A 72,089-nucleotide genomic window follows, 5' to 3' on the forward strand; every position below is an offset into this window, starting at 1 on the left:
CTTCTCCCCGTTGGTTTTCTGGGATGTCACATACACTTACTTCCCCTTATTTCCTCAATTAGCATCTCAAGATTTTGTGCATTTTCAAAAATTTTCTTGAATGTGATTTTCCTGTCTCATCACCTAGTTAAATGCCACTTAGTTCAGATTTCAACTCGTACACACCCTTTTCAGAGAGCTGCAGGCAGCCTTTCAGACTGTGTTAGTCTTTGTTAATTTTCTCAGAGCAACTTGGTGGCACATTCATGGACCACCCTGTCCCAGGTCACTACTATAATTCTTGATTATAATTTTATTATAAGTGTGGCATTTTTCACATCATTAAACTATGTAGAGTATTTTCTTGTCTGTTACTCTCCTTTCTGCTAAATTGTAACTTCCTTGAGGGTGGATTTGATTGTACTTTTTGTACCTCCCCTCCAACACCAAGATAGAACTTCTAATAAATGCGTTAAACTGCCAAATAGGCTATACAAAAATCGAAAAAATGTTGATGCGATAATTCAGAGGGAAATAATGATCACTTCAGCTCAATGGTGGAAATATGCAAATATTTATGGAGTTACTAGGATGTGACAGAGGAGGGGTTAAGAGAGTGGACTCTACAATGGGAATGGTCGAGTTCGAATCCTGGGTCTGCCACTTACTAGCTCTGTGATCTCTGGAAAATAGCTGACTTCTCTGTGCTTTAGGTTATTCATCTGTAAAATGAGGGAAGTAAATAGCAGTGTTTTATAAGGTTGCAGGGAGAATTAAATGAATTAATGTGAATCTATCTTAGAAGAGTGCTTGGCACATAAACACTCAGTAAATGCGTGATACACGGGCTTCAAATTAGGAAAAAGAAGGAGAGGAGTCACTTAAAACATATGAAGTTGCTCTATATAAAGTGCAAGGAAGTAAGAAGAGATGAAGTTAATAGGAGAGAGTGAGGGAACTAGTTTTGAGATGCAGAAGGTTTCTTAGGTGAGTGGTAGGAGGTAAGGCAAGAAAAGTGTCAACTTAAGGACTTTATTGTAGATAGCGTCATTGGATGTTTTTGGTGAAGGCAATGGCATTATCAGAATCATTTTTTGGTAGTTTTTGTTCTATCTGTCAAGATTGTCAGGGAAATGAATCCATAGTTTGCTATAAACACTTCAAAAGCATCATCTGTTTTTATACTGCAAGCTCATGAGTAGGTATTACTATAGTGCCCACTTTATTGATGGGAAGACTGGAGTAAAGGAGGATGTGAAACAGAACACAATAGTAATAATATCTAAATCACTCAAGTTCTATGAGGAGTCAATATATGAAATATATTTAGCACTGTATTAAATATACATTAGGTGTCCAATAGGAAAAAAGCTATAGGTTTAACCTTGTGTGACTATGTCTTCTAAGAGTATTATCTCCATTTCCTCTTGAAGTCCTATCTAATATAGTGTAATATAATACAAGAAATCTTTCACATGCTTTGTAGATAAAAATTGAGTTTCCATGTCAATTTATATATATTTTACAAATGTACAAAATTAGAATCAAGTGAAAAAAACAGCGACATTAATTTCCCCTCGGGCTGGGGAGGGTCAGCCTCACCTCAGTGTGTTTAGAAGTAAAGGTCTAATTATCGGGACGTGAAGGGGAAGAAATGAACGACGGAGCACCCTGGCGGGGAGACCGCGTCCTCAGAGCCGGACTGTCTGAGCCCGGGGCGCAGAGCGGGTGGTTACGGCGCGTGGGGAGGAAGGGGCGAGGGGAGGAGGGAGGTGAGGTGCGCTGTGTGTGCAAGGCGGGGACAGAGGCGGGTTCACCCACAGAGACGAGCGGGTGTCCAGGAGCCAGGAGCAGAGTCGGTCTCCTTCGAGTGAGGATAATGGCATAACCTTTCCTAGCGGACGTAGTGGCACCAGCGGTAGAGCCCGCCTGCCCGTGCGGGAGACGTAAGAGACCTGGGTTTGATCCCTGGGTCGGGAAGACCCCCTGGAGGGGGAAACGGCAGCCCACTCCGTGTTCTCGCCTGGAGAAGCCCGTGGACGGAGGAGCCTGGTGGGCTACAGCCGTGGGGTCGCACAGAGTCGGACACGACGGACGCGGCTTCGCACCGCACAGTGGATGGGGCGACGCTAATAGCACAAGGAAGGTTTGCCGATCGTTGAAGGAAACGGAAAAGCAGCTATGGACTCCGTGAAGCTTATTTTTTCTATTTTCCCCCCTTCTATGTCACTTCCCAATCATCAACCAATTCTACTGGGAAGCAATGAAAGGAGGAAGAAAGACACAACGAAAATGGGCTTCAAATCATCCAATATGTTTCTTCTTTATTTGTTAGAGGCTCTAGTGAACTCCTTGATGAGGAAAAGATTGTAATAATGGGTCCAGATTAGGTTGAAATTTGTCAGTGGCCTTTGACAACCCTCGTTTTTCCTCTTATTATCAGAGTGAATTAGACATCACTGAATCTTTTTATAGACTGCACCAAACGCACAGAAGGGAAGCTAACATATTTCCAGGTCCTTCTGTTTTGTGAACCACCCAACTTAGCAGCAGCAGCATCTTTTCATGTTCTTTCATTAGCATGCCCTAAAGATGCTTAATTTAAAAAAATAGCAATGTTGACCGGCACGTTATTTAATAGTTGTAAATTCCAAGGGACTAGTTGACAAATTCTTGAGAAAACGTTCACCTGGAAATGGGGCTCAGAAATGACGATCATTATGTATTTTTGGATTATTTTAGAATTTTCAATCCAAAAGTAGAAAATAATTCCTGTATTACAAACATGTGAATTATACTATTAATATGCCTATGTGCTATTCTCGTTTGTACCCTAGAATGTTAATATCCCTAACATACCTATCGATCTATAGATAAAAGTTGTAATTGTTAAAGGGAAGTTGAAATTCACTTTTTTCCAGTAAATCATACTTTAAAAAAGCAAGTGATGTTTAAACACTGATACATACAATAATAACTTCCCTGGTAACTCAGACAGTAAAGAATCCACCTGCAAAGGAGACCCGGGTTGGATCCCTGGGTTGGGAAGATTTCCTGGAGAAGAAAATGGCAACTCACTCCAATATTCTTGCCTGGAGCATCCCATGAATAGAGGAGCCTGGCAGGCTACAGTCCATGGGGTTGCAAAGAGTTGGACATGACTGAGCGACTAACCCTTACATACAATGCTCTCAGTAAATTCTCTAAACAAATAAGAGCATTGTATTGTGGCCTGTTTCACAAATAATGGAATTGCTCCAAATTTCTATGCCATCAAAAAAAAAAAAAAAAAAAAAGACCTTGAAAGGGCCCCTTATAAATTACAGCAGTTACTCATCTTTAATAGTCAAGTTCTTTTCTGTTACATTAAAAGTGTACTCTGGCTGCAGGAATTCTCTTAAAGTAGGTTATTGTTTTTTTCACTGTACATGGACCTCAAGGAGTGTGGATATAGCCTGGCAAGTAAGCTGAAATTTTGTGAGAAAAAGTGAAAATTAAAAGTTCAGACTCTCAAGTCTTGCTTATTTTCTATGATTATTAGTTATTAACATATTTTGACAGAACACATTAGCAATCTTTGTCTTACGTATGCATTTAAAGCAAGCATTCTGTTATTAAGTATTAATTTAGTTTCAGGTTGTAGAGCCAATGTGTAGTTGAACTATTAATGGAGTATAATTCTTATTCCACTATATCAAATCTTTTAGTTGCTACGTAACTTTTTAATAAATGTTCTGTAATACTCTTTCATGTATAGAATTTTTTTTTCACTTTTCTTGTGATTTTTGTTTCCACTATTATAAGAAGTGATGCATATAAAGCTTTAGTACTTTAAAATTTATTTATTATCAATTAATACTCATTGTCTATAGCACTGAAACTTGGAAAAAGCAATTTTCCTCTAGAAAAAAAAATTGTATAATGTATTAATTTATGTCTACTGGATCACCATGTAATATGAAAATCTGTTGTTTTTTTTTTTTGAAAATCTGTTTTTAAGTACACTGAATTCTCTGCAAAATCATCTCACATTTCTGTAATCTATGCTGTCTTTTCTTATGTGCAATTTTCTCATGTATTAGGATTTTATTTACAGAGAAAGCTATACTGAAATACTTTTGTCTGTCGTACATAAACATTTAAAATGCTATGTTTTATAAACTGATACATGTATCAGTGCTTAAAAGTTAAACCAAATTAATCTTGCTGCAGTTTTAACAAATGCAATCTGGATTGTATAGCGGAATAGCTTATTTTATTTTAAGAAAAATCCATTAGAACTCGAAACAATACTACTAAGCTTACAAAATAGAAGCTACAAAATTTAGCCATACATCATTTTCTGATTTGCTGTTGTCTTTTAGTTGCTAAGTCATGTCTGACTCTTTTGCGACCCCATGGACTGTAGCCCACCAGGCTACTCTGTCCATGGGATTTCCCAGGCAAAAATACTGGAGCGGTTTGCCATTTCCTTCTCCAGGGCATTTTCTGATTACTTTGTGCTTTTTTTTTATAACTATTGGTAAACAAGTAGATTTTATAAATTACAGTTTGTACTTTTTTTTTCCCCTACATTGTTTAGGACATGAAATGATATTTAACAATGAAATAGCTTGCTTGATGGGATATTTGGTTTAACACTTTTATTGAAGAAGACTCTGACATTATTTTCAAATATTAAATTTTAAAGAGGATAATGATCTTTTAAAGACTTATTGATCTTTGGATTCAAACACTTGTCTATAAATTCCAGTCCAACCATATATAAAGCTATTTTTGTTAATAATAGTATCTATATCATAAGCCTGTATTATGAGGATTGAATAGGATGATACATGTGAAGTACTTAGAATAGTGCCTGGGTCATAATAAGTGCTCAACAAGAGTTAGTTTATTACTATTACTTAACTTTAAATCTGTTTATCTACTTACTGGGAAATGTTCCTATATTGTGTGGTTACAGTGAGGATCAAATTGTGTGCACAGCACTTAGGACTCTTAATATGCAGTAGATATGGTTGTATATGCTTAAGTGTTAATACACATGCAAGGCACTGAAGGATCTTACCCTGCAGCAGGCATTGTTATTTACGGTTAAAGGTAGCAGGTCTCCCCTAGTGGCTCAGACGGTAAAGAATCAAGCTGCAATGTAGGAAACCAGGGTTCAGTCCCGGGGCTGGGAAGATCCCGTGGAGAAGGGAATGGCAATCCACTCCAGGATTCTTGCCTGGAGAATTCCTGGTGGGCTCCAGTCCATGGGGCCGCAAAGAGTCAGAGTGAGTGACTAACACTGTCACTTTACTTTCATGATAGGTCTTTACTATTAAATTAATAATCCTCTATGCTAAGCTGATATGAAGCTAACAGGTAAGAGTTGTATCATTGCTCTCTGTGTGGTGATAAAAGAACCTTACATAATTTCAGTAGAATTCATGCTTCTCTCCAGTTTATCCCTCTCCACCAGAGGTCACGTGTAAATAAAAATTTCAAATATTATGAGTTTTTTCGAGGCATCCATTTGATTACAGATTTGATTACAGTAATACATCCTATTAGCATGTTTTAATAATTACAAATATTTTCTTTCTCAACTTAGATAGGAAACAGATGAGAAAAAAATCCATTCATCCTTGTCAATCAACTGACAAAGATGTGATAAAAGAAACTCACACTGAGAAATTAATGACTAATTTATCAAATGCTTATGCTTCAGGTATGGATACTATTAACAAATGTTATTTGTTTTATTCTTTTATAAAATTCTATGTTATCTACATATTTATTGAAGTAGTTTTGATTTTCTTATGGTCTACAGACTGACTTTTATAAGTATACTTTAACTGACTTTTAAAAGTACAGCTTGCCAGCTCATTTTTGACGACAGTCAAATAGGGACCAGCTGGTAGACCTTAAAGGGCCGATTACTTTAATGGCGTTAACCCAAAGTGGCTTACTTTTTGGTGAAAATTGTTATCCAGTGGGACTTCAAATGAAAACTATTTGTAGGTTTTGGACAAATGCTGCTTTATTTACTATTTGACGTGGCCTTCAAATATCTTTAATTTCCTATGATCAAAATTCTATCTGATAGTGAGTTTCTTTGACTCTTTAGATACCAACCTTGTTGTTTATTTCTTTTTTCTCTAGATTTGTTGCCATCCAAGGAGGGCGAAGATTTAACAAAATGTTTTCTGCTGCGAGTGGTAAATATTCTTCTGCACTACATTGAGAAAACTTTCGATGTTAAGAGTAAAATATTGGACTTTCATCATCCTCATCAACTTCTTGAAGGTTTGGATGGGTTTGACTTAGAACTGTCTGACCATCCTGAATCTCTGGAGCAGTTGCTTGTTGATTGCACAGACACCTTAAAATATGGTGTTAAAACAGGTAATTTTCAAATTTGTTTGCCCGAACTGGAGACTGAATGAGTAGCCTTCAGTGTACATTTGCATTGAAAAATATCCCAATTTCATTCATTTTTATTTAAAACATTTGTCTAATTTATTTTAAATTGGTATTTTCATATATGAATTGTTTATTAAATAACAGAGAAAGTTAACAAAATGATTTTGGTTTGGAGGGATATATCCGAATGGCAAATAACATACAGTTTTTATTTACCTTTTTCACTTTTTGCTTTATTTGATCATATTCATTACTGGATGCTTGATTTATTATCTCTGTACATCAGTAAAATATAGAATGCTAAAATTAGATATATGTATTATTTATATATGCAGCCTATATTTTAGAAAGTGTTTTCTGATTAAAATAACATTATTATACCTTAATTCTTAATCTCTTAAAACAGTGGTACTTCCAGGAGCAAATGATATTTGAACAAAATTCTAGAGGCAAAACAGAGATTCACAAAGAGCTATCACACACATTATCTTTAAGAGAGAGTGTAAAACCAGTGCACAGAACAATCCATTGTGGAGCTAAGGAGGAGAAGCTTAATTTAAACTGAGCTGAATATAGATTGTTCAATTTCACAAGAAGTGTTTCGTGATTCTTCCTTAATATAAAATTTCAAAAAATCATTATAAGAGGAACCTGATATTCTTATAGTTGAAATTATTTATCTTTTTTGCTGCCTGTATTTAAAAAAAAAATTCTTTTCCATTATGGTTTCTTACAGGATATTGAATATCCTGTGCTTACACTAGGACCTTGCTGTTTATCCATCCTACATGTAACAGTTTCCATCTGCTAACCCCAAACTCCCAAACCAGTTCATCCTCCACCCCTCTCCTCCTTAGCAATCCCAAGTCTGTTATTTATGTTTGTGATTCTGTTTCTGTTTTGTAGATAAGTTTATTTGTGTAGTATTTTGGATTCCACGTATTTGTTGTTCAGCCACTAAGTTGCATCTGACTCTGTGATCCCATGGGCTTCGGCCAGGCTCTTCTGTCCTCTGCTGTCTTCTGGAGTTTGCTCAAATACATGTTCATTGAGTCGCTGATGCTGTCTAACTATCTCATCCTCTGTCGCCCCCTTCTCCTCCTGCTCTCAATCTTTGCCAGCATCAGAGTCTTTTCCAATGTGTTGGCTCTTTGCATCAGGTGGCCAAAATAATGGGGCTTCAGCTTCAACATCAGTTCTTCCAGTGAATAATCAGGACTGATCTCCTTCAGGATGGACTGGTTGGATCTCCTTGCAGTCCAAGGGACTCTCGAGAGTCTTCTCCAACACCGCAGTTCAAAAGCATCAATTCTTCAGTGCTCAGTCTTCTTTGTGGTCCAACTCTCACATGGTGTTTGCCTTTCTCTGACTTACTTTGCTTAGTATGATAAGCTCTAGGGACCTGATATTTCATCCAAAAAAATGTATATGCCGCTTTGGAGGGAAAATCATTTCATCTTCCAGGTGATCTTTCCCCATTCACTGAGGTAGCTCCCCACACCCACCCTCGGTCTTTCTACTTTAGCTGGGTTCCTCACGCTGGTATCTGAGCCCTTTCTCATTTTGGTGCCTTCTTACTGCTGCTCCTCCTCCTCCACTGTTTGGGGATAGACTTAAGATCTTCCCTGAAAGATCACTTCCTCCAAAAGCCTTCTCTGGAGACTGCCTCTCCTACTCCTGACCCCTTAGAAATGGTGTTATAACATCCTTATCCTTTGCTTCATAATTTTTGCTTTTTACTGTACTTACATACATTTGTGTCATGGCTTGATTATCATCTCCTTCTTTCAACAGTAAGTGAGATCCCCATGGTAGCAGCTATGTCCACCCTGTATGACCACTGGGCCCTAACACCCAGAACACTCCCAGCATATAATAATCTCTCAGGAGTGTTCACTGAATGAAATGGTGTACTTGATCCATAATACCTGTTCACTGAGAAACTGCTATAACATTTAACCACATTTCAGCCCTGTGTTTACACTTTGACCCATGTGCAATTTTGTCTTTTTTTCTAGGACATCCTCGATATTTTAACCAGCTCTCCAGTGGGCTAGATGTGATTGGACTTGCAGGGGAATGGTTGACAGCCACTGCAAATACCAACATGTGAGTATCCTTCTGGATCTAAGGAATGTGAGACCGTGAGGCACGTGAGCAAGAGTGAAGGTGTCCGTGGTTGAAGTTCCGTTTTGCTGGACAGGATGTCTGCTCTATCAGAAACAAGTAGGTGATACCAGAGAGAAATGCAAAGAAGATGGTTCCTGTTCCCTGGGGGACATTTTAACTGCTCTTCTGGACCGTCTCTCCTCTCTAGAAACTCTCAGGATCTGAATTTCCTGGTAAATAGTAAAGTTCAGTTGATTAGTCTGAGTTATTAGTGTGCAGACTGGGAGTCCAGCTCCAGGACTGAAGTCACCGCAATACCACGCAAAACAGCCCAGAGCACAGAGTCCAAAAATGACACACACCAGTGTATGAAAAGTTGCCTGAATATTAGTTAGAACTTCAATCTGCTCAAAGGTGAAGAAAGTAAATTATTAAAGTTAAATCTAACTCCAACGTGATTCCTTAAAAGTTTTGACCTTTGCCATAGCAAAACTTTCAGTTATATGAAAATGAGATACACCACTGTAATGTTTTGAAGTAAAATTAATTTTAGGGCAATCTATTTTAAATTTAAAGGGATAGGAAAATGATTGGATATGAAATTGGAAGGGACAGTCTGTCTCAGATGTTAATATAATTTAACTACAATCAAAAGAGATAGCTGGTAGAAATTTAAACTTTAAAACCAGGAACTAAACATTTATGAGAAGTGACTGCTTTACTGTGTAGGAAAGCTGTGGTTTACTTTAACTGTTTAGTTGTATTGGGATCTTAATGGTGCACAGGGTTTTATAAATGTGAAATGCATAGAAAAATAAGCTATATAGTTTACTGCTAGTTTTCATTTTCATTGCTTGATTGTAGCCCTTTATTTGAACATATATAGAGTAACACTTTTGGGCGCTTCTCTGATAGCTCAGTTGGTAAAGAATCCACCTGCAATGCAAGAGACCCTTAAAGAACCTATATCATTTGTGATATATAAAAGGTGATGCATTTTATATAAATTATTACATAAAAATCATTTTACAAATCTTACTCCATTATTTGGAATCCTATTGCTATGAAACAATCATTCTCTGTATGAAGAAAATATAGATTTTTGGTTTAAATAGAGAAATACTAGGAGAAATGCAAAGAGAAAGGATTTAAGAGAGGGTTCTGTACCTTTGAATTGTTCTTACTTCAGTCAACAGATGTGTGCATGCCTGCCAAGTCACTACAGTTGTATCCAACTCTTTGGGCTACAGTTCTCCAGGCTCCTCAGTCCACGGGATTGTCCAGGCAAGAAGACTGGCACGGGTTGCCATTTCCTCCTTCAGGGGATCTTCCTGACACAGGGATCGAACCTTTGTCTCTTGCATGCCCTGCATTAGCAGGTGGGTGCTTTGCCCCTGGAGCCATGTGGAAATCCCAGCCGTAAAGTGAGATAATAGAAAAGCATGTGAGATGGAATTAAAAGAAGAACCAAATTTAAGTCCTAACTCTACCCTTTAATGGGTCTCTGATCAGCAAAAACAAGACTGAGAGCTGACTGTGGCTCAGATCATGAACTCATTATTGCCAAATTCAGACTTAGATTGAAGAAAGTAGGGAAAACCACTAGACCATCAAATCCCTTCCGATTATACAGTGGAAGTGAGAAATAGATTCAAGTGATTAGATCTGATAGACAGTGCCTGAAGAACTATGGATGGAGGTTCGTGACATTGTTCAGGAGGCAGGGATCAAGACTATCTCCAAGGAAAAGAAATGTAAAAAGGAAAAATGGTTGTCTGAGGAGGCCTTACAAATAGTGGAGAAAAGAAGAGACGTGAAAGGCAAAAGAGAAAAGGAAAGATATACACATTTGAATGCAGAGTTCCAAAGAACAGCAAGGAGAGATAAGAAAGCCTTCCTCAGTGATCAGTGTAAAGAAACAGAGGAAAACGATAGAATGGGAAAGTCTAGAGATCTCTTCAAGAAAATTAGAGATACCAAGGGAACATTTCATGCAAAGATGGGCACAATAAAGGATAGAAATGGTATGGACCTAACAGAAGCAGAAGATATTAAGAAGAGGTGGCAAGAATACACAGAAGAACTATACACAAAAGATCTTCATGACCCAGATAAGCACGATGGTGTGATCACCAAGAGCCAGACATCCTGGAAAGTGAAGTCAAGTGGGCGTTAGAAAGCATCACTACAAACAAAGCTAGTGGAGGTGATGGAATTCCAGTTGAGCTATTTCAAATCCTAAAAGATGATGCTGTGAAAGTGCTGCACTCAATATGCCAGCAAATGTGGAAAACTCACCAGTGGCCACAGGACTGGAAAAGGTCAGTTTTCATTTCAATCCCAAAGAAAGGCAATGCCAAAGAATGTTCAAACTACCACACAATTGCACTCATCTCACACATTAGTAAAGTAATGCTCAAAATTCTTCAAGCCAGGCTTCAATAGTACATGAACTGTGAACTTCCAGATGTTCAAGCTGAATTTAGAAAAGGCAGAGGAACCAGAGATCAAACTGCCAACATCCAATGGATCATTGATAAAGCAAGAGTTCCAGAAAAATATCTACTTCTGCTTTATTGACTATGCCAAAGCCTTTTACTGTGTGGACCACAACAAACCATGGAAAATTCTTCAAGAGATGGGAATACAAGACCATCTGACCTGCCTCTTGAGAAACCTGTATGCGGGTCAGGAAGCAACAGTTAGAACTGGACATGGAACAACAGAGTGGTTCCAAATAGGCAAAGGAGTGCATCAAGGCTGTATATTGTCACCCTGCTTATTTAACTTATATGCAGAGTACATCATGAGAAATGCTGGGCTGGAGGAAGCATGAACTGGAATCAAGATTGCCAGGAGAAATGTCAATAACCTCAGTTATGCAGATGACACCACCCTTATGGCAGAAAGTGAAGAAGACCAAAAGAGCCTCTTGATGAAAGTGAAAGAGGAGAGTGAAAAAGTTGGCTTAAAACTCAACATTCAGAAAAGGAAGATCATGGCCTCTGGTCCCATCACTTCATGACAAACAGATGGGGAAACAGTGGTAGACTTTGATTTTTTCCAAAATCACTGCAGATGGTGACTGCAGCCATGAAATTAAAAGACGCTTGCTCCTTGGAAGAAAAGTTATGACCGAGGCAGAGACTAGGCAGCGTATTAACAGGCAGAGACATTACTTTGCCCACAAAGGTCTGTCTAGTCAAAGCTATGGTTTTTCCAGTAGTCATGTATGGATGTGAGAGTTGGACTATAAAGAAAGCTGAGCACTGAAGAAATGATGCTTTTGAACTGTGGTGTTGGAGAAGACTCTTGGGATTCCCTTGGACTGCAAGGAGATCCAATCTGTCAATCTTAAAGCAAATCAATCCTGAATCATTGGAAGGACTGATGTTGAAGCTGAAGCTCCAAAACTTTGGCCACCTGATGCAAAGAACTGACTCATTGGAAAAGACCTTGATTCTGGGAAAGATTGAAGGCAGGAGGAGAAGGGGATGACAGAGGAGGAGATGGTTGGATTGCATCACTGACTCAAAGGACATGAGTTTGGGTAAATTCCAGGAGTTGGTGATGGACAGGGAGGCCTGGTGTGTTGCAGTCCATGGGGTCACAAAGAGTTGGACACAACTGAGCAACTGAACTGACTGACTGTTGTCTGAAAATAATAATGTCTACTCCATGGAATTGAAATAGGATCAAAAAATAATGTGTGTGAGAAGCTGAAATTGCCAAAGCACTAGCAGAAATGAGCCTCATTAAAAGAGAAGTCTGTAAGGCTTGCTTTGTAAACTTGTTCCTCTTAGAACCAGAAGCTTAATTCTAATAGGCAGTAGATTTTCTTAGTCTGGGTTTTTGTACAGAGCCCTGGGCCAGAGCTTATGTATTATCACTTTATGAGGACTTGCGATCCATGGTAGCAGGAATGAGGGGGAATGAAGGGAGTCAGGACAAGGCAGAGGGTAACTCGAGGGGTCTTTTAGACCTGGCTACCCCTTAGAATAAGCAGAAGAGAGTGCATGGTCTCTGGGGATGTATACCCCCCTGTAGAGATCTGCTTCTACCATCAGGCCCTCTGTCGGGAGCAAGGGAACAAATTTATTTTCCACCACGTCTCTTATGACCAAAGGACTAAACAATGGGATGTTACGTTCCCCACACATCATCACTGGGCATTCTCGGGACTCCCAGCTGATTCCATGACTTGTCACACTAAGGGCAAAAGGAAGTCCCAGGGCTGAAGGTTAGGGACTGCAGGTGTGTGGTTCTCTATCGTCTTATGGGTGACAGTGGTCGTGGTGGCTGGGCCTGAGTCATGTCCCAAGGCCTGAGAGAGCGAGAGCTGAGCGCCTCTGAAATGGCACATAGCTGGTGCCTGGTTCAGGGATCCACGTGGAACTACACTTAAAAGGATCTTTAAAATTGGTTTTTTTTTTTTTTTTTCGTGGAGTGATGCAGAATTTTATTTTATTTTATTTTTTTTATTTATTTTTATTATTATTATATTTTTTTTCCAGTGGGTTTTGTCATACATTGATATGAATCAGCCATGGATTTACATGTATTCCCAATCCCGATCCCCCCTCCCACCTCCCTCTCCACCCGATTCCTCTGGGTCTTCCCAGTGCACCAGGCCGGAGCACTTGTCTCATGCATCCCACCTGGGCTGGTGATCTGTTTCACCATAGATAGTATACATGCTTTGAAGACAAACAACAAGGATTTCTTGAGAATAAGTGGACCCACTGTTGATTTGGGTGTCCTTAGTACATCCATTATTATTTACTGCATTTTGGTGTTTATAGAGAAAAGCGTTGAGCCTTCTGTTTTAGTCTCAACTCCTTTCTGTAGAGCTGATTTCACAGGGTGACTCACAGGAGAGTCCCCTACAACAGTCTTCTTTGAATTCTTCTTGATGAGGTGTTTTTGCCTGTGCCATCTACTTGCTGTTATTGGAAACAACAGTTTTTAGCCTTTTTTTTTTTTTTTGGATGTGTTTGCTCATAATATAATCTTTAGCTAGAAAACATTTATCCATCAGTGTTTAGAAGAAGCGCTTTCTTATTCTGCAAATCATTATCTGTAGCTGTAAATATGTTGGCCCTCAGGAACTGTGTGTATGTTTTATTGATAACTGGGCATTTCCTGTCCCTAACAGTGCTGTGTGTGTGCTGAGGGGATGGGGCTACTTTCAATTTCCTTTTGGTGGCAAATGAAATTCCCAGGTACTGCACGAAACAATGGAAGCCATGACACACTGTAGAACTTACATACTCTTGATGAGGGACAAGAACATATAACATTTATGCATTTCTTGCACAGTCTGTTGTAGAATATAAAACTGTGTATAATCTTACCCAGCACATGATTCTATTTATCCTCTTTCCTGTAACATGACTCACAGTGGGATTTCTATGCATGCATTACAGGTTTACCTATGAAATAGCTCCAGTATTTACTGTCATGGAAGCAGTTCTTCTTAAGAAAATGTGTGAAATTATTGGCTGGAGAGAAGCAGAAGCAGATGGAATATTTTCACCTGGTAAGAAAAAGGTTTATAAGTGAAAAGAAATAATAGGAGACAGTCAAAATGTATTTCAGTTAATATGGTTGTTTTTGAGCCATTCAATTAATTTGCATGTTCATAAGCCATATTGTTGGTTATAATCATAAACAAACTTTTTTGAAATCTAAAAGTTGTGGATTCTGTTGTTCGTGATTTCTCTTAATACTTTCAAGGAAGACTATTTTAAAAATGACATCAGTAATTTGGCACCATTTTAGTTTCCGATAACTCTCAAATCGTCTCAGTCAACATTTCTGATTTTTGAAATTGGATTAACAGTCACAATTTCTCTTCCATAGGTGGGAGTATATCAAACCTCTATGGTATATTAGTAGCTCGTTATAAGCAATATCCAGAGATAAAAGCAAAAGGCATGATGTTCCTTCCACGCATTGTATTGTTTGTTTCTGAACAAGTAAGTATCAAGTTTAGGTTTTTCTAAGATTTAAGAATCTCCTAAGATATACTGATAAAGTAATTTAAACATTGAGAATGTTAGCTTCATTTTCATGTTAAAAATACTCTGTAATCTCTGTTTGGATCTATATATTAATATTGGAAAGGAGAAAAACAACTTTCCAGTCTATACAGACTATATAGATTAGCAGTACAAATAATTCAGGAAAAATTTTATTTAAACATAGGAGAAACTAACAGAAAAAAAGATATTATTATAAATATAAAACATTCTGCTACCTTTACCAAAAAAAAAAATCAAGGCATAAAAATTTAAAATATTTAATGCTTCTTTTTAACATTGCATGAAGAGAACAAAAAAGTGATTAATGTTCTGTTTTTCCAGTTAGGCCTGAAGGAGTTGGTTGAAGAGAAAGCTTTGTTTTATATGCCCTCAGCTAAATGTTTATGAAATTGACAATAGATCCACTGGGGTCTCCTTTAGCTTTCATGTTCCTACTCTGTATAGTATCAAAACTTCATTTAAAAAAATCAATCCCTCTGATAAACCTGATCACTTTTTCTTTTCCACCATGGTAACATTTATAATCTTAAAGTGTAATTGAAGTCCCAGCTTGAGAATTGTACCTAAAAATACTTGGAAACACTGAATTTTCTGAAAAAGTCCCTATGTCTGCAATGTCCTCCCTTTACTAAACTCAAATTAGCATTATATAAATACATATTATCAAATTGGGACCATTGCTGCATTGTTGTTTTTCTTTAGTGGCTAAGTCTTGTCTGACTCTTTTGTGACCCCATGGGCTGTAGCCCGCCAGGCTCCTCTGTCCATGGGATTTCCCAGGCGAGAGTACTGGAGTGGGTTGCCATTTCCTTCTCCAGGGGATCATCCTGATCCAGGGATTGAACCAGAGTCTCCTACATTGGCAGGCAGATTCTTTACCACTGAGTCCTACCACTGCATACTTAATGTATTTTACTATAAAACAATACAATCAAAGATACTTGTTTACAAATGTCATTTTCATCATTTGTCATATACTTTTTCAATGTTATGAGCAAATAAGCTGAAATCCCATAATGTAGATTTTCTTAAAAACAATCATTTCCTATTTAATGTATGTATTGATATTCTCCATTGAAATGAAAACATGGTAAGGGTTTTAAATTTCTCTTCTCTCTCATATATGTGGTCTTTTCCAGGCAACTAAAAATAACCCAGGAAGTTTCTCTTTGAGCTGTCACTTCCATTAATCAAAATTAAAAACTACAAGCAGAGGTAAAATTGATTCACTTCTTCAGGCCTCTCTTTAAAAAAAAAAAAAAAAAAAAAAATTCAAGACTTAACGCTGTCCATAGCATGTAAGGACTTACCTGGAGGATATTGTCACTAAATTTATAAGTGACACAATTCATGTGGATACAGAAAACTAGAATAAGAATATTCAAACTTGCATTTAAATTGTTGTGCTGAGTGACAGTGCCTCCTGGAAAGAGATGCTTCCTTCTTCATCTCAACTAATGTCATGATAAGGGTCTGGAAGTATGCCTTGAGAACTACATTTCTGTGTGTGTGTGTGTGTGTGTGTGTGTGTGTGTATACACAGATCCATTCAGAGGTATGCATATATGCCCTAATTTGAGTGATGCACTAGTGTAAGTGATGATTTTAGGCAGGAAAATTAATGCCTTTCCTGTTTTCATTTTTGTCCAAGGGTCATTATTCCATAAAAAAAGCTGCAGCAATCCTTGGTATTGGAATGGATAATGTAATTGAAGTAAAATGTGATGAAAGGTATGTTTCATAGCACATTCTCAAGATTTGTATTATCATTATGCTTCATATAAAGATTAAAATCCCATTTTTCTATTATCCCAATTTTTAGCAAGAATACTTTCCCAGATTAGTTTCAATAATTTTACCTAGAAGTAATTATGTAAGAAGCACCAAAGTTATCCTATCCTATTGTTAAGATTTCTTTACTGAATGTAGTCCTACACAAGTGAGAGTGTCACATACCTTCTTTGTTTTAAGTATATTGAAGTAGCAGTATAATGATGTTTGGAGGTGAAAATCTCAGTTGCATCACAAATCTACAGAGTGAAAATATATTTCCATTTCTCTCAAATCTCACTTTTCATGAATAAACTATATTATACATATGTTTTAGAAGATCATTTTGATGCATATTAAATATATTTATACATATCAAATTCTGTGTTGCAATCTGCAACTATTTTTTTAACATTTTTGGCTTTAGAATATATCTTAGAAATCTTAACCTGTGAATTTATACAGACTTTCCTTATTCTTTTTTAATTACTTTGGAATTTCCCATTTTGTAAATTTAATTTCACACATCTTATTTAAAAGATTTTCACCTAGATTTTAGTATATAAAGGCAATGATTAAATGAATGTGTGGATGTGTATGCGTGCACGCTCAGTCGTGTCTGACTCTTTGTGACCCCATGGACTATAGCCTTCCAGGTTCCTCTGTCCGTGGAATTTTCCAGGCAAGAATACTAGAATGGGTTGCCATTTCCTCTCGAGGAGATCTTCCTGACCCAGGGATCGAATCTGAGTCTTTTGGGTCTCCTGCATTGGCAGGTGGATTCTTTACCACTCACAGCACCTGGGAAGCCCTGATTTAATGAATATAATTATACAAGTATACTTGAGTGTCTGTGTTTGAATATTTCTCACATGAATCCCTAGAAGTTAAATTACAGGTTCAAAGATTGTCTGCACTTAAATGTCATATATATTTTCATTTGCTCTTCAAATATTTTTGAGTTAACTGATGCTTATCTACTGGGAGAAACTTGAATATTATTAATGCTACTGTACTTGAAAATTCTGATAGAGGAAGATGACCTTTAGTTGTTTGGAACTATATATGTCTAGTATACTGACCAACCAGCTGTGTGTTACCATAATATGTCTGTTCATTTTCATTTGCCAATTGTTTATTGGTAGTCTATTATTTATTGGCTTGTAAAAATATTTATATATTGAGATGTTTTGAAATGCAAAATATATGAATATAAAATATTTTGCAAATATGCTTTATAAATTTATCATTCTATACTTATTTCAAGTTGTTTGGTTTTCTTTATATAAACTGTGTACATTTGCTGAGAATCTCTTCCCCAGATATTTTATATTTGTTTTTACTACTAGGAATAGGGTATGTTCTGTGTTTATTCAGAACAATTAGTTTTAAAAAATTAGGAACCTAATTTACTGTTGTAACCCTTCCATTGCTCAACATTTTTATAGTTTTCAAAAGTTTTTCGATAAACAATGCTAGGTACTCCAGGTATACAACCATATGTACTTAAATGAGGAATTTTTCTTATTTTCATTTCTATCTATCTATCATCTATTATCATCATAATTACCTCCCTAGATAACAGGTATTTCTTCAGAAAAAAATGCTTTAATATTAATGTTAGTAGGCATTCTTATTTGATTCTGGACTTTAAGAGGAATGCTTCTAGTGAATCAATAGTAGACCGTGTTTTAGTCTGATAACTGGATGGAGCAGAAAAATACTGGCTTTTGTTTTTTTGTCCCAGAAATTTGCTGTGAAGAAAAATGTGAGACCACCTGAATTTTTGCCACATTCCCCTCACCAATTTCTATCTTTGATTTTTCTACCTTAATGCCAAGAAATCTTTATGAAAGTGAAAGTGAAAGTCGCTCAGTCGTGTCTGACTCTTTGCAACCCCATGGACCATACAGTCCATGGAATTCTCCAGGCCAGAATACTGGAGTGTGTAGCTGTTCCCTTCTCCAGGGAATCTTCCCAATCCAGGGGTCGAACCCAGGTCTCCCACATTGCAGGTGGATTCTTTACCAGCTGGGCCACCAGGGAAGCCCAAGAACACTGGAGTGGATAACCTATTCCTTCTCCAGGGGCTCTTCCTGACCCAGGAGTCAAACCACCGGGGTCTCCCACATTGCAGGTGGACACTTTACCAACTGAGCTATCAGGAAAGCCCTAAGAAGTCTTTATAATTAAAGGTTAATCATTAGAGAAAGAAAGGAAAAAAGAAAAGAAGGAAGGAAGAAAACCATTGTGTATCTTAGAAAAATCAGAATCTTCTGATATGTAAATAATGTAGTTTTTAAGATGATTGAATAGTAAACTCAACTTCCTTTAACTCAAATAACATGATATTTTACCTTGGTTTTAGGGAACTGCTTAACACTTGCTTTTACACCTATAAATGCCTTTGGGAGACATTAAGAACTAATTTTTTAATCTTGAATGTTACTAATTCTTCTAATTGGTAGAATCGATATGTTTATTCACTCATAAGAAAACAATGTGTATTTGATTTTTAAGGGGAAAGATGATTCCAGCTGAGTTAGAGAAAAATATATTACAAGCTAAAAGAAAGGTAAGTTCTGAAGTTCCATATTTAACTTGCAAATGCATCTTTATTTTCTTTACTGACTTTCATTAGTGGCAAGAAACTGAAGAGAATTGCTATAGGAAATAATCTCAAAATGCAGGAAATTTCTTCTAAAGCTGAAGTAAGGGAATTAAGTGACATTGCAATATTTCCCTGAGTATTTATTCTAAAATACTCAGGGAAATATTGCAATGCCATTTAATTATCTTGCTTCAGTATATTTACTACTAAAGGAGTTTGATCATCTTTATTGTTGTGGTATGATTTTCTGAAAATAAATTCAGAGAGAAATAACAATAAATGAGACTCAGAGGCAGTGATATTTGTTCATCTTATGCTTAAGCTACTTTTTCCATTACTGTTCAGTTCAGTTCAGTTCAGTCGCTCAGTTGTGTCCGACTCTTTGCAACCCCATGAATCGCAGCACGCCAGGCCTCCCTGTCCATCACCAGCTCCCGAAGTTTACTCAAACTCATGTCCATCGAGTTGGTGATGCCATTCCAGCCATCTCATCCTCTGTCGTCCCCTTCTCCTCCTGCCCCCAATCCCTCCCAGCATCAGGGTCTTTTCCAATGAATCAACTCTTCGCATGAGGTGGCCAAAGTACTGGAGTTTCAGCTTCAGCATCAGTCCTTCCATTACTGTAAGTGCCTCCAAATATTTGAAGTTATTAGGTACCTAATGTCCTAAGTTAAGGGCTTCCCTGGTCGCTCAGCAGCAGAGAGTCCACCTGTTAATGCAGGAGACGTGTGTTCAATCCCCGAGTTGAAACGATCCCCTGGAGGAGGAAATGGCAACCCACTCCAGTGTTCTTGTGTGGGAAATCCCATGGAAAGAGGAATCTGGTGGGCTGTAGTCCGTGGGGTTGCCCAAGATTCGACTATGACTTAGCGGCTCAACAACAATGGGCTTCATGAGGTTGTAAGAATGACGCGGCTTTGTCGTCCCCAGGGCCAGACTCCTTTCTGTGTTGTGGCCACAGCTGGCAGCACCGTGTTCGGGGCCTTCGACCCGCTCCATGACATCGCAGATATTTGTGAGATACACAAACTCTGGATGCATGTGGATGTAAGTCATGTCCTAGAGTCTGGCTCATAATTTCCCTTTTTAAAAAAATGTAACCTGTGAACAGTCCTCATAATTTCTTAATTGACATTACAAGCAAGACCAAAATTTCTCTGTAACTCTAATTTTTATAATGAATTCTATACTATTTCTATATACTATATTCTATACTAATTCTATACTATTCAATCAAGAAAAAAATAGTCTCATTTGCATAAATTACCTTCAAATATACAATACATTGCCATAGAAAGAGCTACATATGTATCAATATACTTTTTAAAAAGTCTAAATGCCTATCAATATTCAACCAACAATTTAGAAGATCAATATGGAGAAATAGTTAAACCTGATTTTAAATCAAAGAGACTTAACCCTTACTCTAATATATATTTCTTAATTAATAGCTGTCATAGAAATCATAACTTTTGATGCTATTAGTACAATGACTTTGTGCAAAAATGTCTTTGGTTTTGATTAGAGTTGGAGAAATGTAAAGTTATATAATATGGTAGATATTTTAATTTTTCTGTAGTATTGCCAAATCTGATGCCAACTTTTAAAAAATTCTGTCTCTGGAAATTATACAGAAGGTGTCTCTTTGAATTAATTATCAATAGAAGCCTAAAGCTTTACTATGTCATGAATAGACAATGAGAATTCTTAGGAGGAAAATTTTAAATGCATTGTTGTTTTAAGTGAGATAATTATAGCCAAGTTTATAATTATCTAGCATAGCAATTAAATCTTCATCAACTTTTGAAATAAATATAACATAGGAAAGAGCAGTCAGTGCTATGTAAAAAGAAATAATGTAAAAACACAAATCCTCTGTGTCCATTGTAGGCAGCTTGGGGAGGTGGATTGCTGTTGTCCAGAAACCATTCCTATAAACTCAGTGGTATTGAAAGGTGAGAACTGGGCCATTGCTCATGCAAGTGAAAGAACCTCTTCAGGCTTCTGTTTTGTTTCCTTAGACTGTGGGCACTAACGGGAGTTGTTTTATCACCTAGGGCCGACTCCGTGACCTGGAATCCCCATAAACTCATGGGTGTTCCCCTTCAGTGCTCTGCTTTCCTGACCCGGGAAAAAGTAAATGATTTCTATTTTCAAGTGGTGATGTAATGGGTATTTTGGTCATGACTAGGTTCACTGTGTATGTTCAAAAAACCAAAATCATTCTGACCTCATTGAATTAATGTCGTGCAGGACCGTTTGCCCTATAGAGGAAAGCTGATCCTTAATTAGCAACCACTGGGCTTTCCTAGTGGCTCAAATGGTGAAGAATCTGCCTGCAATGTGGGAGATCGGGGTTCGATCCCTGGGTCAAGAAGATCCCCTGGAGAAGGAAATGGCAACCCTCTCCAGTATTCTTGCCTGGAGAATCCCACGGACAGAGTCCATGGAGTCGCCAAGGGTCGGACACCACTGAGCGACTAACACCAGCAGTGGGTAACTAAAGTGCCACAGAATCCAATGACTGTAGGGCAACAGGTCGTAAGTTAACGTGTGAGTAAGATCTGGGATAAGACAGTAGACAGTGATGAGAAATAGAACAGATGACAGAAAATGTGGTCATTCATGACCTACCTTCTAAACACACCATGAACAAATGGAAGGTCTCTTTGGAGTCAGATTTGCCCTGCTGACCAATTTGTTACCTCGGAGAGTAAGACCAAAATAAGACTCATTTTAAGTAGGGATGACTATCAGTAACGGTGATATACATTTAGCATAAAAAGCAAAAAATTATGGGCTGTATGAAGTTAATTTTTGCTTATAAGTTTGTGTATTTTATCTCTGCCAATAGTAAATGGAATGCTACACAAGGAGATAAGCCCGTGATCTGCTTGCAGGAGCAAGAAGAGATACAATTACAAAGCTCAGCTTGAATATTGCCCATCTCTACTTAGTTGTCAGAGGTGCAGACGCACTTGACGTAGCTCTCATTTTTAGCTTTGTTTTCTTTCCTCTTGTTCACAAGCAATTCAGTGGTTTGAATTGAAAAATAAAGTGCTTGTCTTCCCATTATAAACTGCCCGAGCTGGCACTCCCACTTTCTGTTGAGTGTTAAATACACACCTCTTCTCTAGCTCTAAGACAGTCTTTGTTCTCTCTTAACCCTAGGCATTCTCAGAAATTCAGGCTGGAACCATTAGCTCTACTTTAGATTCTGCTCAGCTGGCTGCATGGCAACAACCTCTCCACTTTGCTAACAGATCTGTATTCCACTTTCAGATTTCTGGTACTTTTATGTTTAGGGCTCAAAAACAAATTTTCTGCAGTTTTTCATTTCTTCATTCATAATGAGTATGTTGAAGTAGCCCTGCCCTTCTCTGCTCAGCCTCCTACAACCCAGACTGTAAACTCAACAAGGCTGGAGTTTTTCCTTATCACAAGTTCACAGTCCCAGCACAGAGTATGACAAATTTTAGGTGCTTAATTTTTATCTCAGAGGCTTCCCGGGTGACACAATGGTCTAAAGAATCCACCTGCCATTGCAGGAGATGCCAGAGATGTGGGTCCAGTCCCTGGCTTGGGAGGATCCCTGGAAAAGGAAATGACAACCCACTGCAGTATTCTTGCCTGGGAAATCCCATCAACATAGGAGCCTGGTGGGCTATAGTCCCTGGGGTCGCAAAGAATCACACCTAACTGAGCATACTCACAATCTTTACCTAAGAACTATAGTTAAAAGTCACATTGTTTACACTATTTTAAAGTATTTTAGTTTCTAGTTCCTATCTAACAAAATATTAAAGTAGAAGTTTGAAGTAAACTAAATGGAAAATATTTTTCATGTGTAAATTGGACCCGATAGTGTGTAGTGTATTAGTTGTTCAGCTGTGTCTGATTCTCTGTGACCCCAGGGACTGTAGCCCACCAGGCTTCTCTGTCCATGGGATTCTCCTGAGCCAGACAGTAAAGAATTTAGGAATCTGCCTGAAATGCAGGAGACGCAGGAGACAAGGGTCAGTCCCTGGGTTGGGAAGATCCCCTGGAGAAGGGAATGGCTACACACTCTGGTATTCTTCTACTTTAATATTTTGTTAGATAGGAACTGGAAGCTAAAATATTTTAAAACAGTGTATGTAGTGCATATATATATATATATATATATATATATATATATATATATATAGTATATAGTGTATATGCACACACACTGTACACACACACAAAGTACTCTCCTTTGCAAGGCATCATTTCTTCTCTATTTCACCCCAGTACTTCAAATCTTATCACCAATTCTGATCCTTTCCTTAGATCCGTAAGCTGCTCCTAAATAAGAGTGTGAGCTTTCTTCTCTTGGAAATTGGATTGCCACAGGCTCCCAGACAAACTACCCTCTTGTTAGCTCTCAAACTTACCACTGTATAGATATATGATCTTGAAAATTACTTACCGTGGTGAAGTTTCTGTTTCTCCAATCTATAAAAATGATCTAATAGTAGCACTTATGCCCTAAGTCGTCCATGAGGATCAGATGGTATATTTGTGATGTGTCCAGCATATAATAGGCGCGTGATAAATACGTTATTTGCTTCATATTCAAAAGGTTATAGTTGGCATATATTTAAGCTCTCCGCAGTTAGTGCACACAGGTTAGCCTTTGTTATGCTGTGGCAATGCACATCTTCTGAGAAAAGCCCCTTTTCAACTGCTTGATGGAAAACATTTCTTTTCCCCAGTGATTATTATTTAATCATTCAAAAGGAATATTTCTCCATTCTTCAATACCAAGGAGGAATGTTTTTGACACCTTTTATGTAGGAGGAAATGGCTAGGAAAGGGCAAAATTAAATAAATGGGCTATTTTATTCTCTACCTCCCGTGGCCATCAGAGCAGTTTGCTTGACTGGCATCTAAACGGTTGATTCATGAGGGACCTTAGTTAAAGTGAACCAGGCACTCAATTCTAATTAACTTCAATGCAGGCTGGTCACATAATTTCAAAAGAGCAGCGAAACTTCAAGGTTTTTAAGAAAAGTTAAAGAAATATAGACAACTGGTAATCTAATTACACCATCTACTGTTCCAGATAAATCCAAAGAACAACTGAATCCATGAAAATCCTAAGAAAGTAACATATTTTTATATAAAGTAAACAAAAATTCTATTTAAATGTGCCTGTAAAGTAGAAATGCTAAGTGAACTGAAATAAATAAGTGATTGTGATTTCTTATTGAGAAGTGGATGGCTTACACAGTAGATATATCATTCCTTTTTCAGGGTCTTCTGGGAGCATGCAACCAGATGCAGGCTGAATACCTTTTCCAGCCTGATAAATTCTACAATAGTAACTTTGACACCGGGGATAAAACTATTCAGTGTGGCCGACACGTTGATGTCTTTAAGCTCTGGTTAATGTGGAAGGCAAAGGTAGGAATTTGCCATCTTTTATTAGGTCCTATGTACTTGGATCCCTGATGTAACTAGTTCCATATTTTAGAGCTTACTTTGGATGTCTTTTCCCAAATTAAAGCCCTTTTATATTTTAAGTTTTTCTTGTTTTAAAATTGTATTTATTTGTTTTTGGCTGTGCTGGGCCTCCACTGCTACGCAGGCTTTTCTTTAGTTGGGGGAAGGCGGGCTGCGCTCTAGTTTCGGGGCTTCTCCCTGCAGTGTCTTCTCTGGTTGCAGAGTGAACGGTCCGGGGTGCATGGGGCTTCGGTAGTCGCAGCACGTGGACCCAGTGGCTGCAGTTTGCAGGCCCTAGAGCACAGGCTCCGTAGTTGCGGCACACAGGCTTACTTGCTCCGTGGCGTGTGGGATCCCCCAGATCAGGGATCCAATCCCTGTCTCCTATGTTCGCAGGAGGGTCTTTACCCTTGAGCCACCAGGGAAGCCCTATGGTCCTTTTATTTGTTAAACTTCTGTCAGGGAAACTGCTCTATTTCTAACTGCAAATGACAAGCTTGGTTTCTGAGCTCAAATTTCTACTGAGGTGGATAAGATTTTAGCTTGTTTTACCATTAATATGTAGTCTATCAAATGGTAGGAGTAAAATCTGTTCAGTTGAGTTCAGTTGCTCAGTCATGTCCGACTCTTTGTGACCCCATGAACCATAGCACGCCAGGCCTCCCTGTCCATCACCAACTCCCAGAGTTTACCCAAACCCATGTCCATCAGGTCGACGATGCCATCCAACCATCTCATCCTCTGACATCCCCTTCTCCTCCTGCCTTCAATCCTTCCCAGCATCAGGGTCTTTTCCAATGAGTCAGATCTTCGCATCACGTGGCCAAAGTATTGGAGTTTCAGCCTCAGCATCAGTCCTTCCAATGAACACCCAGGACTGATTTCCTTTAGGATGGACTGGTTGGATCTCCTTGCAGTCCAAGGGACTCTCAAGAGTCTTCTCCAACATCACAGTTCAAAAGCATAAATTCTTCAGCGCTCAGCTTTCTTTATATTCCAACTCTCACATCCATACAGGACCACTGGAAAAACCATAGCTTTGACTACACGGACCTTTGTTGGCAAAGTAATGTCTCTGCTTTTTAATATGCTGTCTAGGTTGGTCATAACTTTCCTTCCAAGGAGTAAGTGTCTTTTAATTTCATGTCTGCAGTCACCATCTGCAGTGATTTTGGAAAAAATCAAAGTCTACCACTGTTTCCCCATCTATTTGCCATGAAGTGATGGGACCAGAGGCCATGATCTTCATTTTCTGAATGTTGAGCTTTAAGCCAACTTTTTCACTCTCCTCTTTCACTTTCATCAAGAGGCGTTTTAGTTCATCTTCACTTTCTGCCATAAGGGTGGTGTCATCTGCATATCTGAGGTTATTGATATTTCTCTCGGCAATCTTGATTCCAGCTCATGCTTCCTCCAGCCCAGCGTGTCTCATGATGTACTCTGCATATAAGTTAAATAAGCAGGGTGACAATATACAGCCTTGACGTACTCCTTTTCCTATTTGGAACCAGTCTGTTGTTCCATGTCCAGTTCTAACTGTTGCTTCTTAACCTGCATACAGGTTTTTCAAGAGGCCGGTCAGGTGGTCTGGTATTCCCATCTTTTTCAGAATTTTCCACAGTTTGTTGTGGTCCACACAGTCGAAGGCTTTGACATAGTCAATAAAGCAGAAATAGAAGTTTTTCTGGAACTCTCTTGTTTTTCAATGATTCATCAGATGTTGGCAATTTGATCTCTGGTTCCTCTGCCTTTTCTAAAACCAGCTCGAACATCTGGAAGTTCACGGTTCACGTATTGCTGAAACCTGGCTTGAAGAATTTTGAGCATTACTTTACTAGCATGTGAGATGAGTGCAATTGTGCAGTAGGAATTATATAACAGATTAAATAGCAGATTCCTAAAATCTTTAGGAATATAAATTTGCCTTCAGGTTTAAAAAAAACAGCTTTTTTTTTTTTTAATTGGAATTGGAAATAGGTCAAGCCACTTGAAGCCAATATAGATTCCCAGATGTGAACGCTTATTAATTACCTGAATATTCAATCTACCTTAGAGTCAAGGCCAGGGCTTCCCAGGTGGTGCCGTGGTAGAACATCCATCTGCTAATGTGGGCGATGCAAGAGACTCGGGTTTGATGCCTGGATCGGGAAGATCCCCTGAATAAGGAAATGACAACCCACTTCAGTACTCTTGCCTGGAGAATCCCACGGACAGAAGAGCCTGCCAGGATACAGTCCATGGGTCGAAGAGTCAGACGTGACTGGGCGATTACTACATGCGCGCACACAAGCACACACAGACATACACACACAAACAGACACACACACACAGACACACCACAAACAGACAAACACACAGACACACAAACACAGACACACACACACACACACAAACAGAGACACACATACAGACACACAGAAAGACACACACACAGACAAACACACACACAGACACACACACAGAGACACACACAGACACACACACACAGACACATACACAGAGACACACACAAACAGACAGACAGACACACACAGAGACACACACAGAGACACACACACTAACAGATACACACACGGACACACATACACACAGACACACACACAGAGACACACACACAGACACAGACACACACACAGACACAGACACACAGACACAGACACACACAGACAGACACACACAGACAGACACACAGACACTCACACAGACACACACAGACACACACACAGAAACACCACAGACACACACACAGACACACACACACAGACACAACACATAGACACACAGACACACACACAGAGACACACACACAGACACACAGACACACACAGAGACACACACACACAGATACACACACAGACACACACACAGACATACACACAGACACACACAGACACACAGACACACACACAGAGACACACACACAGACACACAGACACACACAGAGACACACACACACACAGACACACACACAGACACACAGACACACACAGAGACACACACACACAGATACACACACAGACACACACACAGACATACACACAGACACACACAGACACACAGACACACACACAGAGACACACACACAGACACACAGACACACACAGAGACACACACACACACAGACACACACACAGACATACACACAGACACACACAGACACACACACAGAGACACCACAGACACACACACAGACACACACACACAGACACAACACATAGACACACAGACACACAGACACACACACAGACACACACACAGACACACACAGAGACACACACACAGAGACACAAACACACACACCCACAGACACACCCACAGACACACACACAGACAGACACAGGCACACACACAGACACAGACACACAGACACACAGACACATACAGACACACACACAGAGACAGACACACACACAGACACACAAACACAGAGACACACACAGAGACACAGACACACAGACACACACAGACACACACACAGAGACACACAGACAGACAGACACACACACACACACAGACACACACACATACACACAGACACACAGGCACAGACACTCAGACACAGCCACACACACACAGACACACACAGACACACACACAGATACACAGACACACACACACACAGAGTCAAGGATAACAGTACAGTCTCTCCGAAGTTTGCAACAGCAGATCATGTTCTACACCCTCCTTCTGCCCCTTATTTATAATTTTTACTTAAATAATGGAAATGCTTTTAGGAAGCTATTTCTATCACCTCTTTCCCAGTCCTCTATAGGAAGATGGGCAGTAGATTCTGTGAAGATGAAAGCTTTGACATGAACCAACAGCTTCTTTGATACAGTGGGAACCTGATCCTCCACAACACATCACCCACCCTCTGCATCTCAAGGGGACTCTTGTGTATATTACAGGTAGTTATCCTCCAGAAAAGTTGCTTAGATTTTTTATTTGGTGGATATAGAATTCCTAGCACAAAACACAAATAGAAAAATATGTTCTGTAACATGAATCACAGAGGCAAATTCATGATCCTTCTTTAGTAATCTATAATACATTGGTGACATTTTCTCTTACAAATTTATCTTTTATCACCTGCTTTTTCCTAACCTTATAATCACCTTGTTTAAAATAAGCATTTAAAAATCCACTTTGAATAATGTATATATATTGATCACTCACCTTAAATTCTTTTGATAATAAGGCATTGAAATAATAAATATATCTATTCAATAGTATAGATCTTCAGTAGTAATGGGTTTACCATACGTTGAATATATATTAGGCTACAAAGCTTTACTTATATTACTTAGCTTACGTGTCCCAACAGTTGAGCTGGTTATATCTGGTAAATAGGTAAAGAAATTAACTTGCTGATGGATGAAGAGAACTTAATTTAAGGAGCACAGCTGACTCTCAAATTAAAAATCTATTTTTCTACGAATCCATATTATCTTTCTTAACATAATGCATTGCACCATGAGAATGCTAAAACTCACGTAGAGTAGTGATGAAGAAGCAGGTTTATCACCTTTTGCATATGGAAACTATGTTATTTAAAAAAAAGGTGTATAAGCAGATATTATGTAAGCAAGGCCATTCCTGAGAGCAGGGAAACAAAATCCCAGTATACGGTGGAATGGAAATTATTTTCCTATTTAAGAGCATTTTTATATGTTAAAATGAAAGTTCAGGTAAATATCCATGGCAGGCTTGAAAGGGATGAGTTGACTTGCAAGTTTGTTGCATGATCTATAACTACTAAATATTTAAACATTTGCTGTGTGAGACTCCATCAGTTTTCTTGACAAGATGATGGGAATTAATAATAAAGTTTAGAGATATAAGTGAAAATTTTGTATTTTTTTCCTCATTTGTTGTAATTACAGAATGAATACTTCATTGATTACAGAAAAGAGGAGCCATTTTTAATGAAATTCATATTTCTTTAAAGTAAAATTAATTCCATAAAGTACTGTGGTAGGTTATAAAACTAAGTAATAAAATCATATAGAAATATAAGATTCCACAAACATTAATTATTGTGCAGAAGCAAATGTAATGCACAAGCTTCTTTTTTTGGATGGATTTTCTACATGAGTTGGACTAGTTTTATATTCATAAAATGACTGTGTTTGGCCAGGAGAAAGCTATCAGGAGCTTAATTGTCCAAGAGCCCCATCTGCTTCTTCTAAAGTCACGGTTGCATTTGCCCTAAGGCTGGGCTTCCCGGTTTTCTCAGTCAGTGACTGACTGCGTGGCAGGGCGTCTAAGGCATACCGCTCCTGAGAGACAGGAGACTATTCCTGGTAGCTGAGTTGATGTGAAGAGGTCTTAAAGGCCATCCTAAATCTTAGATTTCATTGCTCATCTTTTCCCTTCACTTAGAGTCATGTTTGGGCTTGCCTGGTGGCTCAGATGGTAAAGAATTTGCCTGCAATGTGAGAGACCAGGGTTCAATCCCTGGGTTGGGAAGATCCCCTGGAGAAGGGAATGGCAACCCACTGCAGCATTCTCGCCTGGAGACTCCCATGGACAGAGGAGCCTGGCAGGCTCCCGTTCCTGAGGTCACAGAGTCAGACACGACTGAGCGACTAATACACACACACACACACACGAGTCGTGTTTATTCACAGTCTAAAAGCTTTCCCAGGCTGCCGACGTCCTTCCTACCGTCTTTCACACAGGTATGTGTGTACGCTCAGTTGCATCTGTCTCTTTGCGGCCCCAAGGGCACTAGTCTGCCTGATCACAAAAGCTTAAGTATTGAGAAGATGCTGAAGTGCCACCTCATATTGTTGTAAAGGCTCTACGTTGCATACCCCTAAAGTAACCAGTAATGGGTACCCTCAGCAGAGAATGTCTGGAATGTACAGACAGAAGTAGAGATCATTAGAAAGCAAATTCAGTAATGCAGGAGGGGGTGATTGGGCCAGCAAAGTGGCAACAAATAGGTTAAGATATATTAGAATTTAATTTCCTTTGGAGGGTAAATCCAATGGAATTTTTCAAAATATTCTACTGGGTGTGGGTGTGAAAAAAGAAGAAAGTCAAGGATAAGATGGTTTGGACCTTAGCAACTAAAGGATAGAATGGAGATTGGGAATGCTAGGAAGTACAAGTTGTGGAGAAAGGTCAGGAGTTCGGTTCTGGGCATGTCATTTTGAGATGTTAGTTATATTAATAGGGAATCAGACATATGAATCTGAGGTTCAGAGATGAGGTCTCAGGTGGAAACATAAGTGGGAGAGTCATCGCCTTTACATATTGCTTAGAGCCATGAGATAAGCGGACATCACCAAGGGAAAGAAGGCGAGTGGAGACAGAGACAGGTCGATTTTTCTGTGCCTTCATCACCCACTTTATAGTGTTCTAAGAGTGAATCAAACCAAGAGTACAAAGCCCGGAACTACGTACCTGCGATATAGCTAAAGGTCAACAATTGTTAGTTTTAAGATATCCTATGCCAGCCAATATGCCAAGGGCTTTATTTTTCATATTTCTCCTGTTCCTCGCTGCATTGTATAAAATTTTTTAAAAAATTTTCTCTGCATACTAGACAGATAAAAAGTTAGATGTCAAGGGCTTCCCTGGTGGCTGAGTGGTAAAGGGTCCTCCTGCCAACGCAGGAGACACGGGTTCCACCCCTGGGCTGGACAGATCCCACATGCTGTGGAGCAGCTGAGCCCGTGAGCCACAACTGTGGGCCTGCGCTCTGGAACGCGGGGGTCACGGCTACTAAAGCCCACGTACCCTAGAGCCCTTGCACCCTAAAGCCCACGCACCCTAGAGCCATGCATCCTAGGACACACTCAGCCTGGAGCACACGCACCCTAGAGCCCGTGCTCTACAAGAGGAGTCTGCACCGCACAACTAGAAAGTAGCCCTGAGTCACCACAGCTAAAGAAAAAGCCCTCCTGGCGAGGGAGAATAGCACAGCCAAAACAGACAAATAAATAAGTAAAATTATTTTAAAAACTCATGTCAAAATATTTATCAAACATTTGTAGATCTAGGCAACAGAAGCTTAACAAGGCTACATAACTTGCCTCAAGCTCCACAGACAGTAGGGAGTAAAAGCAGATTGAGAAGATAGAAATAAGAATGCAGTGAGAATAGATGATACCTACTGTTAGTAAGATAACAATCACATTTATTTAAATAAGTACATTTAAATAAATTTAATACATTTCAAGAGCTTCTTTAGTTTAATTTAAAGGTACTTACTTGAATAAAGCTTTTGATGTTTCTTTTAAACTACAGGGAACCTATGGCTTTGAGGTACAGATTGACAGATATATGGAACTTGCAAAATACTTCTATAAAGTTTTAAAGAAAAAAGATAACTTTAAGCTTGTATTTGACGCAGAGGTAAGGAATCTATTAGTGTGTTTTTTTGGTGATATTTTAATGTATCTATTCTTTCTTTGCTGAGTATTTTTTCTTGAATCTATTACCTGTCTAACACTTTGAGATAATTCAAAAGTTACATGCAATAATTATCATACATTTTATTTTATCTAAGTGCTGCAAAACATTTAGATCTTAAAAACTTTTCCATTAAGTTCTCTTTTTTTGAAGGCCTAGGGCCTAATAGATTAATTTAATAGTTGCCTTGCCTTTATGCATGCTTAATTGTGTCTGACTCTTACTGATCCCATGGATTATATCCCACCAGGCTCTCAATTTAAAAAAAATTAAGATAAAACTATTTGGTTATAATTGCTTTTCTGATTTTGATGGCACTTAATCAAGAGAAATTTAATTTTTCCTAGCATTTTTCTTGTAAGTTAGGCTATGCAGTTGGGCTTCTGGAGAGTAGATAACATAAGAAAAAGTGATCTTTAAGTTACCTGATAATGCTTGGTTAATTATTATTTAGGTACTAAATTATAGATATTAATGGTAAAATTGAGAGTGTTGCTAGTATTATATCCATCTTCCTCTTCAAGGGCCAGTCAGCCCCTTGGCAGCCTGATGGCATGGGTAATTAAAATACTTCTGGGATAATTAAGAAATTAGGTAGGGCTTTAAGAATACTCGTAAAATTAGGGGGCCCACCCTACTACTTTCCCTGGTGGCTCAGACCGTAAAGCATCTGCCTACAATGCGGGAGACCCAGGTTTGATCCCTGGGTCGAGAAGATCTTCTGGAGAAGGAAATGGCAACCCACTCCTGTAAGAAAAAAAAAAAGAATACTCATAAAATTACTAAAGAAGTAGATAAAACTTTAAGAATACTTTTAAAGTGTTAATTTTTGATTTAGCCTGAGTTCACCAATGTCTGCTTCTGGTATTTCCCACCAAGACTTAAACATATCCCGAAAGGTTTTGAAAGAGATCAGGAACTGCAAAAGGTAAGTTTGTGTGTGCACGTGATATGGGGGTTATAATTTTCATACTGCATTTTAAATAACGTGTGAATGCCCTCTGCTTTCCCCAAGTCTCAGTACCACTCTGTCCTATAGTACAATGACCCAAGAGTGTTATGTGATCTGACGTCACCTGCCCAGTATTGTTTTAGGAGCTGTGCAAGACATTAAAGGTAGAATTTTCCTCTGTAGAATTTACAAGGAAACCATGTTTCGCTGCAAAACAGTGACCTTGTTGAAAAACTCAAGTTGTATGGTAATAACTCAAAGAGTGAAAGTTAGAATACCAGAAGGTATTCCTACTTTTCCATTCTCTAGTTCATTTTACCTCTCTCCTGGATATGTCTGTTTAGATTGACATAAAAATGTAAACAAAATGTCATACAACCTTCTTTAATGTATTCTAGTACACTTGCATTATTTTAGGAGTTTGGTAATTGTGAATCATGGGCTAGCAAGAGCGTTAATATGTGTTTAGAACAGGCTGCTTTTTTTCTGTAGGAAGCTGCTTCTTAAAAATTATCCCTGACAGTTTTAAATTGCCTGCAATTTACCTCAAGCTAATGATAGTCATGTAGTCACCTAGGAGGTAGAACAGTATTTATTTGTAAACTTTCTTTTTAATGATATTTGCATTTGTACACAGATTGCTCCAAAGATTAAAGCACAGATGATAGTGGAAGGCACAGTCATGCTCAGCTACCAGCCCTGTGGGGACAAAGTAAATTTCTTCCGAATGGTCTTTTCTAATCCTGCCACAAGACAAACAGATGTTGACTACCTTATTGATGAAATTCAAAGACTTGGGAAAGATTTATGATATAGCAGTATAAACTTGAATACTGAATGTAAAAACCAAGTTGAAAAATCTATTGCAGAAGACAATAATAAAGGGATATTATAAATGGTATCCTCTCTTTAGAATGTTTGATTCTTTTCTATCCTATGTTATGTAAGATGATGACAGGGGAATGAATTCATTGGAGATAGATATAGAGATTCAAGTTTGTTTATGTATTTGTTGTTTTCACTAATTCAGTAAAACTTATGGAAAGTCACAGGTGTCTTGGGCTTCAAAATCACTGCAGATGGTGACTGCTGCCATGAAAATAAAAGGCGCTTGCTCCCTGGACAAAAAGCTATGACAAACCTAGATGGTGTATTAAAAAGCAGACATTACTTTGCTGACAAAAGTCCATCTAGTCAAAGCTATGGTTTTTCCAGTAGTCATGTATGGGTGTGAGAGTTGGACTATAAAGAAAGCTGAGCGCTGAAGAATTGATGCTTTTGAATTGTGGTGTTGAAGACTCTTGAGAGTCCCTTGGACTGCAAGGAGATCCAACCAGTCCATCCTAAAGGAAATCAGTCCTGAATATTCATTAAAAGGACGGATGCTGAAGCTGAAGCTCCAATACTTTGGCCACCTGATGCAAAGCACTGACTCATTAGAAAAGACTCTGATGCTGGGAAAGATTGAGGGCAGGAGGAGAAGGGGACGACAGAGGAGGAGATGGTTGGATGGCATCACTGACTCATTGGATGTGAGTTTGAGCAAGCTCCAGGAGACGGTGAAGGACAGGTAGCCTGTCGTGCTGCAGTCCACAGGGTCACAAAGAGTTGGACATGACTGAGCAACTGAATAACCACCACAACTATCAGGTACATTTCTTGGTGCATTAAAATACATCAGTAAATTAAAAAGACAGAAACCCCTCCTCTTACAAAGAAAGAAATTTCATTGTGAAATTTGGTAAGTTAATATATATTTACATGATTGATTTCATTGCATAAAGACTTGCCAAGTTCAAATCATTTTCAGTATCATATGGTAGTATTCTGTCTCTGTAAAAAATAAAGCAGTACATATGATGTTTCTCTATTTCAATAAATCAGATGAAGAAATGTTCTGTATTTTGGAGCAGAGAGTTAGAGAAGAGAATGATAGGGCTGCCAGATTGGCCTTTTGATCCTTGCATTTTTATTTAGAAGGAATTGTGGCTTCTACCAATCTTATATGCAGTGATTCAATCAATTGTTTCTGCAGTGCCATTTTTAATGTCTCTGAAGATCAACAACGGTGATATTTAATGTCCATCCAAACATATCTGCCGTTTTCCTAATCCAAATCCCCAGCATCATGTGGATACAAATTTAATTAATATTTTTACAGAAATATCAGAGTTGATTTTCCCAATCTCATGTGAAGTTTCTCATCTCTAGGTCCCCATTTTAGTTTTCCTTTCACAAATACAAGAATAGATGTACATTAAATCTTTCTGACCTTCACTCTCACATGGAATGTCTTTTCATGTAGAAAAAAAACTAACTTTGCAAGACACTTCCTTGATAAAGTAGTGATTGTGGCTATGCTGATATGTTATTTAAACTCCACATAGGAATAATAGACAGCCCATTAAACCATACCTGCATATTCTCAAACTAACAAACCATTTATGAGGAGCACTATTGTGACTTAAATTCTGCAGTTCATTGGATATTTAAACAGGCTTGCCATCTAGCAACTTCCACTCAGTATTCTGAACTATCCTATTAAGAATAACTTAAAATTTTCTTTTAAAAAGTAGCTCTGGTACATCTAGATGCGTATCTGTGTGTACTCAGTCACTCAGTCGCTTAGTCATGTCCAGCTCTTTGTGACCCAATGGGCTATTGTCCACCAGGTTTCTCTGTCCATGAAATTTTCCAGGCAAGAATACTAGAGTGAGTTGCCATTACCTACTCCAAGGGATCTTCCCAGCCCAGGGATAGAACCTACATCTCGTGTATCTTCTGCATTGACAGGTGGATTCTTTATCACTGGCACCACCTGGGAAGCCCAGATGCATACCTTGCCATGTTTTTAATTATAAACAATGGAATATTACTCAGTCATTAAAAAGGAACACATTTGAGTCAGTGCTAATGAGGTGGAAGAACCTAGAGCCTTATTATACAGAGTGAAGTCAGTCAGCAAGAGATAAACAAATATCGTAAATGGAATCTAGAGAGATGGTACTGATGAACCAATTTGTAGGGCAGCAATCGAGAGACGAACAGAAAGAACAGATTTCATAGACACGGGGAGTGGGGGGGAAGAGAGGGTCAGATGGATGGAGAGAGTAGCAAGTAAACACATGCATTGTATGTAACATAGATTCAGTGTATGTAATTCAGTGGGAATCCGCTGTATGATGCAGGGAGCTCGGCCCGGGGCTCTGTGTCAACCCCGAGGGGTGGGATGGGGTGGGAGGTGGGAGGGGGGTTCAAGAAGGAGGGAACGTATGCAAACCTATGGCGGATTCATGCTGATATGCGACAGAAACCAACCCAATATTGTAAAGCATTTATCCTTCAATTAAAAATAAATAAATAAATAAATTGGCTGTGGTCCATAAATTCTAGCAGTACTTTAAATTCTAGCAGTACTTAATGAAGCGAAGGTCCCTGAAAGCCAAAAAAATAAAACACTTTTCAATTATACTCAGGTTTTATAGTTTTATTTCCTAAGTGCAAAGAACATCACCTTTCTTATAAAATGACCAGACTTTATCAGAAAATATAATATTAATCTAGAAAGAAGAGACGTAACTGTATCAGGAAAAGAAGATTTATACAAATTTTATCCGTGAATTGTCCCTGACCCATGTGAGTTTTCCTGGCTGTCTCCTGTATTTAGCACATGCGTGATCTCGGTGTCTTAAAGGCTGAAATACAGCAAGAATAAAGGTTACTCATGTGAATTATGGAGACATTTATGAGAGTTGAAAAGTTTTGAGACAGCCAGTAACCCATGTGGATCAAAACAACGAATGTTATGTTTGTTGAGGTTGGTTCTGTATTCCCAGGCAGACCAAATAATCTTGACTGCAGAGATATCTCATACATTTGGAACTTGTACTTGGAACTGACCCACAATTTCAAATTTTCTCTCATCAACTCTGCAATCTTGACAGTATTTTACCATTGAGGTCCCTTGGGAAAATTTTATGGCAAATTTACGTTTCAACAGGTAGTAAACACAGTATTTCTGTCTCTGCTCCTATATTTCCATTTGTCAAATCATTCAAACATAAATAGAAATAGAAGTGAAACCATACCTATCCAAATTATCTTTGATTTATTCAAGGGCTTAAAGGACTTCCCAGGTGGCAGTAGAGGTAAAGAACCTGTCTGTCAATGCAGGAGACTTAAGAGACGTGGGTTCGATCCCTGTGTTGGGAAGATCCTCTAGGGCAGGGCAACCCACTCCAGAGCTACGACATAGTTTATTTGTGCATGCTGAGTTACTTCAGTTGTGTCTGACTCTTTGCGACCCTATGGACTGTAGCCCACCAGGCTCCTCTGTCCATGGGATTCTCGAGGCAAGAATACTGGAGTGGGTTGCCCTTTCCTCCTCCAGGGCATCTTCCCAAATCAGAGAGCGAACCAGCGTCTCTTACGTCTCTTGCATTGGCAGGTGGGTTCTTCACCACTAGCGCCACCGGGGAAGCCTGGCATAATTCATCCTTTACGTTAATTCCCTTTGCCCAGATCACAGAGCTGAGGGAATAACTTGCATAATTAAAAGTACAACTTTGTTCAAACAATTTAACTTTAGCACATGTCCTTTGTTTCAGTGATTTATGGATAACTTTGAAAGTCAGCATTACTCAGCCCCTCTCAAATGCTATGGATTGATCTTTGCATAATTACAGCAAATGCATTCAGTAACTGTGTCATAAATTAAAATTTCCTTTGAACAGATTATTTATCATGATCATTCAACTGTGCTTGATTTTTGTTACAATGACTTCGCATTGAAAATTTAAATGTCTCCTGGAAGTAAGTTGACAAAAATGTGAGAAAGCCAACTATATAGAGTTGTTTTATTCCTTTATTAAATTTGGTTTCTATTTACTTTTCCCAGGGCTTCCCTGGTGGATCATATGGTAAAGAATCTGCCTGCAATTCAGGAGACCTGGGTTCGATCCCTGGAGACAGGAATGGCTACCTACTCTAGTATTCTTGCCTAGAGAATTTCATGAATTAGAGGAGCCTGGCAGGCTACAGTCTGTGGGGTCTCAAAGAGTTGGACACAACTGACCAGCTCACACACACACACACACACACACACACACACTCCACTAATACTCCAGTTGTTTTGTTACCATAACTTTGTATTGAAAAATTAAATGCCTCCAGGAAGTAAGATGACAAAAATGAGTGAATGCCAACTGTATAGAGTTGTTTTATAGCTTTTTTGTTTAGTCTTTATTTACTCTTTCCTTGACTTCTAAAGCAAAGAACATTTCTGTGGGTTTTTTTCTTTTTAAATAAGAACAACTTCGTATCATTTTGCTTTACATTTTATTCTTACCTTTCACCCTGTAACTCCAAGACCAGAGTTTCCTAACTGAGCACTATGAGGCAAGGGTCAGTCTAGGACCTGGTATATGTCAGGGACCACGAAGAGCTGGGTTATTTGTTGATTGACTTATACATTCATAAGTCCTCACAATAATGCACATACCTAATGAAATCATGTGCAAGTAGTTTTGTGGGAGCTGGCTAAATGGTACTATTTACTTGTGACACTTAGAACTTATGAAAATCACTGAAATTTAAGTTGTTTTTGTTTTCTAAGAACAGAAACACACTTTATTGCAGACTTTTGGGTCAATGCTGTAAGTTTCTTGCCCTGAATCTCCCAGGCTTCTGAGGGCATAATTATTGTCAATCAAAAGCATTTTGACTGATTTCATGCAACCAATTACAAGACCTAGTATAAAGCTACAGTAATTAAGACAGTGTGCTATCGGTTAAAAGCCAGACATGTGGATTATTGGAACAGAATATAAAAGTAAACCCACATAAATATAGTAAATCTGTTTTGACAAAGATTCAAGGGTAAGTTGATTGAGAGATGATCATCTTTTAAGTAAGTGGTTCAGTGGACATAAACTTGGGCAAACTGTGGGAGATGGTGAGGGACAGGAAGCCTGGAGTGCTTAGCCCATGAGGTCGCAAAGAGTCGGACATGACTTGGCAACTACACAACAACAACAAACAGTTAGTGATGCCTCCCACATGCACAGTCTCGACCCCATAGCTCATAGCTTTGTATATATATATATATATGTATATATATGTAAAATACAGAAGAAAAAATGTATTGGGTTAGTTAAAAAGTTTTCAGTGAAATTCATAAAAGAAAAACTGGAAGCATTAAAAACCTTAAGTCTGTGAAAACACAGTGACGAAGAGAAGACAAGCATAGACTGGGAGAAAAATCACGTTTCCGACAAAGCACTTGTTTTCAGATTATATAAGACCTCTCAGAATCCAACAATAAGAAAAAGAAGGAACCTGATATTAAAGAACGGGCAAAAGATCTGAACAGATACTTCATCAAAGATGGCAAATAAGCACATGAAAATATGCTCAACATAATTATTCATTAGTAAAAGCCCTGTCAAAACCACAATGGAATATCACTTCAGACTTACCAGAATGAAAAAAAAAATTGGCAATACCAATTGCTTACCAGAATTCAGATCAACTCTAACTCTCCTGCATTGCTGATGGGAATGCAAAATAGTGCAGTTCTATAAGAAAACAATTTGACCTTTTCTTAGGCATAGACTTCCTATAAAACTCAGTAAATTCCACTCTCAGTTGTTTGTCTAAAAGGAATAAAAACTTGTTTGTATAAATCTTACAGGCAAATGTTTATTGATAGCAATTTTATTTCTTATCACCAAAAAACAAGAACCAACCCAAACGTCCTTCAGCCTGTGAATGGATAAACCGACTGTGGTATATATCGCATTGTATACTCTCGGTAAGAAAGACAAGCTATTGGTTCCTGTAACAACATAGATGACTCTCCAATGCATTTCGTTAAGTGAAAGAAGTTATGCATGAATTGTAGGAAAAGGCAAAATTATTGGAGACAGAGGTCAGATGAATGATTCTCAAGAGTTGCAAGTGGGAGGGGATGGTCTCCAAAAGAGATGATCAGACTATTTTGTGTAGAGACAGTAGTGCTGGATGCGATACTCTATGCCTTTGTCAAAACCCAGAGAACTGTATATAGTAAAAAGTAAATTTTACTGTTCGTAATTTTTAAAATAAAAAATAACAATCTGGAAAATTAAAGCAATGTAACGACTACTTTGTTCTCGGTTGCACTTCTGAAGTAATACAATGATTTGATTCAATGATTAGAGAGTCAATCTGAGACAAACAGTAGTCACAAAATATTGAGTGCTGGTAATATTTCATAAATATTACCCTGCCACTATACTGCTAAAATTGGGGGATTTTCCATGCTTGTTATAGTCATTTTACTAGATATATTAATTATTTACCAGATGTATTAATTGTAGCTTAGAACATAGATAGACTTTACTTTCACTCCATTCTATAGGCAGGAACTCCTGGATGCAAAATAAAATGTTGGAATCCAAAAGTTCATGATAGATTCATCCATTCATCCAAAAAGTAATATCTATTTTAGATACCACTGCCATTGGGTTTGGGCTAAAGATGTCTATAATTGCTTCTATTACCAAATTTTCAAATCTATTAATAGATATTTTTTAAAAGTAGAATCACAAATGATAAGATATATGGAGACAAATAATTGAGTTGAATATTTTGTAAATAAAGGAGGGAAAGATTTTACAAATATAATTAAAAGAGTATATTTTGCAACTAGAACCACGTGGAAAACTTCCACTTTGGCAGAAAATCTGCACATCTACTTTGACAGATTATCTGAAGTCTTAAAATAAGAGTGAGTCACAAAAATTAGGGAAAGACCAGTATTTAATAGGACCCCATTTAATGGGCTTCTGACTGCTTCTTCTCGAGCAGAGGAAAATAGAGAAACTCATATCCAACTTTCTATCCTTCATTTCAGGTGACTGATCACTCAGTGGGTTTTTTACATTTGTTGCCATGACAACAGAGATGCAGAAATAGAGAAACTATTAACTATGGCTCTTTAGAAACTCAATTACATGTTTGATAGGATGATGTGGTTAATCAAAAATGACAGTGCAACACATCGCTCCAAACTCAGAATGAATTCTTTTTGTGCAGGCTGTCTTCTGAACCATTCCATCAATTTTTATGATGTCAAACCTTGGCAAATTGTTTCCTCTTGATCTAGTGATCCTCATAAACTACTGCTTCTCTGGACTGTGTGTGTGTGTGTGTGTGTGTGTGTGTGTGTGTGTGTGTGTGTGTGTATGTGTGTGTGTGTGTGTGTATGTGTGTGTGTGTGTGTGTATGTGTGTGTGTGTGTGTGTGTTAGTTGCTTAGTCGTGTCAGACTCTTTGCAACCCCATAGACTGCAGCCCACCAAGTCCCTCCATCCTCGGGATTCTCCAGGCAAGAACACTGGGGTGGGGTGCCATTTCCTTCTCCAAAAGGAACTATAGAAAGAAAGAAAGTGAAGTCACTCAGTCGTGTCTGACTCTCTATGACCCCATGGACTGCAGCCTACCAGGCTCCTCCATCCATGGAATTTTCCAGGCAAGAGTACTGGAGTGGGGTGCCATTGCCTTCCCCTCCCCGGACTACATACATTTCCACAGTATTCTCCATTGATGACTACGACTGTCCTCAGTGTACAATTATTACCAGCCTGATGGCTTTCTGGATGCTTGTTCATCTGCAGCAGAAGAGAAAGTTCTTGCTCAACTGGCCTGGGGAGATAATCAACCAAGCTATGAATCTTAATTCTGTCTTTACATATATATCCTTGTTTATAAGATTTTTTTTCTAAAATAATGTTTCTTTCAATAATAGATACTTTTTATATTCAATTAGACAATTATCTCTACAAAGATGAGGATGACCTATAGAGATACCATTTTGTAACCAAGACCAATTATCTGAGTGTCAAGAATATAATTGGAAGAAAAGCTATGATAAACCTAGACAGCATATTAAAAAGCAGAGACATCTATTTGCCAGCAAAGGTACACAGAGTCAAAGCAATGGCTCCTCCAGTTGTCTTGTATGGATGTGAGAGTTGGATGAGTAAAGAAGGCTGAGTGCTGAAGAATTGATGCTTTCAAATTGTGGTGCTGGAGAAGACTCTGGAGAGTCTCTTAGACAGCAAGAAGATCAAACTAGCCAATCTTAAAGGAAATCAACCCTGAATATTAGAAACTCAATACTTTGGCCACCTCATGTGAAGAACCAACTCATTGGAAAATACCCTGATGCTGGGCAATGTTGAAGCAAGAGAAAGGAGTAACAGAGGGTGAGATGGTTGGATGCTTGCATCACTCAATGGACATGAGTTTGAGCAAATTCTGGGAGATAATGAAAGATAGGGAAGCCTAGCATGCTGCAGTCCATGGGGTGGCAAAGAGTCAGAAATGACTTATCGACTGAACAACAGTAAGAATGCAATTAACATATGTTTACTGACGTGTATAATACTGAATACATGTCATGGCATTGATATGGCAATGCTGGCTCTCTCACTGGACAGTGACCTCTTCTGGGCCAAGGATGACGCTGTTCTTCACAAATGAGAGGTATGCAGTGATGCCTAGTACATTGCTGTGTCATGGACTTAACTGTACAAAGGTAATGCTCCAAGGTTTAGATAACTATAGTATAGTGAAATTTAGGACTGTTTTTCTCTATGGTATAACATGTGTCATTTCTTATTCCCAGTTCTGTAGAGAAATGGTACAGAGGAAAATGGTACAGAATAATTTAATGCAAAGAGCAGATTCCACATAAACCACACACATATAAAAATGGCATAAAATCAGGAGCAATTATATAAAACAAAAGTTAATTCATTCATTATTATAGAAGGCCCTAAGCAAGACTTTAGTATGTTGAATTCCAAGGCCATACATGTGTGTATCATGAGGAGGCAAAGCCAGAATTTTTAAAATATAGTGACATTATTTGATTACTCTTCATGCATTATATTGACAAGGACTTGGTGGCATTCTTTCTCATTTTTTAGTAAAACACAGTTTTCTACAGTGTTCTATTAGAGAGAGATTACTTGGCTGGAATTCAGCACTTCAGGTGTTTGAACCTTATTTTGCCTTTGGTAGTTTTTAAACTCTGGGTCATGACCCTGTCTGTTCATTCAACTCAGTTTTCTCTGGGGGAGTGTTTTTTTTTTTTTTTTTTTTTGATACAATGCAAGGAGCCACCCAGACAAATTAAATGAGAACTTCTGGGATTGTGATCAGAATAGTTTTTAAAGCATCTCCAGTGATTCTAATAAACAGTTATAGTTGAGTCTCTGGCTTATCAGCCAATAAAGTTAAATAGAGAAGTCTGACATCACTCAGTTCTATTCTCTGTACAGCCATCAATAAACTGGCTAGTTTTTTGAGGGAATGAATGTACACATTTATTGTACACAATGTTTTGCTCTACCACAACATTTAATGAAATATCATGAGAAATGCTGGGCTGGATGAAGCACAATTTGGAATCAAGATTGCTGGGAGAAATATCAATTACCTCAATATGCAGATGATACCACCCTTATGGCAGAAAGTGAAGAAGAACTAATGAGCCTCTTAATGAAAGTGAAAGAGGAGAGTGAAAAAGTTGGCTTAAAGCTCAACATTCAGAAAACAAAGATCATGGCATTCAGTCCCATCACTTTATGGCAAATAGATGGAGAAACAGTGGAAACAGTGAGAAACTTTATTTTTGGGCTCCAAAATCACTGCAGCCATGAAATTAAAAGACACTTACTCCTTGGAAGAAAAGTTAGGACCAGCCTAGACAGCATATTAAAAAGCAGAGACATTACTTTGTCAACAAAGGTCTGTCTAGTCAAGGCTATGGTTTTTCCAGTAGTCTTGTATGGATGAGAGAGTTGGACTATAAAGAAAGCTGAGCGCCAAAGAATGGATACTTTTGAATTTTGGTGTTGGAGAAGACTCTTGAGAGTCCCTTGGACAGCAAGGAGATCCAACCAGTTCATCCTAAAGGAAATCAGACTTGGATGTTCATTGGAAGGACTGATTTTGAAGCTGAAACTCCAACACTTTGGCCACCTGATGCAAAGAACTGACTCATTGGAAAATACCCTGATAGTGGGAAAGATTGAAGGTGGGAGGAGAAGGAACAACAGAGGATGAGATGGTTGGATGGCATCACCGACTCAATGGACATGAGTTTGAGTAAACTTCGAGAGTTGGTGATGGACAGGGAGGCCTGGTATGCTGCAGTCCATGGGGTCACAGAGTTGGACACAACTGAGTGATTGAACTGAACTGAAAGTATCCAGTTGACCCAAAGAGCTCATTATCTGAGCGTTTAATGTATTCACGGAAAGATCGCTGCTATTTGAATAGATGTTTGGCCTCCCTGGTGGCTCAGACTATAAGGAATCTGCCTGTAATTCAGGAGACTGGGTTTGATCCCTGGGTCAGGAAGATCCCCCGCAGAAGGGAATAGCTATCCACTCCAGTATTCTTGCCTGGAGAATCCCATGGACAGAGGAGCCTGGTGGGCTACAGGAGGAAAAAAAATAAGAAAGTGGCAACAACTCCTCTTCTCTCTGTAATTTATTCAACAAGTAAAGTTGCCTCAGGATTTTTTTTTTTCCTCTAGACAAAACATGCAACCAAAAAAGAGTGAATCCAATTTTTAATTTCAACTAAATATAGTTAGAAGAGCAGTTTGGAAAATATCCTTTTATTTTCAAGGTATAAAGAATATATCTAAAATGGAGAAGTCTGAAATGTATGTCATCAGCCTGTGTCTAAAGGTCAAAGCTTCAATATGAGGTTTTGATAAAAGAAATAAGTATTATGAAATAAGTATTATATACTTTTCATATAAGCATCATGAAAACTTTTACCTCCAAAAATCCTTGACTTCTATACTGCTGATATGTTTAGTATTGAAAAAAGAAATTATCTCGCCAAATGATGTATTCTGCCCATATTCTAAATAAAGAAAACAAACCTCTGGCAAAATAATCAATAAATGGATAGAAGTACATGTTAACACTTAAGATGAAACAAGGCCTCAAATACAGATTCTATAGAGATTTAAAAAATAATAATAAAATTCAAAGCAAAACTAATGTTAATAATTTTGAAAAACATATTACCATAATACTCTCAAGAAGAAGTATAAAAATAGAAGAAAGTGAAAACATTAAATCAGTTGACACAATAACTTTGCTGCCCTATCTATAGTGGAGACGTACATCGGGTCTTGGTATTTTTGTAGGTGGGTTTTTTACACCCTCAAGAAACAGATAGTATAATTTCATCACAGAATAAGAAAAGAAAGAGACCCCTAACTCCCAAATATACATGTATTCTAACTGTTTTAGTAAGACCAAAATAGAATAGTATAATAAAACTACATTTTATACCAAACACTCTTGTGACCACTGAGTTGTATATTTTAAATAAAATACCATCAAATCGTATTCAGCAGTGTTTGCTCACCTTAAAGAAGACTCATCAGTGTCTTAAAATGAAAGGCTCTCTTAAGTAATCTTTACATTCAAAGATGTTTCAATCAAATTCTCAACAGATGTTTTGTGTTTATTTTTCAAAACTTCATAGCCTGATCTCAAACTTCTGATAATGGAACAAGGAACCATGAACACCTAAGTCACTGGGAGCACAAGCATCAGTGTGGGGAGAAGAGCTTGCCTTTACCGAATGTCAGAGCTTTCCACAAAGCTCAAGCAGTTCAGACACAAGTGGTGGCAGAGGAGCAGATCAGTGTCTCACTGGATGACTGGAGCTGAAAGTGAGAATTCATTTATATGTAACAGAGAAGTGAAAATACGGGTGAGCAGGATACACACCAATTTCAGGGCTAATAACTTCCTTCTTGACACAGGAAACGGTCAAAATAGCATTTCAACAAAACACAGAAACTGACGTTTCTTTTTTTCCCAGTTTTATTGAAAAATAATTGGCATATATCCTTCTCTAAGGTTTACAGCATGATGGCTTGACTTATGCACGTCGTGAAATGATTACTAGCATCCATCATCTCACGTAGATACAGTAAAAAGAAAGGGGAAAAGGAAAGAAAACTTTTCTACTTTCGACGGGAGCTCTTAGAATTTACTCTCAATAATTCTCCTATGTATCATGGGACATTGGTAACTATTGTAGGAAGGTGGTAAAATGTCTAAACTTCCCGCGGTAAGCTCTAGGGAGATAACGTCTGATGGATGACCGCAGTGAACACTGCTGCGCTGTGTACAGTAAAGATGCCAATTACATTTCTTGACCATTAAGCAAATGGAAAAAACAATATTAAGGTTTGTTTATCTGAATGATGGGTGAATGGAAATTTATTAAATCATCTTCTATGTGATTAAAATATTTCATATTTAGACAAATTAGAAACTCATTTTTGGAGTAGTTGGAAAATATGAACTGAAAGTCAGAAAACTTGAATTTTCATCCCTTTTCAGCCTTTATTTTTTTTTTTTTTTCCTTTTCAGCCTTTAATTATCTCTATACCTGAGATGTCAAGGATCAGTGTTCTCATTAATAAAATAAAGCCACCAGAAGAGGTCTGTGCCTTTAACCACCAAATGGTAATGTCCCGGGCTGCTCTAACCCTCGTATTTCCCAGGAATTTCAATGAGCTTTGAATTGTAGCAGAATTTATCAGCCAGCCTCTGTTTGTCAAGCAGGTGACTACAGTTCTTAACTCCTGCTCCTTAATTCTCAGAGGAGCAATTATGATAATATCATCAATGTAGCGCACTAACTGGCTCTTAATGTTTATCATTTCCAAGTCCTTCCTCGTCTAATTATGACAAATGGCCATGTATTCAAACATCCCAGTGGGAAAATAGTAAATGTCTACAGAGAAAGAATGCAAAGTGGGCCTGGCTGGGCTTCAAGTTTGCACGGAAAAGAAGACCTTAGCCAGATCTGTGAGGTCACAGGTCACTTTGACTTGTTCATTCTTTTTCCCAATCCATAGAGCGGGAGCAATCAAAGACACCGCCCATCAATTCTCCACGCTCTTAACCTCCAGAGCGTCTGCTTTACTTACTGACCAGACAAGCCTGTTAAGAGGGGATTTAGTGGGACTTCCCTGGTGGTCCAGTGGCTAAGACTCTGCGATCCCAATGCAGGGGGCTTCGGTTTGATTCCTGGTTGTGGAACTAGATCCTACGTGCAGAACCTATGACCCGGCACAGCCAAATAAATAAACACATAGAAGTATTCAAAAAAGAGGGGAGATTTAAAAAAGATACGAAACAATACTTCTGCTTCAGTCATTTTTTTAAATAAGAGTAGTGATCTCTTGCTGCCTTCCAGGCAGATCTCAACGTGGTCATTTGATCTGGTTAGCTGTAAGTAGGCACAGGGCAGAACTAGACCGTAGGAAAAGGTGTGGACAACATGGTTATTCACTCATTGTATCCGTGCCACTCCTGCGTTTGAAAAAAGGCAACGAGACTTCAGAGTAATCTTTCCAGCTACATTTTCTTTGCACTGTGTAACACAGTTCATACCTTTCTATCCTCTCTAGCATGGAATTGCCGTATTCTACCTCCCCTCTTCATCACCAGGCCTCTCAGAACGTCATCGCCGCCCCTCGCAGCCGCAAAGCCAAAGCATTTTGCCCGCGATGCTCCCTGCCTGCTTCACTCAGAGGGTGGCCTGGGGTCCCCCCCCAGGGGTAGGATAGTTGGCCAAGTAGATCGTGGTCTCTGAACTTTTTTTTCAGATTGAATCACTTAAAACTGAGACAGTGAACTCAGCTCTGGTTCAAATATTTTTCATTCCAAACTGAAATCGTCACAGGTGAGTTTGAATTCCTCAGGGTCTTGGAGGTATAAGGAGAATAGATCCTGTCATCTTTTTTGTTTGTTTTAATTAATTGCGATTGGAGGATAGTCGCTTTACAATGCTGTGTTAGCGTCTACAGCAGAGTGAGTCAGCTGTGTGGACACTCACACCCCCTCTATGGGGATTTTCTTCCATCTAGGTCATCGCGGAGCGCTGAGTAGACCTCCCTGTCATCTTCATCGATAGAATGCTGAGTTTTGTTTGGACAGACACATAGGTTACTGGAGTTACTCTGTCAGGCCTGAGAGTGGACACCTGGCTGTCTTTTTTCCAGGAGTTAAAAAAAAAAAAAATTAAAAAGGCCAAGAAGTATAGTTTCATGAAAGTGCCAGCAGATGTCAGCAAAAGGCAAGGCAATCACACTTGAATTTTGTATTGGGCCATGAAATATTTAAATATCAAAGTCAGAGCTTAACAAAACATATCAAGTTTTTATTTTTATTTACTTTTTATTTATATTTAAAAATTGGGGGTGGGGGGGAGTTGTGCTTCACAGCACACAGGACCTCGGTTCCCTGACCAGGGATGGAGCCTGAGCCCCTTGTAGGGGTGTTGCTGGTTTAGTCACTAAGTTGTGCCCAGATCTGTGAGTTCATGGGCTGCAGCCTGCTGGGCTCCTCTGTCTATGGAATTCTTCAGGCCAGAATATGGGGGTGGGTTGCCATTCCCTTCTCCACAGGATCTTCCAGGAATCAAACCTGGGTCTCCTGCATTGCAGGCAGATTCTTTACCGACTGAACTACAAGGGATATAACTGTAGTGGACGGAGTCTTAATCACGGCCACCAAGGAAGTCCCTCAAGTTTTCAAATGCAGTGGCTCTACCTTTAATTCCCTTTTTGGGGACAGTGGCCAAGGGGGATAGCAAAAAGAGAAATTTGATCTCCTAGGGTAGAAGTTCTACTGTTTGATGGCAGAAAACTTGCTACAAGTCACTCGATTATTCTGGCATATCGTAAAGCTCTGAGAATTCAAACTGAGAAGGTATTCACAAAGAATTCTCACACCTGGAAGGGGCCAACACCCATTATACCTTATACCTGATGAGGCTGTCAAGTTTCCCTCAGTCTGACTACTCTTTAGATAGACTTCCTCCTGATGCTCAGTCAGACCCTGACCTTCCTTCTCTGAAAACATTCATTTTATAAAATTTGTAATTGTAAGTTCTTTGACTAACCCTTTGAGATATAAATCTTTTTAAAACTTCTTGCCATTTTTACAATCTAAGAATGTCTGTTAAAAGGACCTGGGAACCATGCCTTTGAAACGTCATGGAGTAAGCTTACTAAACATTTCTTGAAAGCATATTTTAATATTTGAAACTATAAAAAAGTCATAGCAATTTTTCAAAAGGGTCTGTTAAATGGTCATGATGAATAAGGGATGGCTAAGTTACCACTCAGGAAATTTTTTATTTAAAATTTTTGAAAAATAATTATTAAAATAATATTTTATTATAAAATGCTGATGTATAAAGAACTCTCAATACAAAACCATGCTTCCATAGAAAGTGTATTCCTGTGTTAGATATAAGATCTAAGACTTTAACTTTTAATTTATCTCTGTAATCAAGACTGCAAGGAGAAATATCAATAACCTCAGATATGCAGATGACACCACCCTTATGGCAGAAAGTGAAGAAGAACTAAAGAGCCTCTTGATGAAAGTGAAAGAGGAGAGTGAAAAAGCTGGCTTAAAGCTCAACATTCAGAAAACTAAGACCATGGCATCTGGTCCCATCACTTCATGGGAAATAGATGGGGAGACAGCGGAAACAGTGTCAGACTTTATTTTTGGGGGCTCCAAAATCACTGCAGATGGTGATTGCAGCCATGAAATTAAAAGACGCTTACTCCTTGGAAGGAAAGTTATGACCAACCTAGATAGCATATTAAAAAGCAGAGACATTACTTAGCCAACAAAGGTTCATCTAGTCAAGGCTATGGTTTTTCCAGTGGTCATGTATGGATGTGAGAGTTGGACTGTGAAGAAAGCTGAGCGCTGAAAAACTGATGCTTCTGAACTGTGGTGTTGGAGAAGACTCTTGAGAGTCCCTTGGACTGCAAGGAGATCCAACCAGTCCATCCTAGGGGAGATCAGTCCTGGGTGTTCATTGGAAGGACTGATGCTGAAGCTGAAACTCCAGTACTTTGGCCACCTCATGTGACGAGCTGACTCATTGGAAAAGACCCTGATGCTGGGAGGGATTGGGGGCAGGAGGAGAAGGGGATGATAGAGGATGAGAGGGCTGGATGGCATCACCGACTCGATGGACATGGGTTTGAGTAAACTCAGGGAGTTGGTGATGGACAGGGAGGCTTGGCGTACTCCGGTTCATGGGGTCGCAAAGAGTCGGACATGACTGACTGACTGAACTGAACTGAACTGAACTGTAAGTGACTAAGCAATGCATAAAATTAAACCAGATAATAGCAAAAAATACTTCCTTAATAATAGAACTGAGAGAGTTCAGCTAGTATAAGAGCTTGATTGGTAACATAATAATTCCTTAAATCAGTTAAAAGTTATTTAGTATCCTATTTAAATAAATAAAACCAAAATATTCTTTTTTTTACCAATGTTGATTCCTACTCTAAAGGCCGTGAAATTGACAGGATAGATGTGTTTGAAAACTGTGACAACCAGGTTAGCAGATAATTACAACTGAAAAAGCACATTTAATTCTATGTGGGTGAAAATAGCATTCCATCAGTGTAAAACCAGGCATTTTGTATAAAAAGCAAAACAATGTGTGAATAAAAATATCAAGTATAACTTGATATGGGCTATTACTTAAATTTCTAATAGTTCAAAATGACCAGTTATCAGAAACTATTTGTTTAAATTTTCAACCACTATAAAACATTTCAAAAGTGCTTTTGATTGAGGTAAGACATTGTTTCAAAGACAGAACACTTTTTTATTTGCTGATATTGTACTAGATGATTGAAGAGTTAAGGGCAGTGGTAGGTGCATGCCTGTGTGCTAAGTCGCTTCAATCCTGTCTGACTCTTTATGACCCCATGGACTGTAGCCTGGCAGGCTCCTCGGTCTGTGGAATTCTCTAGCCAAGAATACTGGAGTGGGTTGCCTTGCCTTCCTCCAGGGGATCTTCCCCACCCATGGATCCAATCTGCGTCTCCTGTGACTCCTGCGTTGAAGGCGGATTATTTACCACTGAGCGACCAGGGAGGCCCAACAGTAAGTCTCCGTGAATAAATGAAGAGTCCAGCTGCCTCGTAAATCATCGTCAATGCAAGTTTAATTGGCTTCCAAAGGTTATTTTACCCATTGTATTAAGACATGAAATTTGTACATATTAAATACAAAAATGGGCTTGTTCTTTATATACAAAAAAGAAGATAAAGAATGAAAGAATGATAAGCAGGTTTGGATGCATAGATGTTTCTATTAGTTTGCAAGTTTTTCATATAAAACTATGAAAGTAATCTGTTAGACTTTGAGGACCATATGGTCTCTGTCACAATACTCCACCCTCCTACCGTAATGTGAAAACATCAGAGACAACATGTAAACAAATGGGCATAGCTGTGTTCCAATAAAACTTTATTGACAAAAAGAAAGAATTTGGCCCAGGGGCCAGAGTTTGCCAACCTCTTTTCTAGATTAAAATCAGAATGTGACATTTGAGTAGCAACTTATCCAAGTCATCTCAATATGGTATGGACATTTCCTCACCTAAACTCAGATGCCCATTAATTCAGTGACTGATTTTAAATGTAAAGCAAAGAAGAAATTTAATATGTTCCTTAATGTGGGTAAGCAATGAGTTCTCTATGCTTTTCTATTGACTTTTCCACTGCTCTTTATGCTGTTTTATACTATATTTGCCTTATTTAAATGACATTGCTCAATATTGTAATCTCTATGTTCTTCTGTAATATTAAATTATAGTAGAAGACATAAATTTGGTTTTGGTTGTTTATCCATAGAAAAGTATAGTTTAGTTTATGTTGCTTTTCCTTCCAAGGAAATCAAAGTAAAAAGCATATCAATTATTTACAGGACAGAATTTTTTTAGAGTGCCTAAGGGGACTCTAATAAAGATATTTAATTTATAATTTTTACAGATTTAAAGAATTATCTAAAGATGTGAGAAGATGCATGATTGTACTAAATGAACATAAATACTTTTAAAGCCATGCAGACAACATTATAGATCATATAATTTATATCTCTCCAGAAACAGACTCTGAGAACAGTATTTGGATTTATTTGGGAAGTGAAGGAAACACCTACAGGGGTGTGGGGGAGCCAGCCACCTCTGTGAGCAAACAGACCTTCATTTATCCCCGTTGGGACACAGTTGAAATCAGCAATCACGGCTGAGGGCTGCTCCCAAGAGTGTCGATTCCCCAGGACGTCTAGCTTGTTGTATGTAGGCTCCAGCAGCGGGATGAGCCCCTCAGGCAGAGATGTACTGAGTGCTCAGTCCGACTCTTTGCAACCCCTGGGACTGTCGCCCCCCTGGGCTCCTCTGTGCATGGAATTTCCCAGGCAAGAATAGTGGAGTGGGTTGGCATTTCCCCTTCTAGGGAATAGGTTCGGGCAGCAAGGAGTGAGGCCCAGGGCACGCGGAAGTGGAACGTGAGGGGTCAGGTGGGGCTCTGGCCATGTCTACTGTGGTGCGTCTAACCCAGGGACCAACACCAGCTTTTGTCACTGAGAATATTTTCAATGCTATTTCCCTACTCTTTCGGACTGAGTAGAGAGCAAGTTTGTCTAATGAAATCTTTTTATTTTCTAATTTTTTTAAGTTCCTATAAGTTTCATTATTAAAAAAAACTGATCACAGACCATCCAAGAGATGTATCTTCCATTTGACTTGAAGTTGCTTCTCCACTCACAGCTCATTTCCAAAGCTTCATTATATCTTGGCTTAGTTGGGAAACGGCCTTCTTGTTGGGGAGGACTGCCCAGGTCAACAAGGAAGCTGCGTGTTTACGGTGGCGTGGGCTGAGGAGTCCTTCAACGCAGCTCTGCAGGGAGCACGTCTTGTAGAGATCTGGGCGCTGGCAGAAGTGAACTTCGCCGGCACGGTCTCCAAACTGGACTCTGAACCTGAATCTACAAACCCTGCCCCCTCGGGCTCCTCAGAGTCACCTGTTAGAACAGTTTGCTTTGGGTGTTGCTGGTGTCAGTGCATCGTTTTTCTTCAACACACTTAAACTACAAGTGCACCAGAGGAAGAAATAAATTAAAAGCTAACCAACTTGAACCATTAACTTATTACTACACTTTTTTCTTTATAGTAGATTTGAAGAATTTTTAAATAAAAATGAATAGGGAAAAAAAATAAGAGTCTTGATGACCTCTGACATCAAAGATCAGGTGACGTCTGAGCCAACAGAGGGTAAGAAGTAGCAAGAGAGAGATAGCGGAAAGCAGAAGGATACGATGTTGTTGAAGCTAGGGGAGGAAAGTGTTTTTAGAACAATGGAGCTGTCAAAGTGTTTCCAGCTCCTAAGAGATCATATGAGATGAAGGCTAAACAAGAGGCATTGGATTAAGTAACACAGTGGTCACTGCTCATAACACACAGTTCAAAACTGAATTTGTTGTTTGAAAGAAAGGAGTGAAGCATTAACCATGAATTCATTTAAAAAAAAAAAAAAAAAGGAAAGAGTCCCATGATGGAATATGGGAAAAAGAGATTAGATTACTTAAGATCAGGAGAACTGGTATCCCTAGAGAGGAGCACAGAATTGAAAATGCCCAAATAAAAACAAAAATTCTGCCGAAATGTAGACCCCTAGTTACACTCAAGGCAAAACTGGACAGTTGTTCTCATCCATGGTTAAAGCTGTGCTATGAATTCAGAAGAAAGACAGAAGGGTGGGGAAGGCCATTGTGAAGATCTTAAATCAGCGGTCTTCGATCTCAGCTGACTAGGCTGCCATGTGTGCAAACGAGGAGTCTGAAGGATATAGATGAGTTGACTGGATGAACAGAAGGAATTGTGATGCTATTTCTTGAATAAGAGGTTTGGGAAGTGGAACAGTTTTCAATAATAGCAAAAAAAAAAGAAGTACAGAGTAGATATGAAATTATATGAAGGAAAGAATTTCAGAATTTCGGTGCCTCCATTAGCTATGACTATAGCAGTCACTCTCAAAGGCTGCCTGAGAAGAGTCCACTAGAAAATGAATTACTGACAAAGGCATTGCATTTTGTAGGAATTTAAGAAAAAATTTTTGAATAAATATGATCAGAAATTTTGAGGGAAAAAAGATATGGAAAAACATGAAATACAAAGAATACTCTTTGGTTGAAAACATCATTTGTCCAATCCTTGTCTATCGAAATTTGAAACAGATTATTATAATTCCAATCAAATCTTTCCTTGGGTTGATTCCTAAATTTAAACAGAATATTTTGTTTCAAGGAAGGAGATAGTTTACAGTCAATTTCTTATCAGTGAAGAGCAGATAGGGAAAAAGCATGTACTAGGTTGAAAATGCAGTGTATATTTCTGCATGTAAAAAATGCAAAAAGAAAGCACTTTAAACATAAAACGAAATGTGTGAATGAAATCAATCTTTGGGTTTTCTTTAGAAAACAATTTTATGTTAATTAAATCACTTAGATTTTAAGTTTCAAGTGTAAATAATTAACAAAATTGGAGTGTGAAGTCTAGGTAAAATTCAGCCATACGTATTTATGTATTTATGCTGTTTCATCCTAAAATTTATGTGTTTATGGGGTTTTATCTTAAAATTCTGTTGACCTTAAATGTTGTTACTCTCTGACTACAGGCAATCTAATTAGCAATAGCCACAATGTTCTTAAATGTAATCTTTCCATTTTATTGATTAAATCTGCTCTTTAATCTACAGAAGCACAAAATAGATTTATTTTTGAAGCTCTAGAGCCTTTGGTTGATTCAACATTGGAACGCCAATTAATGTCGTCTGTCATATCACCAGGCCTAAGAAGAAAAATCTTATGATCATATCAATAGATGCAGGAAAAGTCTTTGACAAAAGCCAACATTTATTCATGATAGAAACACTCCACAAACTATGAACAGAGGGCAACTTACTCAACCTGATGAAGAACTTTTACTCTGTAGCTAAAAAGAATGAGAAGACACGCCACAGACAGTGAAAAATATATTTGGCAGAGACATATCTGTGGACTATTAGCCAAAACACAAAGACCCACACCCTGAGGGGATGGAGACAAGAATTCACAGTGCAGTTTCCTCCTATCCACTGGTCTCGAAAGCCCTGCTCAGCCAAAGCCAACAGCGGTGTCTCGGTCTCCCCTTTATCCTCCTTTTCCACAAGATGGCGCCTTTGTTCCCTAGAAACCTTCATATTGGCTTCATATTGCAGCTTATGTCCAAAGGGAAGTCTTACATGATTGAGTGGTGTCTTTGTTTGCAGTTCTACGTATGTAAAATAGATTCTAAGAATTTCAAAAGAAACAGAAGACCATGGGTTTTTATGTGCCATCTAACCAAAATTCCAATAAATGAAACAATATTCAAAGGGTTGATAAGCCAGAAGAATTACCTGCTGTAGAATGCCTAATTTGTTTGAAGCCATAGAATTTTATTTCTCATTAAAAAAAAAAATGAGATTATTAATATACTCCTTGTAATCTTCTCTTGTGAAAATTAACTGATATTGTGATTGCAAATTAAATCAGACTCAGATATTGATGCAGTTTTCTTAAGTTTACCTGCATAACCAACCAGAAGGGTGTGGCACTACCTAGTAGAACTTGTTAGATATATCTGGGGTGAGTTTGAAACTAAGATCATGGCATCCGGTCCCAACACTTCATGGCAAATAGATGAAGAAGCAATGAAAACAGTGACAGACTTTATTTTTTTGGGCTCCAAAATCACTGTAGATGGTGACTGCAGACATGAAATTAAAAGCCACTTCCTCCTTGGAAGAAAAGTTATGACCAACCTAGACAGCATATTAAAAAGCAGAGACATTACTTTGCCAACAAAGGTCCGTATAGTCAAGGCTATGGTTTTTCCAGTGGTCATGTATGGATGTGAGAGTTGGACTATAAAGAAAGCTGAGCGCTGACGAACTGATGCTTTTGAACCGTGGTGTCAGAGAAGACCCTTGAGAGTCCCTTGGACTACAAGGAGATCCAACCAGTCCATCCTAAAGGAGATCATTGCTGGGTGTTCATTGGAAGGACTGATGCTGAAGCTGAAACTCCAATTCTTTGGCCACCTGATGCAAAGAGCTGACTCATTTGAAAAGACCCTGAGGCTGGGAAAGATTGAAGGTGGGAGGAGAAGAGGACGACAGAGGATGAGATGGTTGAATGGCATCACTGACTCAATGGACGTGAGTTTGGGTAAATTCCAGAAGTTGGTGATGGAGAGGGAGGCCTAGAGTGCTGCAGTCCATGGCGTCTCAAAGAGTTGGACACAACTGAGTGACTGAACTGAACTGTGCTGAACTGAATGCCATTACTTAGAAACTGATCTTTTCATAGTTTCAATTGAGTATGCTACTTCATTTACTAGACTTTAATATCATCCCTTTACTACTTTCCTTACTGATCACACACACATACAGGTACCAAGAAATAGTCCTTGCATTTATTTAATTTGTCCACCAGAAGGCATGATTAGCCCAGAGGCTGTGAGATAGTCTAGAAATAAAATTCTTGCAAAACTTTGACATTCTTTATTTGTGAGGAATTAGGCAAACATATGGGCTTCCCCAGTAGCTCAGACAGTAAAGAACATGCCTTCAATGCAGGCGACCTGGGTTCGATCCCTGGGTCAGGAAGATCCCCTGGAGAAGGAATTGACAACCCACTCCAGGATTCTGGCCAGGAGAACCCTATGAATGGAGAGAGGGCTACAGTCCATGGGGTCACAAAGAGTCAGACACTAACACTTTCACTTTGACTTTGTGGGGAAAAGGGGGGCTGGGGAGGAGGAAGACTGGCTTGGGATTGGCTAATTTGAGTAACTTCAGCAGGTTCTGGGGGGCTGGAGCTGTCCCGGCCTGTCTGGGACCTGGCCTTGGGGCAATGGAGGAAGTCCTTTGGGATATGGACTTAATCTCCTGTTCAGGAAAAGAGCTGATCTCAAAAGAATCGAGACCACACACACACAACTGCAGCGTGTAATTGTCCTTAAATGTTGTGGTACGTCTCTTCATGTTTCACACCAGTGAAAAAGTTTTTTCTGTTCTGTTGAAAATTGGTCCTCTGTCCATTTATCCCTGAAGTGCGGTTCATGAAGGACTTCCAGCAGCCACTGTGTGGCCTCCCCCGCCCGAGCAGTGCAGAGGAGTCAGCCTGGGAATCTCCCTTCCTGGAGGGGAAGGGGGGTGGTCTTTGCTTTTATTTTATTTACTTCTGGTGGCTCAGATGGTAAAGAATCTGCCTGCAATGCAGGAGACCTGCGTTTGATCCCTGGGTCAGGAAGATCCCCTAGAGAAGGGAATGGCAACCCACTCCAGTATTCTTGCCTGGAGAATTCCATGGACAGAGGAGCCTGCCAGCTGCAGTCCAAGGGATCGCAGAGTCAGACATGACTGACTAGTACACACACACACATCTTCCACACTTGCGTTTACCTTTGTGTTTGTTTCTCCCTGTGTATAAGATTAAAAAGCTGAACTAGATAACAAAGATTTCTTCCTTATTTAAGTCAGGATATTTGATGCATAGAACTTGAAAGTCTGAAAAAAAAAATGGTGGGGAAACTATGCAAGTCATGGTTAGTGAAAATCAATTAAATAATCAAGTATTACATAATAGAAAGCAAAACTTGTGGATCCTGGTAGCAAAATGATTAAGAAAGGGGGGAGGGGCAAAATGCAAATGGAAAGAATAAATTCAGGCAAAGGGCTGTACGTGTATTGACATTTGAAAACTGAAAGCCTAGAAGCTTTCAGTCCAAGTCTATATGAATACCCCAGCCCTTTTCCATCATTCCCCAAATCAGAGAAGTCCCCTTTCCCCATGCAAAAATAAGTAATAAGGCAAGAGGACCCTCTCTGAAGGTTCGCCACTCTGTCTGTTGGGTTCCTCTGTCCATGGGATTCTCCAGGCAAGAACACTGGAGTGGATTACCATGCCCTCTTCCAGGGGATCTTCCCACCCAAGGATGGAACCCACATCTCTTATGTCTCCTGCATTGGCAGGTGGGTTCTTTACCAGTAGCACCACCGGGGAAGCCACTCTGGCTGTTACTCTCAAGGAAAAGAGGTGATGAAGGGAAGCATCTCAGGACATGGGAGAGCTCTCAGATTCTGACCCAACAAAGCCCTTTCTCCAGCTGCTATCAGCTGGATAATGGATTTGCCTGAGGCAGGGCGATCAGACAGAGTGACCAGCCAATTCAATATGAGCTGTAAAGAAAGAACAGACACAATATTTTTTTTTTTTTTTAAGTAGAAATTTTTTTTTCATTTATTTTTATTAGTTGGAGGCTAATTACTTTCCAATATTGTAGTGGTTTTTGTCATACATTGACAGGAATCAGCCATGGATTTACATGTGTTCTCCATCCCGATCCCTCCGGGTCTTCCCAGTGCACCAGCCCTGAGCACTTGTCTCATGCATCCATCCTGGGCTGGTGATCTGTTTCACCCTTGATAGTATACTTGTTTCAATGCTATTCTCTCAGAACATCCCACCCTCTTCCCCCACAGAGTCCAAAATTCTATTCTGTACATCTGTGTCTCTTTTTCTGTTTTGCATATAGAGTTATTGTTACCATCTTTTAAAATTCCATATATATGCATTAGTATACTGTATTGGTCTTTATCTTTCTGGCTTACTTCACTCTGTATAATGGGATCCAGTTTCATCCACCTCATTAGCACTGATTCAAATGAATTCTTTTTAATGGCTGAGTAATATTCCATGGTGTATATGTACCACAGCTTCCTTATCCATTCATCTGCTGATGGGCATCTAGGTTGCTTCCATGTCCTGGCTATTATAAACAGTGCTGCGATGAACATTGGGGTGCACGTGTCTCTTTCAGATCTGGTTTCCTCGGTGTATATGCCCAGAAGTGGGATTGCTGGGTCATATGGCAGTTCTATTTCCAGTTTTTTAAGGAATCTCCACACTGTTTTCCATAGTGGCTGTACTAGTTTGCATTCCCACCAACAGTGTAAGAGGGTTCCCTTTTCTCCACACCCTCTCCAGCATTTATTGCTTGTAGACTTTTGGATAGCAGCCATCCTGACTGGCGTGTAATGGTACCTCATTGTGGTTTTGATTTGCAATTCTCTGGTAATGAGTGATATTGAGCATCTTTTCATGTGTTAGTTAGCCATCTGTATGTCTTCTTTGGAGAAATGTCTGTTTAGTTCTTTGGCCCATTTTTTGGTTGGGTCATTTATTTTAGAGATAGTACTGTAGTGGGGCATATACCAGCATTTAAAGTATAGATATCTACCTTCTATCTAATATTTTCACAAGTTCACTTTTTAAATACAGCTCACAATTTGCAGTTGAATATAGAAATTTAAAGTTCTTTTAAAATTGTTCATTGAGATTGCAGATTTTGTTTTTGTTTAGGATGTTTATTTTACCTTTTCTATGTTGTTACTTTGTGATTTGAAATCAGGTAGAATGCCTTTTCCAGGTAGGGCCAAGCCTACAGTGACAATGCTTTCTTAATGAGTAGGGGAGACTTTAGACACAGACACACCATGCTCTTCCAGCTGTGGTCACTCAAGTGGAAAGGGACACTGTATGTAAAAGTATGTCTAAGCTGTTTTTGAGGGCAAGCATGTTTGTCTCTTTTGTTCATTTCTTATGTTTGTTGCTCAGAATTGAGCATGGTACTCCTAGATCTTCAATTCACTTGTTTTGTTGAATGCATTAGAACCAATTTAATTTGTTCATAAATTGCTATTTTGAAGGAAGGGGAAAAAAAATCAAGGTTGAGTTGCATAAATTTCTCAAGAGGAAAATGTATGCATCTTCAAATTGCATGCAAAAAACTAGTGTTTAAAGGGTGAAAACTATAGTCTTTCAAAGCTGCAGTATAAAGGAAGAAAGATTCTCAGTCAACTCTAATAAAAAATAAAGGTAACTGAACTGGTGCAGAATTTGGTAAGGATAGTTTTGCTGAAAGTGTTGAACATAATTTCCTTTAGAAAAGGCAGTTGGCTGTTCGGTTGATCTATGAGACTATTTTTTTAAATAATTTAAAAAAAAATCCATCAAGAGTATTGATCAGTTGGGAATAGCTAAGAAAGACCAAGATGGATTGTTTGGATTTTCATTTTATGTCATAAATTTCTAGGCTTTTAAAAATCACACATGACAGTATTTTGTACTTCATTTAGCATATCTTAATTTTTTCCCATTTCTTCTAGACTTGGGTATTTCTGTACTAGTGGATCTTTCCCCTAATATTGTGATAGCTTTTCTCTGAGGCCAAGGCCAAATTGTATATGCATCTTTAAAAAAGACAATAGTTCTGTATTTGCGGAATAATTACTTTTCTAACTTCCATAGTAAATTTCCTCTTAAAACACTATCTACAGTGTGAAATTGAGTAGACATCTGATGGAACTCAACCCATTTATTTCTCCCCTCAAAAATCATTAAGTTTAAGTCACACTGAAAGCTGTACTGACATTAAAGAATGCATTCTATTGCTTTAAATTGCTTTTCTACCTACACATTATCCAGAGACAAAGGCACCTCACAATCTTCCACAATTTGAGCTTGTGTGTTTTAAATACACACACACACATATTATCATTTTATAATTAATAGGTAATAGTAACACAAAAAAAGAGAACAGCCTGACATAGTTTTGGCTTCTTGGGTTACAATAAGTAATTCTTGTGTTGGGGATGTAATTTGGTACTAATGTTCCAACAAAAGTGCTTGCTCATTATAATTTATTTTGCCTTTTATAAATTGTATTAATTATGCAGAAAATGTTAGCACTCCAGTTGACTTTTAATTAGCATATTCCAAGAAGAGAATTTAATCCTAGTAGGGATATAAGGATATTGATTTTCTGCCTTCTAAGACACAGGGTCAAGTATAACATGGGTGTTTTTGTAGTAATATATATTCCTAGCAATAGCATTGAAATCTGTCACTCCTATTGATTCTTGTTTTAAAATAACCAATGCCCATTGAGTTAGGCAGAAAAGTGATTGGGATAGATTTAGTGCTTGCTTGCTATGATTTACAGTCAATACTTGACCTATTGAATAGGCATTCATATATTATACTTTATGCATACTCATCAAGGTATAAAGCATGTAAAAAGATACAGTGGATGAATACATTAGAAGTGGCTTGTAGACCGCCTGTCCTTATGGTCACTTTCTGATGGATTTCCAGGGGCGCTAGGGAGAAACTGTGCCCAGTGGTATGGGTGTCTTGCAGAGTATATGTGGCAGAAGCTATGGTATCTGAAATATTATTATGGAAATGTCTGGAGTTTATAAGAAAATTCCCAATACCCTAAGGGCATTGTATATAAAAGAATTTCTAGATTTCCATAGACAACCATAGAACTAATGACAATATAGGTAGGATATGACTAAATTTGAAAATTCAGCAAACATGGATCTGAAAACTTATGGTGTGATATAATCTATTTCCTATTTCTCAACAAATATTAGATTTTATCAACTATTCTAAAATTATCCCATGTTCACACGAATTCAGGCCTAGAAGGAAGAGATACCCTACCTTAAGAACTTTCAGAAACTACTCACTTTGAGTTCTCCCTGTTCTAGGTAGGCCTATGTGTTCATTTAATACTGACCTGACTTCAGACTTTTAGATTTAGTCTTTCGTCTTGTATCTCACTATTTCATTGCATCTATGGCCTTGGCACTAACATATATTCTTGGCTTGTCCCTATTTTCTGTGGTGAACCCTGGGGATTTTATATAGCTTCTCCTTGTTATGGCCTGTCTGATGCCCACACCAACTTGATTTTACAACTTCCCATGGTTTTGCACAGGGAAAAGAAGAAAACATACTTTCTGTCTTTAAGTAAAGCATCTAAAGGTGATTCCAGAGTAATGAGCAAATTTCAAATACCTGAAATTGGGGGAAAGTGTTCTATGTTTCAAGGCATTCCCAGGTGACACAGTGATAAAGTATCCGCCCATCAATGTAGGAGACCAAGAGATGCGGATTCGATCCCTGGGTCAGGAAGATCCCCTGGAGGAGAAAATGGCAACCCACTCCAGAATTCTTGCTTGGGAAATACCATGGACAGAGGAGCCTGGCGGGCTACAGTCCATGAGGTCATAGTCAGATATGCTTTAGAGATAGCACACACACACACATACAGGCACACACCTTCTTTTCTAGAGCTCCTGTGATTTTTCTTGTTTCTTGAGAGAAGTGCAATTGGGGAGAAAAATGAGTTGATCTTAATATCTTGTCTCCAAAGATTCATATCACTAATTAGTATAAAGATAATTTTTGACTTAAATTCTCTGTTATACTAATGTATGAAATCTCTCACTATGTTAGTAGTTCAATCTAATTTCATTGCGAAGTGGGATTTTCACTCCTATGGTTGTAGACAGTTTGGGACCTGTGAAGCACTTGGGTAACTGGTTAATAAATATTTGAGTCTGACTTGAATCTTAAAGCATTGTATTCTAAAATATTTAAGAATATTGAATTTAGTTGTTCTTGGATGAATTTCATTCCGTACATCTCAAAAGTAATAATCTTTCCAGTTGTACCCTTTTTAAAAAAGATTCTTCCTTTAAAAAAAAAATCACAAAAATATGGGAGTATTGATCAAAAGCCAGTCTTTGGAGTTAAATGACCTTGTTTTAATACCTGATTTAAGTATTTAGTGACTTAGAACTTTGGTAAGTCAGTCAATTTTTCCAAGGATATTTCCTCAGTATCATCAGGGGATGCAAATCAAAACCACAATGGGATGTCACTTCACATCTTTTAGGATAGGTATTATTTAAAAAACAAATGATAATGTGTTGAAGAGGATGTGGAGAAAAGGGAGTCTTCATACACCAATAATGGTATTAAATTGGTGCATCCATTATGAAAGTAGTATGGCGGTTCCTCACAGCCTTAAAATATAACCACCATAGGATCCCGCAACCCCACTTCTGGGTTTTTATGCAAAGAACTGAAGTCAGTATCTCAGAGAGACACCTGCACTCCTATGTTCACTGTGTCGGTATTGACCATAGCCAAGATATGAAAACAACTCAAGTATCCTTAAGCAGACTGATGGATAATGTGGTATATATGCACACGATAGAATATTATTCAGCCTAAAAAAAAAGGATATCCTTCCAGGTATACATGGATGAACCAGGAGAATATTAGGCTAAATAAAATAAGCTGGACGGAAGGACACATACTATATGATCTCAGACTCATAGAAATAGGGATAGAATGGTGATTCCCAGGGGCTGGGGGTGGGGGAAGCATGGAGATAATGGTCTAGATACATTGTTAGCATTGATAGCTAATAATAATGTACTTAAAATTCGCTAAGAGGGTAGACCTTATATTGAGTATTCTTACTACAAAAATAATTATAAAGTTGTAAGTCAAGCTTACAAACCCTCAAGTAAAAATATATTTGTCGTTTGAATATTTATTGATTCAAGACATTTTTTGCAATCTACATGACATTTAAATTGTTTTAATACTTGTTAATAAAAATAAAATTAAAAATTGCTAGATGCCAGAAAGAGGAAACTCCCACTGTGCATAGTAACTTTTTTGAATATTTCATGAACACAGATGTCACTGAAGACCAACAGTTATTACAAGACACTATGAAATATTAGACAAAACATTACCCACCTTTTGGCCCCATGTCCCTTGGAGCTACTCGGTTGTAAGTTTTGAAGGCCTTATTAACATTTCCCTGTAAGCGCCAGAGTGAGAGATTAAGTAAAATGTGTTGGAGGAGGGCATGGTACCCCACTCCAGTATTCTTGCCTGGAGAATCCCACAGACAGAGGAACCTGGCGGGCTACATTCTGTGGGTCACACAGAGTTGGACACGACTAAAGCGACTTAGCACACACGCATGCATAAAAGAGCAAAAATCCATTTTTAATCCAACAATTGGCTCTAAGAAATTGTCTTCAAACCTACTTTGAAACAATGAAGCTTCCTAACCTCTTTAGGAAAAAATACTCCATGGTTTGCTTAGACATTTATTAAGGTGATTTTGTTTGTTATACATAAGCAAATCTTAGGTTTCATAAACACACACATACACATACATGCACACACATATTACTTTTCTACTGTGTGATCAGGTTACATAAACTGATAATTAGATGGACAGAGAAAATGTCCAAGTCCCGGGTTTTATCCAAGGATAGATGTGTTGTTACTATCGGGCTGCTGACCTCTGCACTTGCTTGGTTGGCCATCTTGCCAGACACAGGGGGGCCCCGATTCCATCAAGCTGGTTCTCTGCGGAACTTGCTATGTGACCATCATCCCGTGTAGACTCATCTTCTTCCATCTGGGTCTCGATGAAAACTGATAACTGTGTTATTTTTCTGAGGGAGAGAAAGCCATTTCACAGCATCCTGGGAAGGGAAGCAGTGCATTAACACTTCGGAAGGCTGATCACTTGGCAGCGTTTTTCTCCTGGACTCTGAGGCATGTGTGCTGGAGTACCAGTGTGCCTATTACGGTCTGCCGATTGTGGTCCGTTCCTGGACACCACGTTTCATAGAAGGTGTCAAGTCAGATGTCTTTCTGAGCTTCAGCAGCTCTAGTTTATCCAAGGCTCTTCACATGATGAGAACTTATTTCAAAGTCACACTTTAAAAGGGAAACAAACTCAAATGCATGGTAAATAGCATTTATTTTCCTGCAGGAGAGTAATCACTCAAAAATGGCCATTATCTAAAACCCTGAAACAATTCAGCAATCATTGAACAGGTTTCAATCTTTTGATATTAAATAGAAGGACAGGTTCTAAATGGCATTAGGAAGAATGAAAAATTTCATAGTTGGTTTAACAGTTTTTGTTGTATCAATATTTCAATGTCTACAAAGATTACAAAAATCAAAATAACAAATTATGACCAATTAAGCTTGAAAATTGTGAAAAAGAATTATTCCAGATTTGCAATAATGAGAATTAAAATGAAGGTCATTTTGCATATTTTTTACACAACATTCCTTGTTCCCTGGGCTTTATATACATCATCAAAATCAGAATAAAAAGTCAAGAACATTTCCGGTCATGGCCAGTCTCATGCTGATTTTATTTTAAGCAAGTAAAAAAATCTGTGCAGTTTCTTAAATTCTAAAAGTTGTTCTCAGGCACATCTGCCCTACAGTGTTTACAACAAAAAGTCTAGTTTATCAAATATGCAAATGTTTATTTTAATTTAATGTGGTGTTTCCAATTCAGTTAAGAGTTTCCTGCAAGAGTGAACTGTTTTGCAGATCAGTTCTGATGCTTGCTCGTTTCCTATCTTAACATGTCCTTATCTCGATATGTCCTTTAAAGCCTGAATGAGGTCATCTGGAGCAAATGGATGTGGCATGTACTATTTGGGTCACGGTAGTCCTACTATTTAAAAAAACTATTTTTCTTTATTTATTTTTGGCTTCCCTGGGTCTTCATGGTGGTGCGTGGGCTTTTCACTGCAGTGACTTCTCTTGCTGCGGCAGGCGGGCCCTAGCCTGGGGAGGCGGGGGGCTCAGTAGTTGAGGAGCACGGGCTTGGCTTCTCCATGGCATGTGTGATCTTAGTTCCCAGACTCGGGATCGAGCCTGTGTCCCCCGCTTTGGCAGGCGGATTCTTAACCACTAGACCACCAGGAGAGTCCTGTCTTACCAATTTTCATATCACAAAAAGTGCTCTGAGATTCTGATGATATCTATGTGGATCTATGGGTCAATCCCCTTGATAATATATAATAAATGACAGTATTATATGCAATTTCAGCAAATCTGTGTCTTTCTGACTGAATTCACGGGCTGCAGTCAAGAACCTCGGTTTATTTTTTCCCCATATATAGTGATGGACATGAATTTGAGCCAACTCCGGGAGACAGTGGGGGACAGAGGAGCCTGGAGTGCTACGGTCCATGGAGTCACCAAGAGTCTGACATGGCTTAGCAACTGAGCAACAACAAATGTGCAGTGAATGGGGCTTTAGAATATGCAAACGAGTGAGCTGTGAACTTTGCAGTGTGATGATAGCCTCAGCTGCCTGCACCTCAGTCTCCTTTCTGGGGAAATGAATGTTGTGTCTAGAGGTGAGTTACTAACATCTATAACATGCAGCTTCTTCGGTCAAGCAAGGACAATAATTCTAATCTCAGAGTACTGCTGTGAGGATTAAAGAGAATAATGTGTGAAGTCCAGAAGGCAGTGCCTGACTCAGACTGATTTTCTACAAATGTTGTGTCATCTCTCTATATAGTTATATAGCATATAACTGAGTCATGTTTAATTTAGCTTTTCAAATACATAGGTAAAACATACATATGTACACATGTTGCCTCTTCAGTATTGGGGATGGAAAAAATTTTAAAAAATGATAAAAATCTGTTAAACTAGAATTTTACTTCTTCAACTGTGACTTTTAATCTGATGACTATCCTTGTATATGCTAAGATTGGGAAAATAAAGAGACGGAGGATAAAAATTTACAATTATAGTTTAATATAAATAGTACACATTTGAATCTTGCAAATACATCCACTGTCACTAACAATAATGCTCCTGTCAACTCCAGAATGCGCTTGTCATTGAGACTTTGAAGATTTGTGCATGTGCTGATATGGATACAAAAATCCTTCCTCTATTTGGCTTCTTCTTCAACCGGAATAGCTCAACTTTTGTGAAGGCAAATGGTTTCTCAGGAAGAGTTCAGGTAAACTGCATTGTGGAAGCTACTGCTCAGACTCAACCATAGGAGGACAGTCTTTTTAAATCAGCAATAAATTTCTTGAGCAAAACTCTGAGGAAGGAGCACTGAAAGGAGACATTGTATCCTGTTAACTAATAAATTTCAGGCTCTAGGCATGTTCTGACACCCAACATGAGACCTGAGCACAAATTTCCAGCTTATGTATATTTTACACTTATTCTTGACTCTAAAATTCAGTTCACAGATTTACACCCTAAATGTGCTTAAGAGAAAACTGTTCAGAAGTTTTAATCTAGGTGATGTATTTCTGCATTCCATGAAAAATCTGAATTTCCTTGCCGTTGAAAATCAGAAGTATAAAATATAATTTTGTTTTAGTATCTGGTTATATACTTCTTTCCTTGGAAAGGACTGTTAGTTCTATATTTCTTTGGATAACTCCAAAACCTAAGTGTTAACTCCTCCCTTGGGTCTCTCTTTGAAACCATTTGACATAAAACAGATTTGTGCAATGAATCTCAGTAGACTCACAAGATATTCTCCTAGCTCAACAAAAAAGTATTTTTTTGCTAGAGGAACAGTGCTTTTCAGAGGACAAATAAGGGTCTAGACTTATTCACTAAACATATGTTAGTAATTAATGGCTATTTACAGAGGCAGGCCTTCATTGACATTTGGGAAGGCATGTCTAAGCAGACAGTTCCAATTGACTTCAAAATGCAAACTGGACCCACGGTGAGTTGCTGAATTATAACCCTCATCTCCTTCACCAAGATGACTTTTACGTAAACATCCTGGACATCTTTTGAGAAGGCCTGAGCTACAGAGAACCTGCCTAATTCCAATGCTCTGCAAAGCTATATAATGCAAAACCCCTTGCTTATTCTAAAAATAGTGAGTATAATTAGTCTTGAAAATCAATGTTTCCACTCATTAGGATGACAAAATAACTTGTTAAATAGGTGCTTAATTTACATATCCAAGAGTCTACAAAAGCTTGTCTACCATTTATTTGATTATATTCTTTTAAGAGAGAAAAAAAAGTGCAGTTCATTGGCCAGCTGCCACTCTCTAAAGTATAGGATGTAATTAAGAACCATTCTGTTGTCATGTTTTCATAGCAAAATGCAATCTGCTTTCAGACTGAATATGCCATTATCTTATCTGGAGCGCCTTCATTCATAATTATTATGATATTGATGCCTAAGGGTGAAATTTAACAAAATATAGATAAATTGAAAATGCACTTCACATGTAATATCTTGTGATTAATTCAACAAAAATTTTGGAAATTAAATGTGTATATATACACATGTATATATGTAAAAATCATTTAGTTTTTTGCATAGTAAAGGACAAAAATAGAGAGCAACAATGTTATCTTTAGCATAATTAATGCCAATGATATATCCTTAACTATTTTTTTCAAGTAATATGAAACAACAGCAATTAAGAGAATTTTACTTATACTGGAATTGTACCATTATTAAAATATTTTGATAGCCAAAAACAGAAATCTACCAAACTGATGAGAAAATATGAAAAATTTAAAGTAAGGGGTGAACTTTTGTGTCTGTTATTGTATTTCTACATTCAACTTTGGATGTGTTACTTTTTTTTTTTTCTTCTCATTTTAAAACATAGTTCTTATGGCATTTATTTATTCCCTTAAGAACCAAAGTAATATTCAACTGTTTAGTTTTCAGTCATCTTGTTCAGTTCATTCAAATCTTTTGTGGATAGTAATTCTTACTCAATCATATGATTACCAAAACCAAAAATGTTTCATGCCCTTAAAATTTTTCTAGTAACAGATAGCCTTGTCTAGGTGGAATATTTGAAATCACCGATATCAGTACATTCTCTCCTGGTTGATAGATCTACCTGGGAAGAAGTTCATTACATGAAATTAGCTTTAGTAATATGATCTTAGAATCAAGGATGATATTTAGTTTTTTGACATAAGGATAAAACAGAATCATAATATAGTACAATTTATAATGGAAAATATGAATTTAATTACATTTAAGATCAATAAATACTTGTTGAATAGATGCATTGAACTGGCCTCCTGTGTTCTAGAAACAATTCTAAGGGTTGAAAAGCCAGTGATGAATAAGCCCTAAATGGGCACTTCCTTTACAAAGCCTACATTTTAACAAGGAAAAGAGAAGATCAAAAATTTATTTTAGGGGGAGTGCAGTACTTGAAAATATCTAGTAGAAGGGGCTGGGCTTTTTCTATATATTCTACTTATGACTATCCTTATATTACAATTAGCTTAATTCATTTTATCGACAATTAGATTGTGTCTACTTTGTGGTAGGCATTGATATACAAAGAATCTAAAACCCTAATATACTCCACAAATAGCTCAAAAGAAACAGACAAATAGTGATTTACATACAGTTCAGCAAAGAGCAAAAGCTCTGGTATTTGCAATCTCATTTGATCCTAGAAGAAAAATATTGTAAACAAGAGAGATATTTTTAATCACATTAATTTTAAAAGGGAAGCATAAATGAATTCCCTGTTACCATGCATTTTGTAGATTATAGAAGTAGATTATGCAGCCACAGATTAGACGGACTCACAAAGTTAAATAAAAACCACTAGTATTGGGTCCAAAAATCAGAATAAAATATAGAATTTGTGGTTAAAATTTTTATCTACATAACAACCTCTCATGCAACTTCTACCAATTCCCCACTTAAAAAAAAAATTAAGAAATGAAAAGAGTAGAATACTGAGTGACAATTAGCTATTGCCAAAACCTGGGGCTGGAGGAGGAATTCATTCATTATAAGATGTGTGGATCCCAATTAACAATCATAATCAGAAGTGATCACTCATTCATTATTGAACATTTACTGAGAGTAAGACATTTTGTTATTTCCTGAAAGAGAGGTAGTGATATGACTTAGTATTTTCTCCCTATTGTTCTGGATCTGGTTAAAAAAAAAAAAAAAATAATACCAACATCTATGCTAAGCAGAAAACTGGGCAGCTGGTCCTTGTTTCTGAAATGGTCAATATGAATTGTCATTCTCATCTTTTCAGAGATTGCCACAACCCAAAAACAGAAGGGCAGAGAGTGTGAATGAGTGTCCACTGCACTGTGGGGAGAGTGGGAACACATCCCAACGTGGAGGTTGCAACACCAGAAATAGAGTGGGTGGAAGCAGAGAAAAGAGTCAGGCATTCTCTGGTTTCTTTCTATTCTTTTCTACTTCATATCATCTTATAACAAGCACTAATGCAAACACCTAATAATAGGAGGTAATATTTCTTTCCAGCAATATTCCACATATCATACGCTCACTCATGTCATTCAGGGTTTCCCTGATACCTCCGTCTCTTCAGTCTTTCTGGAGTTACTTCTCCACCAATCTCTGGTAGCATATTGGGCACCTACGACCTGGGGAGTTCATCTTTCAGTGTCCTGTCTTTTTGCCTTTTCATCCTGTTCATGGGGTTCTCAAGGCAAGAATGCTGAAGTGGTTTGCCATTCCCTTCTCCAGTGCACCATGTTTTGTCAGACCTCTCCATCAGTGGAGAAACAACTCCAGAAAGAATGAAGAGACGGACCCAAAGCAAAAACAGCACCCGGCTGTGGATGTGCCTGGTGATGGAGGTAAAGTCCGATGCTGTAAAGAGTAATACTGCATAGGAACCTGGAGTGTTAGGTCCGTGAATCAAGGCAAATTGGAAGTGGTCAAACAGGAGACCTGTTTTGAACTGTGGTACTGGAGAAGACTCTGAGAGTCCCTTAGACTGTAAGGAGATCCAACCAGTCCATCTGAAAGGAGATCAGTCCTGGGTGTTCATTGGAAGGACTGATGCTGAAGCTGAAACTCCAATCCTTTGGCCACCTGAGGCGAAGAGCTGACTCATTTGAAAAGACCCTGATGCTGGGAAAGGTTAAAGGCGGGAGGAGAAGGGGACGACAGAGGATGAGATGGTTGGATGGCATCACCGACTCAAAGGACATGAGTTTGAGTAAACTCCAGGAGTTGGTGATGGACAAGGGGGCCTGGCGTGCTGCAGTCCATGGGGTTGCAGAGAGTTGGACATGACTGAGTGACTGAACTGAACTGATAGCTTAGTTGGTAAAGAATCTGCCTGTAATGCAGGAGACCCTGGTTCGATTCCTGGGTCAGGAAGGTCCGCTGGAGAAAGGACAGGCTACCCACTCTAGTATTCTTGGGTTTCCCTTGTGGTTCAGCTGGCAAAGAATCCGCCTGCAGTGGGGGAGACCTGGGTTCCATCTCTGGGTTGGGAAGATCCCCTGGAGAAGGGAAAGGCTACCCACTCCAGTACTCTGGCCTGGAGAATTCCATGGACTGTATAGTCCATGGTATCACAAAGAGTCGGACACGACTGAGCGACTTTCACTTTCACTCATTTCATTCCGGTCACATATGTGGGAATGCTCTATAGTCTAGCTCTACCATCAGAAATAAAAATTAGGCCAGGTTCAGAAACATTCCTCTTTCTGTTATAAAATGCTTGCCCAATTCTAGTAACACCCAAGTGGGTATGAGCAGGGACAAAGGGAATTCATATATTCTGAATGAACCACATCTTAACAGATTGCTTTCACTTTAGAGTAAGTAAACATGTGAAAACACCCTTGAATTCTGCTTCTGCTTAAGATGCAGAAAGCTTCAAGAGAATATCATTTTCAAACTTACGATGAAAGAAAAAGTGCCAGGTAAACTACACAATCATTACTTTTTATTGAGCTCATCAGAGACTTAAAGTCACAAGTCAAGTAAACCACATTCCCGAGAGAGGCAATACTTTTCAGTGAGAGATGAGGCATAGGAACTGTTTAATCTTAGAGAACAGAAGAAAGATGTGAGTGCCACACAAACAAGTAAAAAAAATTGGCTAGAAGTGTAACACATTATGAAAGAACAAATGTGGGCTAGCATCAGATTAGAATAGCTAAAATTCTCAGACCCAAGGGGCGTTTATGCTCATTTACAATCCCTTTTGCGTAGCTCTCCAACAGGTTCTCACGAGAAAGGCTAGGGAAGATGGGGGCTTCCCAGGCGGCACTCGTGGTAAAGAGCCCGCCTGCCAAGATGCGGGCTCGGTCCCTGGGTCGGGAAGATCCCCTGGAGGAGGGCATGGCAACCCACTCGAGGATTCCCGCCTGGAGAATCCCATGGACACAGGAGCCCGGCGGGCTGCAGTCCACAGGGTCGCACAGTCGGACGGGACTGGAGAAGCTGAGCTGAGCATGCACACACAGCGGGTGTGGGGGGGACAGAGGGGGTGCCCTTTGGCGGTGCAGGTGTGGGAGGTGCTTAATGCTGCTGGGGCACAGGGGCAAAACCCTGCCGAAGTTCCTGGATCATTCCCTGCTATGAAGCATACATTTTAAAATCCTAGGATATCAGTAGCAATCACTGAAATCCCAGGGCTGTTTAAAAATTAATTCTGAGAAAGAAACAGAAGCGAAAGCCCTCTATCTTTGGATGAGGGTAGGAAGACCTGTGACTCAGGATACAGCAAAGATCAGTTGCCTGGAGAAAAACCTTCCGCACTGGTGGGGGACGGGCAACCCTGGTGGGTTCAGGATTCTACATCCGTCTCAAGCAGGGGTCTGCTAACCCTGGAGGAGGAGCGGGAGC

At 38.6% G+C, this 72,089-nt stretch overlaps 1 protein-coding gene across 1 annotated transcript; it reads left to right on the forward strand.

Moving 5' to 3' along the window:
• Positions 1 to 1,633: 1,633 nt before the first annotated feature.
• On the forward strand, positions 1,634 to 33,572 carry LOC133047630 (glutamate decarboxylase 1-like). The gene is made up of 14 exons (XM_061130922.1): positions 1,634 to 1,751; positions 6,127 to 6,369; positions 8,406 to 8,496; positions 13,923 to 14,035; positions 14,359 to 14,474; positions 16,192 to 16,271; positions 18,831 to 18,885; positions 19,852 to 19,968; positions 20,812 to 20,876; positions 20,979 to 21,057; positions 24,199 to 24,348; positions 31,645 to 31,752; positions 32,648 to 32,737; positions 33,399 to 33,572. Exons 1-14 carry the CDS (start codon positions 1,634 to 1,636, stop codon positions 33,570 to 33,572), a joined length of 1,599 nt encoding a protein of 532 aa, XP_060986905.1.
• The last annotated feature ends 38,517 nt before the right edge of the window (positions 33,573 to 72,089 follow it).

Source organism: Dama dama, chromosome 27, assembly GCF_033118175.1.
Source record: "Dama dama isolate Ldn47 chromosome 27, ASM3311817v1, whole genome shotgun sequence".
NCBI classification, from domain to species: domain Eukaryota; kingdom Metazoa; phylum Chordata; class Mammalia; order Artiodactyla; family Cervidae; genus Dama; species Dama dama.

Excerpts from the sequence above, each read along its gene's own strand:
- LOC133047630 (XM_061130922.1), top strand. The coding sequence starts at position 1,634 with ATGAACGACGGAGCACCCTGGCGGGGAGACCGCGTCCTCAGAGCCGGA. Across the intron at positions 19,969-20,811 it reads AACTCTGGATGCATGTGGAT|GCAGCTTGGGGAGGTGGATT; the intron begins GTAAGTCATGTC and ends TGTCCATTGTAG. Across the intron at positions 24,349-31,644 it reads GGTTAATGTGGAAGGCAAAG|GGAACCTATGGCTTTGAGGT; the intron begins GTAGGAATTTGC and ends TTTAAACTACAG.